A 72,089-nucleotide genomic window follows, 5' to 3' on the forward strand; every position below is an offset into this window, starting at 1 on the left:
GCCACTAGGCCAAAGATTAGAGTCTTCGAGAAAACAAAGGAAATCACAACTATGGACTATTAAAACCAATCCATCATAGTTTCTAAGTGAACAGCAGGGGGAGCCCTCGGTAGCAGAGAGAGACCTGGCAAAAATAATACGCTAATGAAGTTGATAGGGTTTGTTCATAAAAAAAGTGAAAAAAAAAAAACCAAATAATTTCACAAAACCCACTAACAAACCCACTATTTTGGCAACTGCTTGTTATTCCCTTTGTGGCAATCCCTGCCCTAGTGGCATGTACCCACGGGTGGACATACACAGACATACATGAAGAGCCGAAGCCATGAGGCTCGGAAGCCTCTTTGGTTTCATTTCATATTAATTTTATATTTCTTTCAACTCTTTTATTCAACCTTGGGAATGTAATTTTCTGCAATCTGTAACTGTGCTGTAATTCCTTAAACATAAAGATAGATTTTTAGTTAGGAATAACACTACAATGAAGTCCTTGTACCTAAACCCTTAAATATCGTTTGTTAAAAACTTCCCTCAGGACAGATTCATTGCAGAGGAATTATGAGGTGAGCCTGCATTTACTTCTTTAAGATTTTGCATGTGTAACTATATTTCAGCCTGAAAATCTCACACTTCCTCTTGCAGTACATGAGAGTTTCCTCATTCCTAGCTCTAAACAGTTGTGTGTGTGTGTATGTAAGTGTACATGTCTGTGTTGTACATTTCTGTGTGTATGTGTGTGAACATGTCCTTGTATGTATGTCTGGGTGTATATTTTGTGTGTACATGTCTGTGTGTGTCTGTGTGTACACATGTTACTGTATGTGTATTTGTGTACATGTCCCTGTGTGTGTGTCTGTATATAGATATCTATGTGTGTGTATGTATGTGTCTGTGTGCATATGTTCCTGTGTGTGTCTAGGAGTATACACATCTGTGTGTATGTGCATGTCTATGCATACACATGTGTGCGTACATTTGTGCATGTGTATGTCTCTGTGCATATATGTCTGGGTGTGTATTCTGCATGAACATGGAGGCCAGGAAAGGGTGTTGGGTATCCTTCTGATATCACTCTTGGCAGAGTCTTTTAAGGCAGGGTTCCTCCCAGAGGCCCCTGTTTTCTCTGCTTAGCAGAGCTGTGGTTATATCCCAGCACAGACTCCTACTGTTCCTAGGTCCTGGATGCAAGACTGCAGTCCTCAGCATTGCACTTAGAGCATCTCATCCACTGAGTCACTTTTATAGCACCTGTGTATCGGAACCTCTACCTCACATATAATTACAGGAGTTCCCTCACTTTAAATTATGCCCTAATTGTATGGATACTATCTTCTTTTCATTATATTTTAAACTGGACTTTATTTTTTCAGTGTTTATTGTCTAATTTTTCCAGTTATACAATTTGTTTCTTGTAAATAATAGAAGTTTTCTGTCTAAGATGTTAATATTCTAGTTATTGATTTCTGGAAGCTCTCTGTTATATGTGAGCCATGGAAACTGCTGCCTTAAATGCTGTACCCTTCCCTTAGGTACTTTTTGCCTCATGATATTTTTGAGGTTTGACATATTGCTGTCAAAATGTTTTAATTTTGGTGTAAAACTTATCTGTCTTCTTTCATAAATCCTTCCCCATTTTTTCTCTTAAAAACTATTCCCCCACATGAGGAATTGATGAAACTTTATCATAATTTCCTCTCTTCTCAGCTCTGAAGTTTTAATTATTTAATTCATCAAGAATGTGTTTGGGGATATGATTTTGGGCCCCTTTCTATCTTCAAAAAGTGAATTGCACCAGCAATAATTAACAGAATAAACTTCAGTTTCCTCCAGCAACCTGAAGTCACTTTATCATAATAAATTTTGACATACATTTGAATGTGCTGAGGGACTTGACTCTCGTCTGTTAACTTTTGTGCTAGGACTTTTCTATTAAAGCATTAAGAGTTTTTGCTTTTTGCTTTATGTCTTCATCTCTTCCTTAATTATTTTCACATATCCATGCTTCCAGATCAACTCCACAGCCACATTTCCATGAAAATATATCATATTTCTTATTTTGATTAGAATCATATTGATTTTAATCAGTTTTAAAAAATGAAAATTGCCAATTTATTCAATTCTGCTGCTTAATTAACTACAGTTTTATTGCTACATTGAGAGGGTTGCCTGGGCACTTTTAACATTTGTGTCCATGTTTGTTGTGAATTTTGGTCTTTTTCTTGGTGGCTTGGCTTTGCTGTCTTTCTCGACAGTGTAGAAACTCCTTTGGCCTCTGTCCAAGTGTTAGCCACATGTAGATACTGCTTCCGCTCAGTGTCCAGGAACCAGGGTGTGCTCTTAATGCCTCTGCTCATCTCCTGGGTTTCCATTGGAAACCTCTAACTTCTCTCTACAGCCATGACTTTGGGACCCCAACCTCAAATCAATGGTTGCGATTAAGCTTCTTCACAAGCCTGATTAGAAAATTAAATAAATAGAAAATATAGACTAGCTTAATGGCTTAGTGGGTAAAGATGTTCGCCATGCAAGCCTGCTGACCTGTTTGATCCCTAAAGTGAAGGGCAGACCAACTGTACACACTATTCTCTGACATGCATGCGTGCCTTGTGGTATGTGCGTGCTCACCAACATACACAATAATAATAAACAAAATAAAGTTAAAAATAACAATGAAGTGACCAAATCAGTACAGATAGTTCTGGAAACTACAGCTGCTGCCCAGCCCCTATACCCTGCTTCCCCCACACACTGAGAAGGTTGAGACTTACCATGAGATTGCTTTTGATTTAACAGAAATTAAGTCTAGTATTTTAAAAGAGTCATTAGTGGCTCAGAGCAGCAAGCCCTGGCTTTGAAAGCCTGCTAAGATCCATTTTTTTTTCCTTTCTCAGGCGATTGGAGTTGTAATCTGGTGTGCAATGAATCCATCCTTTCTGGGTACATACTGTTGTGAGCATGCTGTGTGTGATGTCTATTCTTGGTTGTCAACTTGGCTACATCTGGAATTAACTAAATCTCAGTTGGCTGGGCACACTTATGAAGGACTTTTCTTAATTGAATCATTTGAGGTGGGAAGACCTACTGTTAATCTAGATCTTATGTGATGGGAAGATCCACCTTTAATCTGAGCCACACATCTGATAGCAGCCTGTATAAGGGACATGGAAGAAGGAAGCTGCTCTCTGTGCCTGCCTGTTCTCACTCTCTCTGGCAAGTCTATTCTTTCACTGGCAATAGAGCCCACTTCATCTGGATTCTGACATATACTGAAGATTCACTGAGACATCCAGCCTCTAGGACAGAACAACTATTAAATTCTTGGACCTTCTGTTAGTAGACAGCCATTATTAGGTTAGCTGAACCACCGCCTGTAAGACATTTTAATGAATCCCCTTTCTATAGCTATCTATCTATCTATCTATCTATCTCTCTCTCTCTCTCTCTCTCTCTCTCTATCTATCTATCTATCTATCTATCTATCTATCTATCTATCTATCTATCAGCTCTGTTCTTCTAGAAAACCCTGACTTATAATTTACTGCATGAGAAACACAAACACAGTCATACCTTTCCAAGGTGTAAATAACAATAAACTCATAGATTTTCATTGGTTGCAACGTGCAAAGACACCCCTATTGCCCTGGACTGGCAAACACAAGTTACTTTATTCTCATCTTAATTACAACTGTGACCTCTCCAGTCACACATCACACAGCAAATACAACTACATATAACACGTGTCAGTCACAGGATGGCTGCAAAGCCTTAAATATATTGTAGCAAAGTCCAAGAATTTTTTCTTTTCATTTTTTTAAGTTTAATTTATTTTTTTTTTTTTACTTATTCAATTTACATCCCGCTCACTGCCCTGTCCCAATCACCACCTTCCACAGTCCTTTCCCACCCCACCCCCTTCTTCTCTGAGTGAGTAGGGCCCCCCTGGGTATCCTTCCCACCCTGACATTTCAAGTTTTTCCTTGTGTAAGCACTTCCTTTCCCATTGAGGCCAGACAAGGTAGCCCAGCTAGAAGGACATATCCTACATATAGGCAACAACTTTTGGGATAGCCTTCACTCCAGTTGTTCAGGACCCACATGAAGGTCAAGCTATACACATGTGCTACATATGAGCAGGGAGGCCTGGGACCAGCCCGTGTATGTTCTTTAGTTGGTGGTTCAGACTCTGATAGCCCCAAGGATCCAGGTTAGTTGACTCTGTTGGACTTCCTGTGGAGTTCCTATCCCCCTTGAGTTCTCAAATCCTTCCTTCTATTCTTCTACAAGAGTCCCCAAGCTCCATCCATTGTTTGGCTGTGGGTGTCTGGAGGCTTTCCTGCATGGCAGGCAGAAGGCTGGCACAGACACTCTTTAGCAATCAAATGGTGAGCTTGTTGAGGGGCTGCTGGAGACTGAGACAGCAAGCCCAGAGTTGAGCAGAGTCAGGTGAAACACAAGGATAAAACACTTGCCAATGCCAGAGTTAGGATGTTTTGCATAATCTTTCTTTCTCAATCTTCCAATGGGAGCCAAACTGGCCCTTAGCAACAACCACACACATGGTCTGCTGTGTATGTTCAATGCCACCTTTCCTCAGCTAACAAAGAGCAAATCTCCTTGTCAGCAAATATAAAGTCAGCCCCACCCAACAAATTCTTCCCTTTACTCTGGCTGCAGAGACCAACATGCCCAGACTAGCCTACTGCAGGGATAGCTGAGCTAGCAAAAGGAAGTTCTCATAACATGGCCAGGTTGTTTATTGCCTGTCTGCTCACTCTCTAGCTCAGTTTGCTACCATCCCTGCTCTCTCTGTGTGTGTGTGTGTGTGTGTGTGTGTGTGTGTGTGTGTGTGTGTGTGTGTATCTGTCTCTGTATTTCTGTATTTCTGTATCTCTGTATTTCTGTATTGAGTTTAAATGTATGTTACATATCTATGTACCCACAAATGTAGAATTGCATGAACCAGAAAGTTCAGAGAAACAATGCCTTCTAAGTTCTTTTGCTTTCCCCCAGACTGCTGGATGGCCAGGGCCTGCAGTCTGCTGGTGAGGTCTGGGAAGCCATCAGTGCCATGAGTCAAAATGCAGTATCAATACCCGAGGAAGGCTGGAACTGAGACCAATTGCAAGAAATGGTTGTATTGTCAAAGAAACACACCTTTGTGCAACCTTCCAGGAGGCTGGGGCTGGTTTTCACTTTTGTCCTGTCTGCAGAGGCCACTTTCTCTCAGATCTGCCTGCTGTTCTGTACTGAGCTACTTTCTTACTTTCCTTAAACACCACTGTGAGAAAACCTGTCCCGGGCTTTCAGTTACTCTGTCATAGTGTTGTCTCTAAACACAAGAAGAAGGCTACATTTCCTAACTCAATCCACCCTTGAGGCTTGCCACATTAAAAAGATGTATCACAGCATGTTGGGTCTGCCCTGGGGTGACTGGACACCAGAAGGCTGAAGCATTTACGACGGAAAGCTTGGAGTCTCATTTGCTGTAGATAGCTCCTAAGTTCCTTGCATGTGTACTTAGCATTTTACACTTGTCAAGGCCTCTCCACATTCTTACAAGCCCTGAGAGAACCTTTGCAGCTCATGTTAATTCTCACTCTGGAGAAGAGCAAGGTATGAAACTGATGGGCTGAGGGGGCTTTTGGTGGGCCGACCACTCAGCCTGATGTCACTTCTACACGAAGAAGATTTTAAAAAGTGAAACTTCTGTCTTCTCTGTGGGTTCTTCATAGGGAAATGCTTTTCCCTCTGGGCCTGGTCCAGATCACTCAAAGCCTGTGTCCTGTTGGCCCCTGGTATGTAAATTCCTGATTTCTTTTATTTATTTATTTTTTGCGTTTCTATTTTTAATTTTTTTTTTTTGCATTTTTTATTCAATATTTTATTTATTTACATTTCAGATGCAATTTCCCTTCCCCATTCTCCCCCCCCCCCATTAATTCCCTATCCCATCCCTCCTCCTCCTTTTTTGCTTTTATGCCATTTAAATTACATGCAAGTATTAAGGTCAGTTCTAGGTTGAGGAACTAGCAATACAATAGAAGCAAATAGTCAAGGAAGAAGCAAGACAATAAACCCAGATAGTCAAAGAACACACACGACAATAAACAGAGTCCCATGATCACTCTTGTGATCACTATTTCTAAGGGCTTATCGGGATGACCAAAATATCTGAGCCTACTTCCCTGTCCTAGCCCAAAGTAATTTTCATACCTAAAGCCTACTTCTTTGTTCTAGCTTAAGATTTAGATTCCTGCCTGAAATTTCTTCTTTGTTCTAGTCTAGGATTTAGATTTCTGCCTGAAATTACTTCTTTGCTCTAGCCTAATGTCAGATTCCTGCCTGCAGTACATTTTCTTGTCCTTGGCCTATGTCAGATTCCTTCCAAGCAGCCCATTTCCTTGTCCTTGGCCAATGTCAGATTCCTGCCAACCAGTCCCCAAAGCTCTCCGCCTCTCCCCCCTTTTTTTATTTCATTAAAATGACAGCCTGTCTTAGGTCATTCTGACAAGAACGCCTTCCTTACCCATCATGGAATATGCATTATCATAAGCAATGCACTTAAGTCTTAGGTTGGCAAGGCTCTGTGTAGAATCTTACTTGTCCTTGGCTTGCCTGGAGGGTCCATTTTTAGTTTCAAGTCATATACTTTGGCAGCCAACCTGTTGATGTAGTTAGAGACAAGCTTTAACACGATGGGCAGGAATAAAAGTATTCCCAGAACTAGAAGGGCTAGCATGATCAAGCTATATATTCCATTCCTGAGGTTTGACCAAAATGGAAATACTGACCTCAGACCATGGATAATTTTATCAACATTATCTGCGGCATCAAAGCTCAACAGAACAGCATTTATTAAATTCATAATCTCACTATGCAAAGTTAAAACACCCAGAGAGGTGCTAGAATTATGCCAAATATCCTACAGGTGTCTTTAAACTTTTTTCTAATTATAATGACAATCATTGTAAATTTTAGAAGTAACACTACTCCAATGATATTTGTCGTGACACTTGAGATGGCTCCTAACTCTTAAACCCTGAACCTCCTTCATATATTTTGAATAGGATAAAGAGCATTAATCAGTTGTTCCAGACACCTATATAAATCCTTTTGTATACTCAATACATTAGTAACATTTTTTTTTTTTGCTAGATGGTTAACAAAATAGCTGTCTTAACTCCCTGTGTCAATGCCATTGCAGAAGCACTGGTGCTAGCAATTAGTAAAATTAAAGCTGTTATACCAGGAATAATCAAGCCCACTACCCTCTTGCTTCTGCTAAGACTAACTCACTCACTTCTTCCAGCACTTTCAAGCTTTTTTCAGAGAATCAAGGTTTTCTAATACTCAGGACAGTAAGACAAAAGCTGGTTGGTAGACCCTTGTAACAGACATGCCAGATTTCAACACACTAACACAATTAGAAATTATACAATCAATGCAACTTACAATAAATACTGTAGAAAAGACAAAACCAATTTTAGCTTGACAATTAAAAGGGCCTTAAAACGTGCACTAACCCTTGTTTGAAATCCATATCCTATCCCAACTTTATCTCTTGTTATCGTAACATCATAGAGAACTGCAGCTAACTTCCAAATATAACACTGAAAATGTCCAGATCCAGACTTCCAAATGAAGACTGTTATTTCCAATATTGAATTGATTTCCAGACCAGTAGTTAATTGAGTCCTAATAGCTGGTCACCTTTAAGAAAAATACAAGAGACATTATAATTTCTCTTTTTGATTCTCTGTCCTACAAGGACTAAAAACTTGAGGCAAGGCAGCTTGTCCCATCTGGGATATAGGCAAGCAAAGGTGGGTCAGGAACATATGTCCAATACAGCTTCCCAGTCACCCTTGTCAGGGCACTCAGCAAGCTCACAGGTCAGCATCATTCTTTGTCTCAGCAACAGCATGTCTCACAATCATTCTGGCAGCCACCATGTTCCTATAGCATCCTGCAGAAAAAAAAATTGCCAGATCCATTATCTGGTTTTTTTATTGGATATTTTATTTATTTACCTTTCAAATGTTACCTCCTCACCCATTCCCTCCCCCAAAACCCCTTATCCCATCACCTCTCCTTCTACTTCTATGAGGGTGTGTCCCCAACCATCCACCCATTCCTGCCTCCCTGCTCTCAAATTCCCCAACACTAAGGCATCCAGACTTTAAGGGACCAAGGCCTTCCTATTCCACTGATGCCTGACAAGGTCATCCTCCACTACCTCTACAGGTAGAGCCATGAGTCCCTCCCTTTGTGTTACCAGGCTGGAGGTTTAGACCCTGGGAACTCCGGTTGTTACTCCTAAGAAAGACCAAAGCACCCAACTTTGATCTTCTTTCTTTTTCTTGAGCTTCATGTGGTCTATGCTTTGTATCTTGGGTACTGTGAGCTTTTAGGCTAATATCCACTTATCAGTGAGAGCATACCATGTGCATTCTTTTGTGATTAGGTTACCTCACTCAGGATGATACTATCCAGTTCCATCCATTTGCCTTAGAATTTCATGAACTCATTATTTTTAATAACTGAATAGTATGCCATTATGTAAATGTACCATATTTTTTGTATCCATTCCTCTGTTGAAGAACATCTGTGTTCTTTCCAGCTTCTGGCTATTATAAATAAGGCTGCTATGAACATAGTGGAACATGGGTCCCTGTTGTATGTTGGAGCATCTTTTGGGTATATGCCCAGGAGTGGTATAGCTAGATCCTCAGGTAGTGCTCTGTCAAATTTTCTGAGGAACCGCCAGATTGATTTCCATAGTGGTTGTACCAGCTTACAGTTCTACCAACAATGCAGGAGTGTTTCTCTTTCTCCACATCCTTGCCAGCATCTGCTGTCACCTGAGTTTTTGATCTTAGCCATTCTGACTGGTGTGAAGTGGACTCTCACCATTGTTTTGATTTGCATTTCCCTAATGACTAAGGATGTTGAACACTTCTTTAGGTGCTTCTAGGCCATATGAGTTTCCTCAATTGAGAATTCTTTGTTTAGCTCTGTACCCTATTTTATAATCAGGTTATTTCTTTGTCTAGAGTCTAAATTCTTCAGTTCTTTGTATACCTTGGATATTAGCCCTGTATCAGATGTGGGATTGGTAAAGATCTTCTCCCAATCTGTTGGTTGCCATTTTGTCCTATTGACACTGTCCTTTGCTTTACAGAAGCTTTACAATTTTATGAGGTCCCATTTATCAATTCTTGATCTTAGAGCATAAGCCATTGGTGTTTTGTTCAGGAACTTTTCCCCTGTGCCCATATGTTTGAGGCTCTTCCTCACTTTCTCTTCTATTAGTTTCAGTGTATCTGGTTTTATGTGGAGGTCCTTGATCCACTTGGACTTGAGCTTTGTACAAGGAGATAAGTATGGATCACTTTGCATTCTTCAACATGCTGACTTCCAGTTGATTCCATACCATTTGTTGAAAATGCTGTTCTTTTTCCACTGGAAGGTTTTAGCTTCTTTGTCAAAGATCAAGTGATCATAGGTCTGTGGGTTCATTTCTGGCTCTTCAATTCTATTCCATTGATCTTCCTGCCTGACTCTGTACCAATACCATGCAGTTTTTATCACTACTGCTGTGTAGTACAACTTGAGACCAGGGATGGTGATTCCCCCAGAAGTTATTTTATTGTTAAGAATAGTTCTCTCTATTCTGGGTTTTTGTTATTCCAAATAAATTTCCAAATTGCTCCTTCTATCTCTGTGAAGAATTTAGTGGAAATTTTGATGGGGATTGCATTAAATCTATAGATTGCTCTCAGAAAGATAGCCATTTTTACTATGTTAATCCTTCGAGTCCATGAACATGGGAGATCTTTCCCTCTTCTGAGATCTTCTTCGATTTCTTTCTTCAGAGACTTGATGTTCTTGTCATACAGATCTTTTACTTGCTTGGTTAGATTCACACCAAAACATTTTATATTATTTGTGTCTATTGTCAAGGGTGTCATTTCCCTAATTTCTTTCTCAGCCTGTTTATCCTTTGAGTAGAGGAAGGCTACTGATTTGTTTGAGTTGATTTTATATCCAGCCACTTTGCTAAAGTTGTTTATAAGGTTTAGGAGTTCTCTGGTGGAAGTTTTGGGGTCACTTAAGTATACTATCATATCATCTGCAACTAGTGAAATTTTGACTTCTTCCTTTCCAATTTGTATCTCTTTGACCTCCTTTCGTTACCTAATTGCTCTGTCTAGGACTTCTAATACTATATTGAATAGGTAGGGAGATAGTGGGCAGCCTTGTCTAGTCCCTGAATTTAGTGGGATTGTTTCAAGTTTCTCTCCATTTAGTTTGATGTTGGCTACTGGTTTCCTGTATATGGCTTTTACTATGTTTAAGTATGGGCCTGGAATTCCTGACTTTTACCATGAAGGGATGTTGAATTTTGTCAAATGCTTTCTCAGCATCTAGTGAGATGATCATGTGGTTTTTTGCTTTGAGTTTGTTTATATAGTGGATTACATTAATGGATTTTGGTATATTGAACCATCCCTGCATTCCTGGGATAAAGCCTACTTGATCCTGATAGATGATTGTTTTTTTTTGTTTTGTTTTGTTTTTTTGTTTTTTGTTTTTGGTTTTTGGTTTTGGTTTTTTTTCTTCTTTTTTTTTTTTTTTTGGTTTTTCGAGACAGGGTTTCTCTGTGTAGCCCTGGCTGTCCTGGAACTCACTCTGTAGACCAGGCTGGCCTCAAACTCAGAAATCCACCTGCCTCTGCCTCCCAAGTGCTGGGATTAAAGGCGTGCACTACCACTGCCCAGCTAGATGATTGTTTTGATGTGTTCTTGAATTAGGTTTGCAAGAATATTATTGAGTATTTTTGCATCGATATTCATAAGGGAGATTGGTCTGAAGTTCTCTGTCTTTGCTGGATCTTTGTGAGGTTTAGGTATGAGCATAATTGTGGCTTCATAGAATGAATTGGGTAGTGTTACTTCTGTTTCTATTTTATGTAACAGTTTATAGAGAATTGGTATTAGGTCTTCTTTGAAGGTCTGATAGAACTCTGTACTAAAACTGTCTGGTCTCAGACTTTTTTTTGTGGGGAGACTTTTAATGACTACTTTTATTTCTTTTGAGGTTATGAGACTGTTTAGATGGTTTATTTGGGCTGGATTTAACTTTGGTAACTGGTATTTGTCTAGAAAATTGTCCATTTCATTTAGATTTTCCAGTTTTGTTGAGTATAGACTTTTGTAGTAGGCTCTGATGATTTTTAAAATTTTCTTGGTTTCTCTTGTTATGTCACTCTTTTCAGTTCTGATTTTATTAATTTGGATACTGTCTCTCTGCCCTCTGATTAGTTTGGCTAATGGTTTATCTATCCTCTTGATTTTCTCAAAGAACCGGCTCTTTGTTTTATTGATTCTTTGTGTAGTTCTTTTTGTTTCTAGTTGGTTGATTTCAGCCCTGAATTTGATTATTTCCTGCTGTCTACTCCTCTTTAGTGTTTGCTTCTTTTTGTTCTAGAGCTTTTGGTTGTGTTGTCAAGCTGCTAGTGTATGCTCTCCAGTTTCTTTTTGTGGGCACTTAGAGCTATGAGTTTTCCTCTTAGCACTGCTTTCATTGTGTCCCATAAGTTTTGGCATAATGTGTCTTCATTTACATTAAATTCTTAAAAGTCTTTAATTTTTTTCTTTATTTATTCCCTGACCAGGTCATCATTGAGTAGAGTGTTATTCAGTTTCCACATGAATGTGGACTTTCCATTGTTTTTGTCATTATTGAAGACCGTCCTTAGTCCATAGTGATCTGATAAAATGCATGGGATTAGTTCAATTTTCTTGTATCTGTTAAGGTGTGTTTTGTGACCAATTATATGATCTATTTTGGAGAAGGTACCATGAGGTGCCGAAAAAAAGGTATATTCTTTTGTTTTAGGATGAAATGTTCTATAGATATCTGTTAAATCTATTTGGTTCATAACTTCAGTTAGTTTCACTGTATCTCTGTTTAGTTTCTGTTTCCAAGATATGTCCATTGCTGAGAGTGGGGTGTTGAAGTCTCCCAACATTATTGTGTGAGGTGCAATGTGTGCTTTGAGCTTTAGTAAGATTTCTTTTATGAAAGTAGTGCTCTTGCATTTGGCACATAGATGTTCAGTATTGAGAGTTCATGTTGGTTGACTTTTCCTTTGATGAGTATGAAATGTCCTTGCTTATCCTTTTTGATAGCTTCAAGTTGAAAGTTGATTTTATTAGATATTAGAATGGTTACTCCAACTTGTTTCTTCAGGCCATTTGCTTGAAAAATTGTTTTCCAGCCTGTTACTCTAAGGTGGTATCTGTCTTTGTCACTGAGGTGCATTTCCTGTATGCAGCAAAATGTTGGGTCCTGTTTATGTATCCAGTATGTTAGTCTATGTCTTTTTAATGAGGAATTGAGTCCATTGACTTTAAGAGATATTAAGGAAAGGAGATTTTTGCTTTCTGCTCTTTTTGTTATTAGCGGTGGCATTATGTTTGTGTGTCTATCTTCTTTTGTATTTGTTGAAAGAGGATTACTTTCTTGCTCTTTCTAGGGTATAATTTCCCTCTTTGTATTGGAGTTTTCCCTCTATTATCCTTTGTAGTGCTGGGTTTGTGGAAATATATTGTAAACTAAATATAAATTTGGTTTTGTCATGGAATATCTTGGTTTCTCCATTTATGGTAATTGAGAGTTTTGCTGAGTATAGTAGCCTGGGCTGGCATTTGTGTTCTCTTAGGGTCTGTATGACGTCTGTCCAGCATCTTCTAGCTTTTATAGTATCTGGTGAGAAGTCTGGTGTAATTCTGATAGCTCTGCCTTCATATGTTACTTGGCCTTTTTCCTTACTGCTTTTAATATTTTTTCTTTTTTTTTGTGTGTATTTGGTGTTTTGATTATTATGTGACAGGAGGTATTTCTTTTCTGGTCTAGTCTATTTGGAGTTCTGTTGGCTTCTTATATGTTTATGGGCATCTTGTTCTTTAGGCTAGGGAAGTTTTCTTCTATAATATTGTTGAAGGTGTTTATTGGCCCTTTAAGTTGGGAATCTTCACTCTCTTCTATACCTATTATCCTTAGGTTTGGTCTTCTCATTGTGTCCTGGATTTCCTGGATGTTTTGGGTTAGGAACTTTTTGCACTTTGCATTTTCTTTGACAGTTGTATCAATATTTTCTATGGTATCTTCTGCACCTGAGATTCTCTCTTCTATCTCTTGTATTCTGTTGTTGATGCTTGCATCTATGACTCCTGATTTCTTTCCTAGGTTTTCTATCTCCAGGGTAGTCTCCCTTTGAGATTTCTTTATTGTTTCTACTTCCATTTTTATGTCCTGAATGGTTTTGTTTAATTCTTTCACCTGTTTGGTTGTTTTTTCTTGTAATTCTTTAAGGGATTTTTGTGTTTCCTCTTTAAGGGCTTCTACCTGTTTACCCATGTTCTCCTCAATTTCTTTGAGAGTGTTATTTATGTCCTTTTTAAAGTCCTCTATCATCATCATTAGAAGTGATTTTAAATCTGAATCTTGCTTTCCTGGTGTGACTGGGTATTCAGGACTCTCTATTGTGGGAGAACTAGGTTGTGATGACTCCAAGTACCCTGAGTTGCTGGTGCTTACTTTCTTTGCTTGCCTTTCGCCATCTGGTTATCTTTAGTGCTACCTGTGCTTTCTCTGACTGGAGCCTGCCTTTCCTATTAAATTGGTTGTGTCAGAACTGTTTGGAGTGAGTGTTGCTGCTGGGTTTAGAGCTTCTGGGAGCCCTGCCTCCTCTGGGTTTTGTGGGATTGAGTGCTGAGCTGAAGCCCAAGATCTGCTCAGTGTTGGTGTGCTGACCGGAAGGCTAGAGAGAATTCCTGATTTAAATGGTGCTTTATCAAATCTGTCTCCAGTTCTGCCTCTGCCTGTTGGGTGTGACTGGCAGGAACTGGCAGCACAGAGCAGAAGCACAGGAATAGCCTGCACCACTCTGAGAAAGGATTAAAGCCTTGGGAGACAGCAGCAAAGATTTAATCCCCAGCTTCCTTTGGATATGTCACTAAGCTCCAGGTTTCAAATCTACATTACTAGAAAAAGGTGGCAAGGAAGACCATTGAGCTCTTGTGTCACAGGACTCCACTGATGGCTTTTGAGCATCCTTGTCATTCCTTGATGTCTCCCAGGTACAGCCTGCTCATTTGGTAATACCCCAAGTTTACATGTGCAAATGAATATTCAGATGTCCTGCTAGGAGTGTCCTGTGGGGACAAGCTAGTTCCCTAGCATCTCTTGAATCCTGGTTCGGGATCAGCCCACATAGAGGAAAGAGGTACAGCTGCCAAGGAAGCATGGTGAGAACAAAGAAGAGACTTGTGTTTCTCTTTCCCTGTCCTACGAAGTCATGAGATGTCCCTACCTAGGCATATCCATTATGATTGTTAGTTGTTTGAAAACACAAGGCAATAATTCTATGAAAACTATTATTGAACTAGTGCGTGTCCACAAACCAGGTACTGTGCTAGGTACTAGCTCTTCCTTCCCACTGCCTTCTCTACTTCTAACAAGCAATATGCCAGGCATGGGGAACTAAGGAGTGAGTGTTTTGAAAGACTTGACACACTGATACAGACACAGAGGGTGACTTCAGGGATGCTCAAGCGAAAGTCAAATCCAGAAGCCTGCATCCTGAGAAGCAGTCTGCGTTTAATGTCCCAAATCCTGGCCAGCACTTGGTAAGGACAAAAAGAGCCTTGTGTGTGAAGGTGTGCAGAGGTCTGGCTGGAAGGAGGTTTGAAGCAAAGCCTTGCTAGCAAGGACAGGCAACTGGTGGGCTTCCCAGGGGCCACTGGGACCCTGTCAGATCCATTTGCTTTTGCAAGCATGGGCTATCATTTAAAGACATGGGCTCCCTGGGGTGGAAAACCACCTGAGGCCCGCAGTGGTGAGGCCATGTGTCTGTGGATATGGGTCAACCCACCCTGTACAAGGAAGGTGGACTTTTAGTGGGTACCGTGAGAGAAGTGGACTGAGATGCCTTTCCCAGAAACAGAGTTGTAAAAAAGAAGTTAGCTGTGGGGGAGAAAAAGGAGGTGGCGAAGAGATACGCAAACGGTGAGCTAGTTAGTGCTGCCAGCCTCAGATGCTTGTAAAACTCAAAGAGGGGGAACAGAAATCACTAAGGACAATAAGCAAGTCATGATCACAATGGCAAAGTCTGACATCTCAAAACCACACAAGTCACCAAGTCCTAGCCTTTGCTATAGCACGCATGTGTGTGTGTGTGCGTGCGCGTGCGTGTGCACAGAAATCTTACAACTTCCTAATTTTCAGCTTTGAGAAATTACATACATTTTATTTTTTATTTAGAAGAGTTGAAGGGAGCCATGAGATGGGTCAGTGAGTAAAATACTTGCTACACAAGTGTGACAATCTGAGTTCAGGTTCCCAACCCCCAGGCTAAAGCTGGAAATGGCGGCATGCCTCTGTAACCATATGGCCAATAGGCAGAGACAAGCAGATCCCATGGACTTGCTGACTAGCCAGTCCAGCCAAACCATCTAGAGAGTCCTGTCTCAACAAACAGGATGGAGAGTGACTGGGAAAGGCACTAGACATCAGTCTCTGGTTTCCACATGCACAGGTGAATATACCCCACCCTAGGCAGCCATGCTTAAATCACATAGACTCAAAATTACATAATAAGTGAACAGAAGGGACAGAGAAATGTAACCTGAAAGTTTATTTTTCTTGAAGGCAGACCAGAAAATGCCACAGTTTTGAGCCAAGTCATTTGGCCATTCAGTGTGATGATATCTACAATTATTGATTCACAGAAAAACTTCAGTACATTGAGTTACATGGATTACAATATATTTCATATCTCACAGCACAGTCCCTTTATACTTTCCAATTTTCTGCTAAGTAGTTAACATGAAGTTTCTTTCCTATAGCTTGTTTTTAACATCTGGAATTGGGGATGAAGGACCCAAGTCAACATCGAGAGATTCTGCTCCTTCTACAGGGCCCTTTCCTTAGAATTTTGCTAGTGTGGCCACATTGGAGCTTCTTGTTTGCAAGCTGTACCTTCAAGGATTGCTCATCAGTTTACCTGAACAAACCAGCAACAACTGAAAATGCCACGAGACTTTCGGTGTGTATGTGCGTGTATGTGTCTTATGTCTGTTTGTGTGTCTTTGTGTGTGTCTATGCTTGTGTATCTGTGTTTGTGTGTATGTGTCTATGTGTGTGTGTGTGTGTGTGTGTGTGTGTGCACAAGCCTAAGAGTGGATGTGTGTGGAGGCCAAAGGTTGATACCATGTGCCTTTATCATTTACTTTCCACATTATTTTTTGAGATAAAGTTTCCCACTGAATCTGGAGCTCACTGGTTTTCCAAGATTGATTGCCCATGAAACACCCAGGACCTTCTTGTCTCTGCCTCCCCAGCTCTGGGATTACAGGGGGTACCACCACACTGGATTTCTAAACTTTGGGTTTTAAGGGATTGAACCCAGGTCCTGTGTTTGTAGGTTGATCACTTTGCTAACTGAGCCATATCCTCAGCCCCTAAATTTTCAAAACAAATAAATAAATAAATGAAAATTGCTTTGACACTGTGGAAGGGCACCTTCAGGATGCTGGAGAACAGAAGAGGCTGCAGGGCAAAAGTTGCTACCAGGAAAACTTGCATAAGATAGTGGATGATTTTGTTCTTAGAACTAATACAAATCCATCCAACAATGATCCTTCAGGGCAATGAAGGTCCAGAGGGCCTAGTGGCCAACTCAGAAACGTGTAAATGCGTTATCCAGATCTGATCCCTCCCCTACCCCCGAGTGCTCTGATCCCGCCCTCTGCCCCCCCCCCAACTACTCTTTGTTCCTGACACTGAAGGCTGCCCTAAGAGATGACAGAAAGAAACCTGAGGCAAAAGGTCAGACTTGAAGAGAATGAGCTTTCATGAGACTCTGGGAAGGTAACTGGACACATAGCAGACAGGTCTCCATCCCTAGCATGCTGGTCAGTGACCTTGTTCAGGATCACATGATAATGGAAACCTGTAAACTTACAAGTGTGCTATTCTGTATTAAGAAAAGGCTTGGGCTATCAACTGCTGTTCCTAACTACAGTTCAGGTGGCATTTTAAGGGCACTTGACACTGTATCAAAGAAGTTTTGCTGAAGAGGTGGTGTCACTGCTGGGTCATCTACTGTAGGACTATGCACTTACGTTTTAACTGAACTTCAGTGTTACAAAGTTAAACCAGTTTTACTTGGTAGCACAGGAGAGTTTATACCCTTTGCAACAGGCTACATTATAAAGCTCTTTGGTCCTGGCAGACTCTACACTTTCTCCCCACAGAGATTATTTGAAAGTTGCCTTTTGTTTTCGTAGCTGTATTTCTCCCAAGCCCCTCAGGCAGGGGCATCTCTGTCTGTTCCTCTGCACCCTCTCTCTCTCCAACCCCCTCCTTCCCTGAAGCTTTAAAGTGGTTCTTACAGCTTTAGGTTTCTGTATCTAAATTTAAAACCAGTCATGGCTTCTGACTATAAAAACCATCTCCGAAAACCTCCATGGCTGTAGTTGGCCCGGTCTGTATATTAGCTGGGGTTACTCAGAGCCTTCAGTTAGTTTCCACTCAAACATCAGCATCCGTGTTTACTCTTGGTAATTGGCCATCGTCATGTAACACCATACCCATCAGCATCTTTTTAACTTGTTCAGCAAATCCTCGGCACGTGCTGTTTGGATTCTTTGCTCTTCCCTTCCCCAGCCTTGACCTAAACCAAACCAAATGCATCTGAAGAAAAGGAAACGCTTGCCTTTGGTGTTCAATTTCTAATGCAGTTGGCTCTCCTCTCCAGGAAGGAAGAAAGTGTGTTTTATAGCAGGTCAACCAACTTCTAGGTAGAGTCCTTGGCTTTGACCAGAACCCATTCCACCTTACACCAAACAGGGGGCAGAGCTTTGGTTGCTCTTCTGGAGGTTGCTGAGTGATATAACATGGTAAGTATCCTCAAATTACACTCTTACGGATGGTGGTGCAACCCCCTCCCCCACCTTTCCACCACAAAAAGAAAACCCATCAGAAGTGGCCTCTGAAATGCTGCTCAGAAGAGACCTGAAAGCTGAACCTATCGAATCACGATTGCTGTATGGCTTAGTGTGTTTGGGGCCCTTTTTCCCCATCTGCCACTAGCTTGGAGAGTAAATGGAGTAAGCCACTGTGCAGTATTCTAGAATCCTCTCAGCATGAGACATCCATTGAATGTGGGAGACCCTGCCTGAGGAGGCAGAAGAAAACTTCAAAGAAGTCGTATGCCAGAGACCCACAAAGCACCTAACAGGAAGTGAAGAAGAACAGGGAAAAGTAGGACACATTCTCCTGAGGAAGCAGGGGACAGTAATCACCGTCTACGGGATCTGCATGAACCCAATCTTCTCCACTTCAGGAAGCTTAGGCCTCAAACTCCAGACTCAGTTCCAAGAGGACAAATTTCACCTTGAAAGCATCTCACTCCTTATAAGTTATAAGTCTATTTGTCTGTGAACAGAGAACAGGATTCTCTTCCCATTGGGGAAACCCTTCTGCTGAGAACCCTAAACATGGGTGATCCCCTGTGGGGACTCACTCAAGAACAGCATCAGGATCCATGAGGTCAGGACTGTGGCCAAGTGATAAGAGTTCTTACCCACAATGCATGAAGCCCTGGGCTCCATCCTAGTGCTCCCTAATAAATAAACCTGGGAATACTGAGGATTTCTAATCCAATGGAGGATTCATTGACCTGCTGCACATGAACACACCCAAAAGATGTGCTTTTATTCTCCCAGACAGGAGAAGAGCTCTCGGGCTAAATCCACAGAGTTCATCCACCATCCCTACATTTCTAGGAAAGCTTGGTGTGGGGTGTGTGGGGAGAGTTATGTGCTCTTAACTCATGATGCTGCCTTGGGCCAGGAACTCTGCCTGACCTTCCTTTACAAGTGTACACTGATAACTCATAGCTCAGGATGGGCATCACTGAAAGCACCTGACCAGTCCAGAAGACACATGTACCCCTGTTATCCAGGCTCCCCAGCTCTCCACCCTGTACCCAGTTCAGTGACATCACCACGGAGTTTCCCTATGCTGCTGTTTTGCTGCACAGACTATAACAAACCATATGAGTTTCTTGGAAAACATCTGAAGCACAGGACTCTGCCTTTGCGTTTTAAGGCTTACTACTTCGCTCCGCATAGTGCTCGGCAAGGAAGTTGACTCAGGTCCCTCATGTGTCCAGATACAACTATAAACAGCTGTGCTCCACACTCACGCCTCCTTTGGGATTTGCACCTCTCAGTGGTGGGGATTTCTTCTTCATTTCTTTGCAAAGCTCTCCCATGAGCTCTTTCTCTAGTAACCTGTTCTTTCCCATCCTCAGCCTAACTTACCCATTTAATAGCATCACGGCTCAGTTTATTGATATTGTGCACCTTTAAATCTCCTCAGGAGGGAGCACTCAATAACATTTTGGAAAGATGTGTTACTTGAGATGTAAACTGTACTAACCAGAGACAAAGATCTCACTTCTCTTGATTAAGGAATCATCTCTCGCTTCTTACGTGAGTGTGCACCCAAGCTCGTGCTTACCTTTAGATCTACATGGGTGTCGCCCGCTGTGTGTACATGTACATACATGTGGGCCTTGTCATGAAGCTCTTTCTTTATCCAAGTCAGTGTCTGCCCAGAACCTTGCACCAGCCAATGAGAAACCAAATAAATCAGCTGCAAGCATAGTTCATACAAGTTCACATGGGGGGCTGGGGAGGGGGAGATGGGAGTGTTCTCAGGAGGCCAAGAATAAGGCAGCTGAGGCCCGCTCGCTGCCCTTCCCCACATGGGCTGACTGTTTATTCCATCAATCCTGTTTATTCTCTCAACTCTGGTTTCTCAGCCAAACAGCTCATCACATGCTGCTTGATTGTGGAGACAAACAGAAAATATGCAGAACGAGCTATGGGAAGCATGATCCTGCTGACTCATCCCCTGGGGCACTGGCTAACAAGCTGCTTTGGGGGTTCTCTTGTCCTCAATATTTCAACACTTAGAGCATTAATGCTCGCTCTTTATTAAGCAAAGTTGCTGGCATTATTGGGAATTTAATATGATATTCATCATTATCATTCAGTCAGAACCATAGCTGATCAAACAGATCAGTTGATGGGATGATTTGAATCTTCAGACTATGGCGCATGGGCATTCAGGCTGTTAAGGACAGAGTAAGCCAACATTTGCCCAATATTTGCTGATGCAAACCTTGTTTTCCAAGGCTTTAATTATTTGACCAAATGGTACTTAACTATGAGACAGTGAACTCAGGCATAGGCTCAGTAGTACCCCGTGCTGCCTGTAGAACATAGAGTGGTCGTCATGCCATCCCTGAGCCTGGCTGTTCTCAACAAGAAAGTGAGGAAGACTCATATGAAGGTCCAAAGTGAGAAATGCATATACACACATTTTCTTGAGTAATCAACTCTTTACTAAATAAAAAGTCCTGGACATTTTTATCTGTGCCATAGCTTAGTCTTCTTTAAAGACATTCTTGTCTTTAAAGGATGTTTAAAAAAAAAAAAAAAAAAAAAAAAAAAAAAAAAAAAAAAAAAAAAAAAAAAAAAAACATGGCAAGTAATGAATATCTTGATGGGGGAATATTGACTTTCTAACCAGATAATGAAACATCTTGGAAATCCAAACCCCACAAAATAGACTGTTAGGAGGAGTAGTAATAGAAGTAGTAGTGGTAGTAGCAGCAGCAGCAGGAGGAGGAGCAGCAGGAGCAGCAGCAGCAGGAGCAGCAGAAACAGCAGCAGCAGCAGGAGGAGGAGCAGCAGGAGCAGCAGGAGGAGCAGCAGCAGCAGCAGTAGTTTTTTGAGAGAGGGTTACTCTGTGTAGCCCTGGCTTTTCTGGAACTCTGTAGATAAATCAGGCTGCCATTGAACTCAAAGATCATCCTGCATCTTCCTCCAGAGTTCTGGGACAAAAGAAAGGGTGTATGCTGCCACAAGTGCACACACACACACACACACACACACAAACACACACACACACCCATGGGTGAAAAGAAAAGCAAGCACAGGGACTGTGCACTGGCTTCCTTACTTATTCATTTAAACAACAAAACCATCATAGTAAGCCCTTTTCATGAAAGGAACGTGTCTCTGTAATAAGGAAGCTTATTGCAGGTGGGGATGAGAATGTGGAATTTATGGGAATGCAGCCTGCAGTTTATTTATTTTCATATACTTCCTTGAAACCATAGACCTGTTTGAGCTTCTCCAGACTTTTCAGGACTGCTCAGGGGAAGCTCTCAGCCTCCTGGGTTGCGCAGTGCATAGCTGGCTCCGAGCCTGCTAGCCCTCTAAGCAGAAACACATAGGCTTCCTTTGCTCTTGTGTTGCAGCAGAATGCCTGGACAGCTCTAGAGGCCACATTTGCTATGCTGTAACTTAGTCTTCTTCTAAAATTAAATTCATTTTTTTCTATAATGCACACATGTATCAAACCATGGGATGGTCCCCGATTGATACTCAATCTTCACCTTCTTATAAATGGTTTACAAATTAACTTTAAAAGTAAGAGTGGTAAGAGCCATTCTGTAGTTATATTCTGTTAAAATTCACTGTCTTACTCAGCTGGCCATCATCACCAAAGACATATCTGAGACAGACCAATGAGGGAAACATGGTTCAGCTCACTGCTCTGGGATCTCAAAGTTCAGCTGAGGCAAGCAGTTCCATCTCTACCCAGGAAGGAGGCTGTCACCAGAGAACACCAAACGCTCACTCAATTCCCTTCATGCACTTTTGAGTTCAGTGTTCCCGTTCCCATGGCCAGAGGATCACCATGTGGTCTTCATCTATTAAAGTGACCACTTCAACTCCTGGGGACCGCCATATAGTCTTCTTCTATTAAAACGATGACCGCAACCCCTGTACCAAACCCTGGGCATCAAGCTCCCGCCACAAACATCACTGTGGCATGATATGCAAACCTGAATAGCCACTTCCTACTTCACTCTACTGAAGTCTTTTGCTCCATCTTCCCAGGCTTCTTCACCAATGTCACTGATATAGGAAGGACCAGATCATCTGGCAGGGAAACAATTCAAAATCTAATTTCCCCTGTTGTAGTCAGAGTATGGGGGTATATGAGCATGAGCGTGTGGCAACAGTTATTTAGTTCACAAATGAGGGGATGAGCAGAGAAAATTATGGTTCCAGGAGCATTTGAAGAATCTCACATATGTAAGAGCAGAACATTATAATGGAATCTGATTGCTAGATCAGAGAGAACGCAGCTAACACCTTTCAGGCAACAAATGTGTCACCTTTTTATTTTTGCCTTTTTAAAGTTTCAACTGAGAAAAGTTTTTTATATAGTATATTCTGATCGTGTTCTTCTCCTTCCCTGACTCCTTCCAGTTCTGTCTCCCCAGCCCACCCAACTCCATGCCCTTTCTTTCTCTCTTTAAAAACAAACTAATTTACAAACACAACCAATAAACACACACACAAATCCTTACCAAAAAAAAAAAAATGAAACCAAAATATAAACTCAAAAAAAATTTTAAAAATGCTCAGATAAAGCAAAATTTGGCAAAATGTCTATACAAGTTCAATTGAGTTCCTTTGGGGTTGGCCATCTACTGCCGGGCACGGAACCTCTCATTATGTATGGTTAATATGTCCAGTGAGACTCCATTTGAGGATTTCATTTTCCCTTTGCAAGCAGGTGTCAATAGGAGATAGTATCTTGATTAGGGGTGGGAATCCATGTCCACGCTTCTGTCTCAGTGCTGGGGACCCATCTGACTTGGAGCTGTGCGGGCCCTGTGCACACTGCCACAGTCTATGAATTCGCATGTGCTTCATATGAAGCTTCATATGTGTGTGTGGAAGATGCGGTTGCTTTGGAGCTGTGTGTTACCTCTGTCTCTTACAATCTTTTCACCGTTCTTCTACATAGTTCCCTGAGTCCTGAGGGGAGGGGTTTGATGAAAACACCCCACTTAGGACTGGAGTGTTCTAAAGTCTCTCACACCACACGTTGTGCAGTTGTGCGCTTCTCTGTTGGTTTCCATGTACTGCAGAAAGGAGCTTCTCTGGCTAAGGCTGAGTGAAGTGATGGTCTCACCCAGGGTGACTGTTTTCTAGCTCCATCCGTTTACCTGACATTTTTATAAGTTTGTTCTTCCTAACAGCTGAATGATATTCCAGTGTAAAGTCACTCATTGGCTGACGGACATCTAAACGGTTTCTGGTTTCTGAATATTATGAACAGAACAGCAGTAAACATGGATGAGCGAGCGTCTCTGTAGTAAGATGTGGACTCCTCTGGGCTGGGTCATCAGACAGATGGATTCTCAGCTTCCTTAGCACCCACATTTGCACACATTTGCACTCCATCAGCAAGGAATGCTGCTCTTTGTTCCCCATATCCTCACCATCACGAGCTGTCATTTGTTGGCTGGGGTAAGAGAAAATCTTTTAATTTTTAATAAAAAATTAAATTAAATTTTAATTAAAAATTAAGTTTTAATTTGCATTTCTCTGGTGGCTAAGGATGTGAACATGTCTTGAAGTGTTTCTCAGCCATTTATTGAGAAGTCTCTATTTAGGTGTGTACCCCAATTTTAAAACTGGATTGTTTTCTTGGTGTTTAGGTTTTTATAGTTCTTTGTATGTTTTAGGTATTTATCCTTTATCAGATGTGAAGTTGGTAAAGACTGTTTTCTACTCTGTAGTCTGCCACTTTGCCCTAATGAGGGTGTTCTTTACAGTACAGATTTCAGTTTCCTGGAGTCTCATTTATCAGCTATTGTTCTGTGCTACCACAGAGTCCTTTCTGTAAGAAAGTTCTTCAGAAAGCTCTTTCCTGTGCCAATGAGTTGAAGCCTATTCCCATTTTCTCTTCTATCAGATTCTGCATACATGGTCTTATGTTGAAGACCATGATACACATCTGTTTGCATTCTTTGACATGCAGCCACCCAGATTTAAACACGCCGTTTGTTGAAGACATTGTCTTCCCTCCACTGTTTATTTAGGTTTTCTTTGATAAAAATCGGGTGTCTATAATTATGTGGAATGTCACCTTTTAAATGCATTTTTTTTAAATGAAGGTCACATTCTGACCTTGCTACTGGACATAACTCACCAGTGGTTTTGTTTCACAGACTGAGTTTCCACCAACAGCTAATACCATCCCAAAAGATGGAAGGTGTTGGAAAACAGGCCATCTTCTGATAGGCCTATTTAAAACATGTCCCTATGAGACAGTAAAACAATATCCAGCCACCCTCTTTCGAATGGTTTATCTAACATCAGCGTCATGCTTTCTGATGAAAAGAAAGTTGCCTTATCTAACAAGACAATCAAGGGAGGCTATTGGACAAATTGTTACAAAATAATAGAATAACATCAGCACCAAACCCTGTTGAATACCAACTTACAGACTTGGGGCTGGGGAATGTTGTGTAACACTCATGGGGAGATGTGTACAAAGGTCTACTCACTGGGTGACACTGAGTTTATTGGAGTTATTTACAGGAATGTTAGTGAGAGGTTACATACAGGAACAGAAATGACTCAAAGACATCGGCATCACCCAAGCTGCGCCGTCACGGGTGACAGCTGTGGTCCTGGAACACACTGTTGAGCACGCAGCTCTACAGGTATGAGAGTATACATTATAGGAAGTTTAGTTGGTCTGAGATTCCTCTGGGCAACTCAGCCTCCCTGAAAGTATCTCTCAGACATCTGCACTGCTTATATAATGGAGGCAGGGGAGAGAAATGAATCTGGTCAGTTTCAGGGTCTTTGTGAAGCTTCCTGGTTGTCTACTTCCTGAACATAGGGAGGTTCCCTGTAGGGTATAATAGAATGGTTCTCCCTCCTTAACACACCCTGCTTCTCAACCAACTTCTTTTTTAGACCATCTTGTTGTTTTGCTTCCCTTTAACATTCTGAGTCTTAACATACTTCCCTCCAAGATGGACAGTTTTATCTCAGAAGAAACCGCTACACAACAGGAAGATGGCTCAGTCAGTATGTGCATACAATAGAAGGATAGAAGGGTGAGGAACTGTGTTTGGATCCTCAACAACCATGTAAAAACCAGATGTGGCAGCATATGGCTGTAAACACAGAACTGGGGCAGATGAGGGCGGATCCATGAAGCTCATTGGCCAGCCTGTCTACAGAAACTGCTGAGCTCCAGATTCAGTGAGAAATCCTGTCTGAAAACTAGAAATTGTGAAGGAAAACACCTAAAGTCAACCTTTTACCTACCTACCTACCTACCTACCTACCTACCTACCTACCTACCTACAGAGAGAGAGAGAGAGAGAGAGAGAGAGAGAGAGAGAGAGAGAAACAGAGAGAAACAGAGAGAAACAGAGAAACAGAGAAACAGAGACAGAGAGAGTCACACTTGGAGGTAGGAGCAACCCTGGAGTCCTTTCAAACCACAGTGTGACATTATTTAGCCAAGGAGGAAAGTTTTGTAATATGCCCCGGCATGGGTGAAACTTGAAGACATAATACTAAGTAAAACAAAGCAGCCACACGATCACGAAGCCTTCCTACAGTAGCTGAGTAGCAAAGCTCAAAAGGCACGGACTGGGGCTGTGTGGGCTGGAGAGAATATGGGAAGCTATTCAATGCTACAGGATTTTGAATGGAAAATTATCAGCTTAGGACCCCTAAGACCAATTTCTCAACACCATGGAGATTTATTTGCCCAGGAGGGACTGAATGCAGGGAATAAAAGACAAAGACAGGAGATAAAGAGTGAAGGGGAAGGAGAAGGCAACAAGGGAGAGTGAGGAGGAATGTGTTGGGAGGCACGGAGGACTGCCTCTGGATAGAGAGGGAACAGATACAAATGGTGGCTTATAAAGATAAAATGGAAAACCCAGTGTTAGGATGCAGTGTTTAATTTTGATTGGGTGTATTAATTTGGTGAGCCAAAGGGGATTTGATTCCATACTTTGATAGCTGGACCACAGAAGTCAACCTCTGGAGAAGGAAGTGGCCAAATAAGGGAATAGACTTTGGGGGCTGGCTTTAGGAATGCAAACTAACCATTCTTTTTGTAAGGCAGCGGGAATTCTGGGGGAGATCAAGGCCTGCCAGAGCCATGCTCACCACCCTGGCCAGAGTTCCTGCAGTTAGGAAAGATGACAAAGGAGTTGAAATTGTTTACAATACAGTGAGTGCATGCATTCATACTAAATAACATTGCATATGGTACAAAATTATATTATGTGCTTTAAAATCATTTTTAAAAAATAGAGTTGGTGTCATCAATCCCAATGTGTGTTATACGACAGAGAATAGCTTCCATTACAGTAAAATCCAAATGTAGACCCAGGACACCACAACAGGACCCAAATGAAACAATGTCAATCTAGCTGTGATAGACCTCAGCCCATGGCACAGAAGCACGAGACAAGCAGAGGTAGCTCCCTAGCAGCCAACAGCCCTGTGGCGGCCACTAAAATCCAGCAGGAACTAGGTGGGATGCCCTGACCAGGTCTGGCTACAGATCCCTGTTGGGACTGGCTAGCACTGGAGGCCCCCCCACCTCTGACTTCCCCACACTTAGTCTAGTGAAGAGAGGTTCAGCCTTATGTTTACTGACACAAGCTTGCAGATGATCCTGGTCACATCTCTCTCCTTCCTCCCACGATGGGCCCCTTGGAAAGCCTGTCAAGAAAGCCCTTTCGCTGCCGCCCCAGGGCAACACACTTACTCTTCTGTGGCATAGCACAGATTGCCCATAGCTCAGCACAGAATGAGCACCCACTACACATGGTTTATTTCCTCATAAATTTGATTAATCCACACAGTAAAACGTGTCTCAATTTTCTCTTTTCTTTTCTCTTCTTTTTTTCTTGACCAATAGAAACTTTCTCTCGTTTTACAATGGCTGACATGATGCTATGGAATGCTGATGGAGAAGAAGCATTAAATCCAGTTGTATTTTAAAATCCAAGTCAGATGAAGCTGTTCCCACCCCATAAAGCCAAATCCTGGGGTCCCCTGATTTCTCCTGAAGTCACAGTCCTGTCTCAGTTGCTTTTCTAACTATTCAATCTTATAAAAAAAAATGAAAAAGTCTTTTCATGTAAAAATTACGTGATTAAACCTGACACTCAAGCCATACCTTAAAAAACAAAAACACCACAATGTCCTCGGGCACATTTCCTTCCATCCACTCTCTTGGTAAAAATGGCCATTTACTTAAAACAAGTTATTATCAGCATTCAGGTCCCTTTAGAACCAGAAGAAGTTGTCTGTGTCTTAAAGACTGCCAGACATAAGATGAGCTTCACTGCTCTCCAAGTCAACAAGATGATGGGGTCATGAGTTAAGGTGACCACTCTAACTTTCACATAAATCTCATACTCACCCATAGTTAGAGCGAGTGCCACGCAGCCTTCGGGGGTGCTGTCCTCTGCTGAGTTGTGAAAATGTGTCTCTGTTTGACTTTTTTCCCACAAACTCTACAGCAGGTATAACCCAACTCCACCCATTCTAAAAGTCCACTCTTTCCAGTTCGTTCAGTCTCCTGACAGGGATTAAGTCTAGCACGCTCTGCCAAAAAGACAGTTATGACAAGCATGGAGACATCTGTGACATGTTTGACTAGCTGATGAGTCAGCTACTGGGAAGGTAGGAAAGTCCAATGAAAATGGGAACTCTCACTGTACAAAATCTACACAAGTCACAGCAGGGAAGGGGAGAAGAGACGAAGGAGCCCAGTGTCTGTGCAGGAAGACCTGAACTTTCTCCTCCCCTGCCTTTCTCTCCCCCTGCCAGGCTGGCTAACACAGCTTCTTGCAATCCCTTCTGCTTCTTTTATGGTTGGTATGTGTGGTGCGGGGGTGCATGCCTGTGCTGGCCTGTGCATGTGCATGTGGAAGTCAGAGCTCTCTTGTTTTCTGAGACAAGGCCTCTCACCGATTGGTCAAGACTAGCTGGCTGGAGAGCCTCAGATCTGCCTGTGTCTGCATCGCTGCCTCAGAGCTGGGTTTACAGACTTGCTGCCATGCCAGCCTCTTACATGGCAGTTGCATGTTATATGCATATTATTTAGGGTTTTCTATTCCACCTTTAGTTCCCAAGTAAAAGACACAAATCTTTTCTAATGAGCCTTGAAAGCACTAGAGCTGGGTAGATAGCAACCCTCTATGCTAGTTGTCTACCTTCCTGTCAATAACCACAAGATATAACTTGTTATGTTCTGCCTAGGCCCCTCCTATTCCAACAGACCAGCCTCCACAGCCATGTGTTCACAATACACCTATCTCATGGTGCCTTCTTCCTTCTCCTCCTCTCTCTCCTTCCCATGGTCTATGCCTTAGACGCCAAGCCCTGGAGCTGAAGCTCTGCCTACCTCTCTTCTGCCCAAGTACAGGCTGTAGGCATCTTTATTCAACCAATAGTTTTACATTAAGGAGCACGGTTTGCACAAGAAAAGGTAGCATACGTGAAAATCCACTCATCTTAAGGGAACTAGACCTTGAGATACAATACATAGCAACAGACCAACACATGGTCCTCACACTAGCACAGCAAGCCCTCTTATTTACTGAGCCATATCCACCACCATTTATTATGAGCTAGGTGCAGATGCTCACAATGTGACTATCCCGCAGGAAATGATCACTCTTTAGATGTGTTCACTGCCCCACAATAACAAGAAAGAACAAAGAATCCAGCACATGGGCCATGTGGAAACGCTTCACTCAACCCTAAATCTGTGATCTAGACTGGTTCTCTCAGTTCTGTGTCACTGTCCTTTCTACCAGAACGCAATCATGTGGAGTAGCAAATGGAGATGTTCCTGCTGGCACAGCCCAGGGTCCCCACACAGAGCAGAGGATCAGGGTAAATGTTTTCTTTCCATATTCTTTTTGACCTTTAGAGACTGCAAGCACCACTTGGGGGAGTGGTTTCAGAAGCACACCACACACTGGAGAAGAAGGGTCCTATCTTTCCAGGATACCTGGAAATAACTGTTTCCTTAGCATTTCACAAGTCTAAAGTCTTTTGCTTCTTTCTTTCCCATTTTTTATTTAACTCTATCTTTCTAGCCTGCCTCATATTTACTCTAAATACACCATTGATCCCAGACCAAAGTAGATTCCCGTGTCCAGCTTGGTAAACCAACGCATTTATTGGGCTGACTTACACAGCACAGTGAGGGGTTACAGGAGTCTGGGTGATGCCAAAACAGCTGTGCAAACACAAACCCCTATGCATGATGAGCTTCCGGAAGCTTCATCATGAGGTCTCCCTTCAGTGAACCTCCCAATGTCTGTATGCTCTAGCATCTCCCCAGATCAGTTACAGCAAGGGATGAAGATCCAAGGCAGAAGGGAGCAATGGGGGAGGGGTGTGGAATCCTGAGTGAGGGGCCTGTGACCTTCCCCCACTTCTACTAGAGAATTTTAGTATCTCCATTAGTTTTATTAAAACCTAACTACTCATTAAGATTATACCAGGTTCTGATGATGGTGCTATGATCATGTTACGCCTATGGGGCTGGGGTCAGGGGATGGGTGAGAGTCATCCTGGTAGGACAGTGGGGCAGGAGCCAGAGACACAGCTCCACGCTGCCACCCACAGCATCCAGGGTTCTTCTTAGAGACCTCTACTCAGGTGACACTGGAATCACTTAACCACAGAGAAGAATTTAAGGGTAAGCCAATATGAAGTAAAATTAGAGTTTCCAAGTGAGAATGTGGTTGAAAGGCACCTTCCAATAGTTTCCAGTTCTTGTGTCCCCAGATAAGGAGCAGGGGGTACACAGTTGGAGCTGAACTATTAAGAGACAATAAACTTCCCATGAGAAGGTCACAGGCTAGAGTAAAGAAGAAGCTGACTGGCTCAAGGAAACATTGCACAGAAGCATGAGGCCTTGCTGTCTCTGCACAGGCTTGCGGCTCTGTGTCCCAGCTCAGGCTTGTCTGGGCATGCACTGTCTTTTGCTTACTTCCAAATATAACTCCTCACAGCACATGTTCATTATAGCATCTTAAATCTCCACCCCAGGGTGTGTATGTTGATATCCTAATATGAGAGGGGCTACTGTGGAGTGCGCCTGCATCAGTGACACAAGCCTGTCTCAGATGGCCTGGCTGGAAGGTTCTTGGCCATCCCCTTTGCCAATTTGTTTTTATACACTACCTCTGTAAGACTTTGTACAAGGCCTTCTTAGATTTTACTGTCTGCCATGTTCTCAATAGGAAGAGAACATAGATTTAAGCACAGATTGGAAAGACCGGTATCAGGGGTACATAAGGTGTATCCATGTGACTCTGGCATGTGCACCCTACAGTGTCAAATGTGTGCCTTGTTGTAATACTGAATGTCTCACCTCTCCCATTGACACAGCAGCTGCAGTAGAAAGTGGAGGCTCAGATGAAAGTGACACATGATGTATAAGTCACATGTAGAATTTCATATGGCAGGGCATACACAGGAAAGCCTGGGTCACCCAAGTGAGCCAGAAATCCCCATGCCATGCCAGCATAAAATCCCAATTCCTGGCTCAGTGAGGCAGTGGTATTAGTCGAGGGGTCTTGATATGGTTCATGGCTTTTTGGGTTTTTTTTTCTGCCAATTAAAGAACTAAAAGGCAGGAAAGATCTCAAGCACCCCAGGTAGCATCAGGGAAACCTCAAACACCACAGACAGAATCGACAGTTGAAAACTGGTGTTTACTGGGGAGTGAGTAAGCATGGGCATGAAGCGGACACAGAGAAAAGACTCTGCAAAGCAAAGGCTGAAAAATCCAGTTTCCTTTGGGGCCCAGAGTTTTTAAAGTCTCTGAGGAGTTTCCTTCCCCTAATCTAGCCTTGATCCCTTTGAAGAAAGATAGAATAGTTGACTGGCCCTCAACTGATGGATAATATATCCTGATCTGCTCTTGAACCAGTTAAGCCTGTCCATTATCAGGAAGCATGCTAGTGAAAGATAAAGGACTGACAGGTCTTTGTTTTAAGCTGCCAGGCATCTGTGTCAAGTCAGGAGGGTGAGGAAGATGCTAACCACCTTGAAAATTTGTCACCTTTAATGCCTAGCCCTGGACCCGCTCCCTATCTGTCTGTGTATCCAGGAGTCTGTGTAACTCCTGGACTCTCAGTTAGGTTGTAAAACTCTCTCTGCCTTGAGCTATCTCACTCCTTAGAAGTGTACTGTCTCCAAAATATCTATGTTTGGAAGTTTGGCCTTTCTTAAACTCTCTGCTTTTGTTTGCCACTCTCTGTACCTTGCTCTCTACAATTCTTTGATCTAAACAAAAGGAGATTAAGGGCTAGCTTTAGTGTCAACTTTGGCTTTTGTGATGTTCCTAGAAAATTCAAAGTTCACAGGTAAAAAAGAAAGGTAATACTTTGTCATATATGAGGAGCTTTACACATGACTCATGGCTATTTTAACATTCTCACATGAAATACCATCATATAAAAGAAATATTGTCTCTGTATCAGCAACCTTCACAATGAGAGAGAGAGAGAGAGAGAGAGAGAGAGAGAGAGAGAGAGAGAGAGAGAATTGTACAGGTAGGTAGGTGCACATGTTCATACATAAACAGAGAGGCCAGAGGAAGGTATAGTGTCCTCCTCTTTGAGACAGGTCTTTTAGAAAGTCCCCAAAAATCTATTTCTGCCAAGCATGGGACTTACAGATGTATGTGTGTCAGGTTGGCAGGTTTTGTCTGGTGCCTATGAAACAGCAGAAATACATGGGTGACTGCTTGGTGAAGTGATGAGAAATATTGGAAAACTAGTCTTCTTCCTCTTCCTCTTCTTCCTCCTCCTCCCTTTCTTCCACTTCTTCCTCTTCTTCATTTACTCTACTCCAAATGATCTCCTCTAGTTTTCCCACAAAGAAGACATGACTTAACTGTGATTTAAAACATTGTGATCTCTCCTTTAAATTGAAAAACAAATTATGTAATCTGTTTTGATCATCTTTTCTCCCTCCTCCAATTTCTCCTATATCCTCCTCACCTTCTACCCAACTTTTTATTATTTCTGTCTTTCAAACAAACAAGAAACAAACAAGCAAAGAATACAAACACACACACACACAAAAAAAAAAAAATCAAAAGTAAAAGACCAATAAGAGAAAACTACCAAAATGATGAAAATGGAAGAAAAAAAACTCCCTAAAAGTACCATTGAGTTTATTTTGTGTTGACTAGCTACACTTGGGCATGGGGCCTGCCTTAAAGTATGACTAAGATGTACAGTGAGACTCTATTGGAGACAGCTGATTTTCTCTTTCTAAGCAGGTATCAAATGCAGATGGCTTCTTGGTTAGGGGTGAAACAAGTGTCCACTTCCCACTCTCAGTGCTGTGACCCCAATTGCCTTGAACATGTGCAGACCCTGTTCTTGCTGCTCCAATCTCTGTGAGTTTACATGTGTGTCAGTCCTGTTGTGTCTGGTAAGATGCTTCCTTACCATCCATCACCTCTGGCTCTTACTATCTTTATTCCTCTATTTCTACATATTCCTCTGCGTCTCAAAGGGAGAGATATGATGAAGACAACTCATTCAGGACTGTGTGCTCTAAAGCCTCTCTCTACGCATTATCCAGGTGTGTGTCTCCATGCTCGTCCCCACCTACCACAAGAAAAAGTTTCTCTGATGTGGGCTGAGTGAGACACTGATCTATGGGTGGAGCAGGATTCACTAGCAGTTGTTTTATTGCTGTTTCTTTAGAAGAATAATAGTAGTAGTATGTTTCCCTCTAGGACCATGATTATCTAATCTCAGGGTTTTGGCCATTTTAGCACTGTCAGGTATGGGTTCCATATCATGGAGAAGGCCTTAAATCCAATCAGAAAGTTATTGGCTACTTCCATGCTGGACAGATTTTTACTACCTCCATATGACCACAGAGCCTGGAAAAGTTATGGGCTGCTGTAGTATTGGATTGTGTGTGTGTGTGTGTGTGTGTGTCCTGATTGTTTTTAAATTTAAGCTGTGCTGTCATTGTTAGGAAAATCCACCCTGTTTTATCATGTTGAGTTGTCATGGTACAGGAACTAACAGCCATATCATATAGAAATGTTTGATTCAGTTATTTTCCAACTGTACCAGGGTAAATCCCTGTATTGAATATGCAAGGCCTTATCTACATTGATTTAATTTAATTATATATACTAATTAAATATTCTCTAACACTGGAAGCATGAATATTGGATGATGCTGTGAGGCTGATCCCTCCAGAGCACAAGTCACACACCTGGCCTGTGTCACCCCATACACCATAAAATGGCCACCTCCCTTGAAGAATGTCCTGTTTATCTCAGAGTTTCTTACCATGTGTTTCAGTCTGGATCTAAATATCACCCACTGATAGATTTGATTTTAGGTCTAGACCTAAATGCTTTAGTAAATCATATCATAACCAGAAAAAAAAATAGTATGTAGTCAATTAAGAAATCACTGTCATGGGGGTTGTAAAGCATTTTCCAAGCAAGCAAGAAGACCTGAGTTCTGACCCCCAGATTGAAATAGCAGGAGGCAAAGTCAAGTGTATCCCTGGAGCTTAGTGATCAACTAGTCTTGACAAATCAATGAGTTGTAGGTTCAACAAGAAATGCTGTGTCCAGAACTGACACTGGTGAAGAAGGCACAGAGCAATAAAGTAAGTCCTGCCCCTCACTGGCTCAAAAACTCAGGAGAGTAGACCCTGTACCTCCCAGGGGTAACACAGTAGATCTGGCTCTGATGATGAAAACAGATACACCAACCCCAACAGTTTGAGATGGGAGAACTGGCCCAGCCCTTCACTGGCTGCAGCATTTCTGAGAATGGGCCCCACACCTCAACTGGGCAGGACAGTGGAGCTGGCTCTGGAGGTGTGGGTGTGGATGATCCAGCCCCAAGAGAAGCGTGGGAAAGCTGACCCTGCCTCCTGCAGGGGTGCATGTTGTGAAACTTACAAAGAATCAGCAGCAGAATTGGGTGGTATAGCTAAAGCAGTGTTCGAGGGCTCCGGTAGTGAAGATGGGGGCGAGCCCTGATCAGCTAAGCGACCACTCAGACCCAGATCCAAGGCTTTGGGTTGGCCCATGCCAAAGTCTACATCACTTGTGAACTGTTGTAGCATATAAAAGACCAGTCTTGTGATCCAAAACTGTAGTATCTCCGAAACACAAGGCAACAACAGGATAATTGGGAGGAGACAGGGTGAGGATCCAATATTAATGGTATGACAGAAGCCAGAGACCTTGAACCAGACCAATGACTCACTGCACAGAACAATTGCTAGTGACCATGTGTAGACAGAGGGATACTGTGGGTCACACTGTGACACACTACACCTTCCAGAGCAAGATGTTGTCTATGCTTTGCTTTGTTTGTCTGTTTTTTATTTTATTTTGAGAGAGATGTTGAAATGGCAGAGAGTGAATAGGAGGGAATGGGGGGATAAATGGGACTTGGGTGCATGATGGGAAACTCACAAAGAGTCAATGAAAAATAAAAATTAAAAAAAAAAAGAAAAGAGATGTTATGTCAAAAACTAAGGTGGAGAGTGGTTATGGGAGACATCCAACACTGACCTCTGGTCTATACACACAGGTAGCCAATCAACCAACTCTCACGCATGTGTGCACATATGTATATGTCCTCCCTGCGTATACACAGAGGCACGTGTGCATACAGAAACACAGGTACACGTATAAAAATGCACCTCTTCCCACATATGAGTGACACACACACACACACACACACACACACACACACACACAGTAACTCTCTCAGAAACCATTTACCGGTGTGGTGAAGCACTCTTGGGATTAAGTTAACTAAGGGAAAGTGTATGACTGTGTTTTCACAAGATCTGTCAAAGGTTCTGTATGTAACCCATCAACTATGTATCTGAGAGCTCATTTGCTCCTAATCTCACTATCAATGGATACTTCAGGTTTTGTTTCGTTTTTTTTTGTTTGTTTGTTTGTTTGCTTGCATTTTGTTTTTGCAGTTTTGTGATTTTATTTAAACCCAAAATATACGCACAAACCGTCTTGTCATTTGCTTGCTGTGTAGCCTAACATTAGGATTGGTGACTCTGAAGGCCAGCAGCACTGCTCTTCCCATGAGGGCTTTCTGGTTCTTGGAGGACACGCTGTGAGCAGTCTCAGCACAGTAAGATTTGTTGCACATCAGCAGCACTTCCAGCTCTTTGACATTGTGGACCAGAAACTTCCAGAAGCCGCTAGGCAGCATCATTAGTTTTTTGTTGCTCCTGTAACCGATGTTAGGCATCATGATCTGGCCCCTGAATCCTCTGCACACCCTGTTGTCAATACTTCTTGGTTTCTGCTTATCCATTGTGGGCCCAACAGTCTACAGGCAGCAAGTCAACCAAGAATGCCTGGCTTGCAGTTCAGGTGGGTACAATCTATGTCCTTTAAATAAAGAAAAGTACCTCAGACAGCAGCAAGCAGAGTTGTGGAGACTCGGGCTAACTGGTAGCATGATGTCAACTGAGACAGACACATGTGCTGAGGCAAGACACGTGAGGCAAGATACATGGAGGACATGTGATGTTTGAGGGTATAAATAGGACTCAATGGACAGTGACAGAGGCTGAACTAGGCTTGCTTATAGAGCTATCTGAATAAGTAGGTTGTGTCACTGCTGTTGCTATCCCAACTCTGCTGGCTCCTAGCATCTGGTGGTCAGCATTGCTGTTGATAGCAGCAGCCAGCTTCCTGCCTTTTGTTTGTGCCATCCCTGTTTGTTCTGACATTGGGTTTGGGTCTAGAGTCTATACAAGTCAATGCTCTTTAAAAGCCAAACCAGTGGAGTGGAAACTTAAGGCTTCTTTGGAAAGTCGGTTGGATGGGGTTTCAGGTTTTGTTTTCCTGAAGTGGACACAGTTAAAGGCTAAGGCAGACTCGTGAAGGAACGTTTACCTGAAGCAGACACAGGAGAAAGGATGTTCAGCTAAACCAAGCACCTGAAAGGACACGTAATGAAGTATTCTTTGCTAACGACATCCGTGTATTAGTCTGCCTTACACTGTGTGGTTGAGCTGCATCTGTTGGGACTCCATAGAAAGAAACACACCAAAAAACTTCTGGTGGTGTGCTGCAGTTTCTTGCCATTTCCTCGGACTCGGGCTAACTGGTAGCATGATGTCAACTGAGACAGACACATGTGCTGAGGCAAGACACGTGAGGCAAGATACATGGAGGACATGTGATGTTTGAGGGTATAAATAGGACTCAATGGACAGTGACAGAGGCTGAACTAGGCTTGCTTATAGAGCTATCTGAATAAGTAGGTTGTGTCACTGCTGTTGCTATCCCAACTCTGCTAAATTGGACTGCTGGTGTATCCATGAAGTGTTTGAAAGCGGATTGAGCTACCAGTCCTAACCTGTGAACAGCTGATTTTCAGACAACACAGACTAGAGTTGCTCCAAGGAACCCTTTCTAAACAGATTTCCCCCATATCCTTTCTTTCCCACTACCTCAGGTGGGGGGTGGGCTAAAAAGGAGGTTAAAGAATTTAAGAACCATCAATTAAAAATAAGGTTTTGAAAAAAATTAAAGATGCACACCAGGGGTTGCAGCTGAGAAGCAGGACATGGGAATGTCATCTGAGCCAGGGCTTGCTTTCAATGGAGCCTGGATCTTGAGCCTGACAAGGTTTTCTAAGGCAAAACTTGTCCTAACCACTTCTCTAGAGTTCCACGCCTAAAGCAAACAGAATTAAATGCTAGAGGGAAAGGAGGGCCAAGCTACTCGGTGCTGCCTTCTGCCCAGATCCTGACCATCTTATGGTCTCCAGAGGTGGGCACTCACCACAAGGCATGGTGGTCATCTCAGTTTCCATTGCTCTTGGCATGGCTGTTGAGTGACATCTCAATTATAGTCCAATTGCCCTTGATTGCAGGGCCCATCTGAACCTTTGAGAGCTCACTCTTAATCCTGCCCAGAAAACACAAGATCACATTCCACTTTGGTGGTTGAATGTACCAGATGGTCCATATGGCCAAGATGCTGTGGCTCACAAACTTTTGGGGGCCATGTGCTTGCTGAAGAAAACTGAGATTTAGCCACTTGGGAAAGTTGACCACAGGGCTGAGTCCCCAGGGCTGTTTTTAGGGAGCCTTGCATGAAAGCAGCTGCCTCACTGTTAGCAAATAAAGAGTCAGTGTGAGAAAAGCCAGAATAGACCAAGTAGATCCCTTTGCAGATCTACAAATCCTGTCATCTGGAGGTGCCCAACCAGCTAGAAACAGTTCAGTTTAGTAGCTTCGAACAACATTAATGTCTCTGCTCCAGATGCCTGGTGTGTCATGTGATGTTCATTGCAATCTAGTGTGATTAGAAATGTCTTTAAATTTTTATAGGTAAGAAACTGTAGATGGAAGCCTTGGAGAGAGGGAAAGACTCCCAAGAAGCCGTTTTACAGGTGAGAAGGCCAAATCTCAAATCTTGGGTTTGTAAGAATTAAAACCTTGTGGGTTTGTTTGTTTGTCTTGTTTGTGTTTTGCAAGTTTTTTTTTTTTTTTTTTTTTTTTTTTTTTTTTTTTTTTTTTTTTTTTTTTTTGGTTTTTGCTTTTTGTTTTGTTTTGTTTTGTTTTTGCAGACTCACCTGAAATAGCACAAAGACAAGGATTCCAGAAAGGGCTCTAGTTCAGCTTTCCTCATTTAACTCCTGCAAGGCCACCTTGGATTTCCAGACCTTTCCCTTGCTCATCAGCTTTTGTCTGTTGTCTGAAGGAACACAGGCAAGCTCTCCTGAAGCAGAACAACCTCACTGAACACAAAACCCTCCGTTGGATTTTTAAAGCACCTCACTATCATCATCATCACACACAGTAGGGCATCATAGTTACTGGGTTGTGGTTGTCATGTGCAAGGCCTCTGAGTGGGACAAACCAACCAATATTCACATCTTCATCTCCAACTGCTGGCACTGGGTTTTGCAAATAGTAGCTGTGGTTTTGATTCAAATACATTAAGATGTCTCTATCTCCCCACCCCATGACTTTAAAAATATACACTAACATGTTAAAGCTGATAATTAAAATATATAGAGAAAAAGTCTCCAGGGGCTTACTACCCACCTAAACCAGGCTTACTGAGAAAAACAAAAAATGAACCCCTGATTCCACAAACATCATGTGACAAGTCATAGAGCATCAGTTCTAAGACCCCTGGTGACATCTATCTCTGAGGCATGAGACAAAGAAAGCCTTAAAGAAGAGGGCATCCATAAAGGGAGGCTCTTATCAAACCCGTCCCACTCTCGATGCAAAGTCTCACCAGAGAATCTGAAGTGTGCAATCCACTGTGGGCCAGTAGCACAAATCCTCCCCACTGGCAGCTCAGCTCCTGACCATGCTGAGTGGATAATCTGCCCAAAGCCCCGGGAGAAGGAAGTGTGCTCCCTTCTAAGGATAAAGCTTCCTGTGTATCTACTGTCCTATAAGTAACAGCTTCCAGCAACAGGTAAAAGTATACATCTACAAAATATATCAACAAAGCACACTGTCAAGAGTACATCAGCAGAAACAGGTTTGGCACCTATATTGAGCATACAGATTTAAAATGATTATGATCAACATTAAAAGACATTTTCATAGTAATATAAGTTAATGTCTGAATAAGTCAATAACTGGAAAGCAAAAAAGAAGTCCCTTGTGGCATCCCACGCAATATGTGTGGTCAAGGAGAGAAGCCTCACTGCCCATCCTCCGTGGGAAGTGCACACTAGTGTTTTTCTGAAGATGAGAGAGAAACAACCTCAAAGTGCAAAGTCTAGCAAACTGTCCCCAGCCAGGAGTCGCAGTGAACACTGAGCATGAAAACGGATGCTAATAACACATCTCCTAATTTGATGATATGAAAATGGGACTTTCCTGTCTGGCTTTTCTTCTCCAAACTCATGACCATGATCTAACCACAAGAAAAATATCAAACAAGTCCAAATTCAAAAACATGTTATTAGACCAAAAGTCCCGAGTACTATCTAAGTCATCATAAATAAAGGATTTCTGTAACACTGTCACAGCCAAGAGGGTCACAGGAAGCCATTGTACCTAAATACAAATGGGGCCAAGATAAAGGCTATATGAACAAAGCCTTAGTTAATAATCATTTATCAAGACGGGCTTATAAATATATTTAATGAACCATGCTCATAGAGTAACAGTGAAAAACTAGGTATGGAATGCAAGATACATGCAAACCTAAAGCCATCTTAAAAATAAACTTTATTAAAAATGAACACAACTGAAGTAAACATAAATAAATGAACAAAAATGATCAATTCATAATAAGCCAGACAAGCAAGAAGAAAATGGAGTTACCTTATGCCTTAGTCAGTGTTCTATTCCTATGAAGAGACACTACGACAACTGCAGCTCTTATAAAGAGAAACATTTCACTGGGGGCTTGCTGACAGTCTCAGAGGTTTAGTCCGTTATCAGCATGATGGGAAACATAGTGGCATGCAGGCAGACATGCTGCTGGAGAGGTAGTTGAGAATTCTGCATCTGGATTCATAAGCAGCAGGTTGAAAAGACTGGGTCCGTCCTGGGCTTCTGAAACCCTAAAGTCAACCCCCCAGTGACGCAATTTCTCCAACAATGCCACATCTACTCCAACAAGGCTGTTTCAGGAAATATTAAGAAAAAGACTATCGATATCCTGAACTACAACGGGCACCAGCAGGCCACATGGCTCCAAACGGGTGTTTTCAACTCGGCATTCTCTCTGACCTGGAGCTCCCAAAATGTCTATACCCAACTCACTAAGTTCCCTTGGCAGGTTGCTGCCACACCAGCCCCACGCAACGACCACCCACCCCGCGGTTAGCCACCACAACACCCAGCAACCCGGTAGAAACAAAACTCTAGAAGCTTATAATTAGGCAGTCAGATTTATATATCAATAAATTCTCAGTTCACAAGATGCCCATACAATAATTTCAAAGCCAATTGATAATGATACAAGCTGCCCACCAAGATTAGACAAGTTACCCGGGTTATTTTATCCCCACATGATATTACATCTACCTGTGGCAATTTAAAACCACGAAGAATCTGAGTCATCTTGTACATCGCCCTGCATCTTGCTGCCTTCTCCCTACCTGTCTCCCCTGCCTCTGTCTCTGTAACTCTTTGCACCACCTCCCTTTTCCCTGTCCAATCACAGGCTTCTTGTTGTATAAATAATTAAATTAATTGGACAGGGAAAATCCTGCTACACAAGGCCATACCTCCCAAACTCTTTCAAGTAGTGCTATTCCCCGATGACTACGCGTTTAAATTTATGAGCCTATGGGGACCATTTTATTCAACCACCACACCTTATTAAGAATCTTTCTAATGGGCACCAATCAGCATGGCTTTAATCCTTGCTTTCAGAAATCAGAGGCATGTAGATTTCTGTGAGTTTAAGGTCAGCCAAGGCTACACAGTGAGACCTGTCAAAAAAAATTTTTAAAAAAGGTTTTTCTTCAGCAACACAATTTTATACCTAGAAAATAAACCTTTTAAAATAAATGAGGTATATTTTTCTTGTACAAAATCCCAAGAAAGTTAACTATTAGTGTATTTCTCTGTAAGACAGAAGGGCGTCATCCAGACAGGAGGAAAAGTACTAGGCAGAGATGCACTCGTTTACAGAGAGTCAAGAGTTGATGGAAAGGGGATGGATGAAGGCTGAGTAACTGAACCTTGGTGCTCTGCTTATACTATATTAAAAGGCTAAAGAGTGACAGTGTGGACAGTGGAACCTGCCTTGGCAAGGTCCTCATACTACATGTCTCATGACTGAACCCTACTTGAGGGCAAACATGGATTCATTAAAATGCATTTTTTAAAAAAAAAAAATCTAGAGCAGCTACCAAAAGTAATAGAAAAATAAAAAAGAGTGTAAAAAAATGGGTCACTATCTTGGAGTAATGTCTATTAACCCCTTAGGCCCTGCAGCATTATTTACAAGTGATAAAACACAGAAACACCCTAATGTCCACTGACAGAGAAAGAAATTGAAATATGTACATATAGTGGAACATGGCTCATCTCTGAAAAGAAAAAAGTCTGCCGTTTTCACTAATATGGATGGACCATTCACTGATGCTCATATGTTATTGGTTTGGGGAACACTTCACATCTAAACTATAAGGCGCAACATGAGACTTCAATTGCATTACATCATACTTAATGTCCTTCATCATTGAACCTTACACATTCTTAGTACAAATACTGACGATTTCATATCAAGAGAGCATCGGGATGCCCTTGTAGGTCTTGAGTGGGCCTGTGGCTTGAAGTACACTGGTGGTCCATGAGCATAGACTTGCCTCTAGGCTCAACATGCAATACATAACGAGCAGTGACAGATGTCAGTAATGTCTCAAGGAAATGATTTTTTAAAGTCAGTACTGAAAGACAAGAGAGATGGCTCAGCAGTTAAAAGCGTTTTCTGCTTTTCCAGAGGCCCTGGGTTCTGTTCCTAGCACCTACATCACAATCATCTGCAACACCAATTCTGGGGGAAACCATATTCTCTCTTGGATTGTGTAGACCTTACAAGCACGTGATAGATAGGATTACATGCTGGCAAAAACACAATAAGTGGTTTTAAAAGACAATATTGAAGATCAAATGTTATGATACAGATTTAAACTGTTCCCACCAAAAGACTGAAGCGGCAAACTTAACTGCAGAACTAAATAAACATAGTGAGCAAGTTTACAGGTCTTAGTCTAGTTGGCTAAGCATGAACAGTTTCAACACTTCAATGGAAAGACAGAATTGGACAAAAAGAAACACAAGAAATTCATTCTGAGAATCAAAGTCTTTCTACAAAGCAGAAAAACTTGTTTGTACTAAGGATATGCAACGTTCAGTGTTGAAGGAAATTAAGTAGTAGGGCATAATGCAATTGCAGCCTCATGTTGTGTCTCATGGTTTAGATGTGCAGTGTCCTCAAAAACCCATAATGCATGGGCATCAGTGAATGGTCCATAAAAACAGTAACTAGAATGAGCACTAGACTGTATGTTGAGTAGTTATATTAATTTTTTTAAAAAAACAGACTGGGCTGGAGAGAGAGATGGCTCAGCAGTTTAGAGCAGAGACTGCTCTCGCAAAGGACCCACATTCAGTTCTGGCATCCATGTCATGTGGCCCATGACCACCTATAATCCAGTTCAAGGAGGTCTAACACCTATGACCTCCTTGGGTAAAATCTGGAGTCACAGAACCTTCCGGGTCTATTCACTTAGCGACAGACTTCCAGAAGTCCTTCTTTTACTCTTTTAAACACTTTTTCGAGAATTTCATATGTGAGCACTTTATTTATATCATTTCTGCCTCATCCTCCAACCCCTCTCTGTCCCTCCTCTCCCTTTCATATTCTTGACTCTGTCTTTATAATTATTGTCACATATGCACAAATACACACATGGAACATGTAAAGACAACCTGCTGAGCTGAGTCCATTGAGTTAGGGCTGTCCACTTAGGATTGTCCCTGGAGAACATTGATTCTCTCCCTCTTGGCACCCTCAACCTGCCGGTAACTCTTCTAGGGGTGTGGTCTTGTGAGATTACCCCATCCCCCACTAGTTGGCATGTCAACTAGTGTTGTCAAGGTGTGGATCTTATTTAGAAAACCATATGGTTGGGAGTTTGTGAGTGCCTGCCTCCTTTCCTGACCTCGCATAGAAGACACCATCATGCACCAGACTTCCTGGTTCTCTGGCTCTTCTCTCTTCCATGATGTCCTCTGAGCCTTAGGTATTGGGTATTCAACCCCAATGGATACACTACAACACAACCTCCTGCCTGAGCAAAGATTCATAGGACCAAAACAATGATGATGAGGGCCATATAAATCCCACCTCTAGCTCAGAAGCTATTATTAGGTAGCTGCTGCTAAGGGAAGAAGGTATTTTTCTTTGGGTGGATACTGGTATGTTACCCATGCCTTTGAAGATGAACCCACACTCATGAACATTTGGGTGGCACTAATTAAACACAGTATGTGATTTTAACAAAGGAAAAAAAGTTGAATTTGGGAAAGAGATGTGTTGGGGACAGAGCAACTCAGAGGGAATTGAGGGTGGCTATGATCAAGATACATTGATTGTATACGTGTATGGAATTTTCAAAGAATAAATAAAAATGTATTAATTCTAAAATGTAGTCATTATTGGGCGTGAGAAAAATGATGCGCCACAAAGGATAAGTTTTGTCCCATACAAATTTGAAAATAAACCAACAGAAAGCAAACAGAAGAGAACCAGTAAATGAAAGGAGACGGTCCATCCTTTAAAAGGGTCAGTCCCTACTGACCAGGCCCAAGGAGGTCACCAATGGCCTCAGCAAGCCATTTAGAGTTGTACTTCACAAAAATGTATTGAAGGAACAAAAACAAATAAAAGAGTCAAGTACACCTCCAGATCTAATGGAGGTGCAGGCGTCCCCTTTCCATGTGCTAACCTCATGGTCACAAGCCAGCACAGCAGACCGTGAGCCAACACTACCAAGTCTTTTCCCGTCAGCAAAGTGAGGGTGCTATTTCAGCTGTTATAAGCAGCTTATCATGATTTTGTGAAAGTCTGGCCTCAAGACTTTGGATTCCTTCTTAATAACATTTAATGCTACCATCATGTAATTGGATCCATTTTGTCAGTGCAATGGGAATATCAGTAAACTCTCTTTCTCTGTCTTCTGGTTTTCAGACCCTCTAGTTCCAGAATCCAACACACCAGGAACTTGAAACATGGAAATACCCCAGCGCTACGCCACACCCCTGCCTTCTCCAGATTGCACAAGACCTCTGCAGGGTTTCTCCTTCTTGGCTGCAACCATGATCTCCCTGTTTTGTGGAGTCTCGAGGTGTGCATGGGGCGTTTTGGGAAATGCAATGGTATCAGGAGATGGTACTTCTTAAACAGGTTACCCGTCGACACTAAGTGCCTGGCACCTGGCCACCCCTCCAGCAAGTAGTTCCATTGTTATTGAAACCACGTGTTCATTAGCAAGGTTGGCACCAGCTCAAGCTCCGCTGTCCGAAGTTGGTTGTATTCCGTTCTCGTCCAGACAACGGGGCAGTGTAGGACAGTTTGGGCATGGGAACAAACAGTCTTGCTTGACGAAATTTGAGTCTTCAACGGCTCGAAACACGATCCGGTTTCTATCTTGACGTATGTCTGCACTGATGTTTCAGAGAGAGACATGTTTTGAAAGAAAATCCTGTTCTTTCAGTGCTATCTTTGCAAAGTTGTGCTTAATTCTTTCCACGGCTCGCAGGAATAGCCAGCGTCCCTGTTTCTTGCTGAGCTAATCACTTCATCCCTGGAGATCCATGCAGAAGTGTTTCACTTAACATAAAGGAGCGACTCTGGATCGTTGCTTTCAATTAAGAAAGCCTGAGAGAGTTCTGAGAACAGCACTCTCTCTTCTTTAAAAGGAGGGGGAGGGGTGTGCAGACCTGAGGGAGGAAAGGAAAGGGATGAAAGGGGGCATGGAGTCTGGGAGACGCACATTCAAATTGAGCCATCAGCCTTGCAGGCTTCTAGAAAGCTCTGTGCTGTGCACATTAATCTCATTCTACTCTGGTAGGAAGGCAGGCGGGACCTTAAACATATTTTCTAATTATTATTTCTGTCCATGCTTGTGTCTCACATACAGGTCCAAAAGCATAGATTTTCTTGTAGTCTTTAGTGGAAAAGCAAACCCATTTTTTGCTTGTGTCACTCGCAAAGCTGCCAAAAATATCTATTTAAATCTATCCATTGCATCTTCTTACAGAAGAATTCCTTATAGCTAGCTTACAAGTGTTAAAGTTCTGTCCTTTTTATATGTCTTGATAAGCAAGTGGGATTTTGCACATTTAGAAAGCTACACCGTAGTAAATGGCTGAAGTATCTTTTGTGATTGCTACTAGCGATGGTGGCATTGGAGATGATATTCTACTGTGTAGATGATATTCTACTGTGTAGGTTCCATTATTATATATTTCTTATATTATAATTCCTCCATGGAGAGATAGATCTATTAAAATATTTTTCCAGAAATTTGAAAATGACCTAACCCTCACCCCGAAGCAACAATAACACAGCCCAAAAGAAGCAGGACTCTCAGAGAGCAGGGGTGCCAGCCAATAAAGCACACTGAGGAGCAAAGCATCCTACCTGTGATGGGATGAGCTGTCTGGGAATACAGGAGAGACACAACACGTTTTTACCACAACAAGGAATGCTGGAAAGAGCCATGAAAAGGAATTAAACATTAATTTCCCTTACTGAAATCATTAACCACATGACAAAAGCCAGGCCAGTTTCAACAAGCACACTTCTTTTTAGTTTAGTTTATTTCTCTCTCAACTGGTACTGTAGGGTAAAGTCCTTACAGGATGATGAGCCTTCAATATCCCCAGTGGCTCCGCTCTGATTACTATCCTGAGAGCTGGGAGGAACCCCAGCTTGCTACAGGAGTGCCCAGTGCCCGCTGGTAAGCCCTGGGTCTTCCCTGGGCTTTGAGCACTGGCAGAGCAAGCAAATGTTTCAGAGATTTGCTCTTGATTTTTTTTTATGTTGTATAAATTCAGTTCAAAATCAAAACAACAAAACCTGACAACAGAAAAGCAGTTTTCATTTCTCCGGGGAAGCAAGGGTTAACCCTGATGTCCAGTGTGCTGAGTTCGTTTCTGTGTGTGTTTGCATGTCCAGTGGGAACCGCTCTGCCCATGCTCTTTGTCCATATGACCTTTTGCAGGAAGCAGAGAAAGGCTTCCCTTGTTTCCTTCTGCCGAGTGAGTTTAAAAACATTGTTCCCTAACAACTGAAAGGGCCAGTCATAGAAGGAAGGATGAGACAAAGGGTAAATATTCTCCCCAGGAAGGGCCATGTGTAGAGTCAGTCACAAGACAGCAGCTGCCGTAGAAACGGTACCCATGTGTGCGAGATATGCCATGGGGTGACAGTTGTAAAGATTAGCCCCAGTCAGCCTCTCACACGCTTCCTGTACTGTGGTCCTGGTCCTTTCAAGTAGATAAGGTTATTGTTGAGTCTATGGTGGGTTGGGAAAGAGAAATTAATCAGCCTGCTGCTGCTGTAACATAAATACCTACCCTAATCAATCTACCAGAGAGAGAAAGGGCATTTTTGCTCCTGGTTATGGAGATTACACTTCTGGTTACTGCTGCTGTTGGCCCTGTAGTGGGGCAGCATGTCACAGTTGGGAGTATGTGATAAACTTACGAAGTTCAGGTGATTGATGGAGTTTGGGCTGATGTCTGACTCATAGTAGGTCCTTCAACTCTTTCTGTAGTTATCTTCCCAATATCAGAATGTATGATTTGGATAGGTATACTTAGAAGTTGGCAGAATTCTCATATTTTCCCCCTGATCTGTGGAGTGAGGGCTATTATGGTTGGAAAGGCTAAATGGATGCCTTTGGAGTTGCTTCTGCAAGGGAAAATAGTGAACCGAAAAAAAAAAATTCACATCCTTGGAGGAGTCACAGAAAGTAGCATCACCATCAAAGACTTGAGAGCTGCAAGAGTGATGGTTCCCATCACATCTCTGATGAACTCTCCTATCTGGCCAGTGCAGAAGACAGATGATCATGGAGAATGACACTTGACTATTGAAAATTTAATTAAGTAGTGACTACTATTGCGGTTGCCATACTAAATGTGATGTTCTTACTTGAGGGAATCAACACATCTGGTACATGGTATACAGATACCGACTAATCAAATGCCTTTTCTTGGTACCTGTCCATAAGGACACCAGAAGCAATTTGCTTTCAGTTGACAAAGCCAGTAATATACCTTTACAGTTTTACTTCAAAGATACATGAACTCTCCATCCCTATGTCATAACTTAGTTTAAAGGGATCTTCATTGTCCATCTCTTCCAAAAAAAAAAAAAGTTACACTGGTCCAATATGCTGATGACATCATGCTAAATGAACAGAATGAACAGGAGGCAACAACTACTTTGGACTTGTTGGTAATGTATACACACATCAGAGGATGAGAAGTAAATCCAGCCAAAACTCAAGGGCCTCAGTGACATTTTTAGGAGTCCAGTAGCATGGGGCATGCAGATATATTCCTTCAAAGGTGAAGAATAAATTATTGCACCAGGTCCCTCCCACCACCAAGAAAGAAGCAGACTGCTTAGTGGGCCTGTTTGGATTCTGGAGACATCACATTCCTCACTTGGATCTGTTACTCTGGCCCCTAAACCAACTGAAAGCTGATAGCTTTGAGTGGGGCTTGGAACAAGAGAAGGCTCTTCAACAGGTCCTGACCACTGTGCAGGCTGCTCTACCACTTGGACCATATGATACTGCAGGCCTGTGGTGTCATTGGCAGTTAGGGATACAGTCTGAAGCGTTTGGCTAGCCCCTATAGGTGAATTACAGAGGAAGCCTTAGGGGCTTTGGAAAAGGGCACTACCATAATCTGAAGATAAAGCTCTTGATCTGCTATTGGACCTTAGTGGAAAATGAACATTTGACAATGGGCCACCAAGTTACCAAGCAACCCAAGCTGCTCATCATGAGCTCAGTGCTATCTGACTACCAAGCTATAAAGTTGGATGTGCACAGCAGCAGTCAGTTATCAAATGGAAGTTGTATATATAAGATTGGTCCTGAGGGCACATGGAGAATTTTCTCAAGCTGCCTATGGTTTCTACTACTGTGACAAAGCCTTATATCTTCATATCTCAAGCATATATCTATAACCTCATTGGATGTTCCCTGTGATCAATTGATGGAAGAAGTGAAAACCAGGGTCTGCTTTACTAATAGTTTTTCAGGCTATGCTGACACCATGCAGAAGTGGACAGCTGCATCATTACACCATCTTTCTGCAACAACCCTAAAAGACACTGGCAAAGGGAAATCTCTATAGCAGGCAGTGCCCATGGTCATACATTTTGTCTGAAATGAGAAATGGCCAAATGTGCAGTTGTTCACTGACTCGTAGGCTGTGGCTAATGGATTGGCTTAGCTGGCTAGAGACTTGGAAAAACACGATTGGAAAGACATCTGCTAAAGAAGTATGCAAAGGATGTAAATAAACACTATGACCAAGGTAACATAGAAAAGAGTTTATCAGCCTTACAGTTTCAGAGGATGAGTCCCTGACTGTCATGGCAGACATACATGCCCCTGGAGCAGTATCTAAACGCTTACATCTGATTCCAAACAGAAGAGAGAGAGAGAGAGAGAGAGAGAGAGAGAGAGAGAGAGAGAGAGAGAGAGAGAGACAGAGACAGAGACAGAGACAGACAGAGAGACAGAGACAGAGACAGAGACAGACAGAGAGAGACAGAGAGGATGGTGAAATGGCATGAGCTTTTGAAACCTTAAAGCCCACCCTCAGTGACACACCTTCTCCAAGACTACACATTCTAATCCTCCCCAAACAGTTCTACCAACTGGGGACCAAGCATTAAAACATATGAGTCCATGGGGGCCATTTTCATTAAAACCATCATGAAGCTAGATCTCAAAATGAGAAAGAGATTCGAGTCCCACTATTTCCCTCAAGGGCATACGTCCAATGGTTTAACATCTCTTCCCAGGACCCACCCATCTATTATCCAGAGACCAAACTGGAGCCTAAGCCCTGAGCACACGGGTGTTTGGGGGCACACTGCATGTTAACTGCAGCACAGAGAGATTAGGTTGCAGTATGCAGCACTGTGGATGGACTTGCACACTAACACACAGAATCTAGCTGTTTGTCTATCTTTCAAGCTGACAAGGGGTAGCCTGTGAAAAAGAAGTTTTTTCTGATACTTTAGTGCAAGCCAATCTCCTCAGAGGGCACACGCAAGCCTTTCCTTCTCAGCATGCAATTGATAAAGACAAGAGTACAATTTCTCTCCACTTGAGCCAAAGCTGTCCCTTCTTTGATCAGCAAATTGTTTGGGACTTCCAAGCCTTGAAACAAAAAAAACCTGATAGCCTTTGCTCCCTCCTCAAGGGTTCCTTGAGAATTCCATGAAGTCATATTTTGCAAAGACACCAGGTAGAGAGAAGGGAATAGAGGAAAACTAAGGCCTGAGCACTCAGCACTGAGAACAACTCCTACCATCTTCAAGGACAGAAGCTCTGCCCTGCTGAGGAACTGTCAGCTGTAATGACAGTTTGTTGCAACTTGCATGTGGTTTCCTGTGTGTAATCAATAAGTGAAACTATTCTTCCAAGCAGAACATTTACCTATTTGGCAAAATGACAGCTTCATACTTTAAAGGGTAGACAGCTTAACATATAGGAGTTTGTTGTTAGGAATGTGGCTTGTTCTTGTTTGTGGATGAGTGCAAATCAGACATTGAACGTTTCTCATAAAATAATATTTGAATGAGCTAACTAAAATCTGAATTAAATTACTTTAAGAATGCACACAATGTATCCAATAAGAGAAAGGTTTTGGCATAGTGTTTCAGGACATTGTCAGTTCCAAAGAGCAGTTTGAAGCTTTCCTGTGCTTGGTGGGTAAGAGAGCTTTTCCTTGGTCTCTGCAGGTCAGAGTCCAAGCCTCTGAAAATCTGAATTAACAGACAAAGAGCAACAAGTGAGTTTAATGTCCTCACTTAAAAGAATGTGATAGCAGGAAGCCCTGAAGTACTCCACAGGTTAGTTCACTCTCTTCACAAAACAGAGACAGTGGGATACCACGGGAGCAAGGGTTGTGCTACACAAACGATGTGGCCTCTGTGGCAGTCTGCTGTGGTTGGTTTCATGGCAGCCTACTATGACCACCTCCGTGGCAGCCTACTGTGGTCATCTCTATCTGGGGTCTTCTTCCTGAACAAAGAGTTTTCCTGGGCAGAAAGGTGGAGTGGGCATGAGGAAAAAAAGCCTATGCCTGAATGTGTGTTTCCTTTACTAATGTAGATGAATATACAATTCAGTTTTCACAAAATAACAGCTTTTTGGAGCTCTTTTGTGCATGTGTGGATCTGTATTTTTCTCTAGCTGAAAATACACAGAATAAATAACATTCAAGGTGGATATTTCACCCTCCTAACTCAGCTAATGTATTCTGTACATAGACTGACCAATATTTTCAGGAAGAAGGCATCCTCTAATTTTTCTGTTTGCCACAAAACTTCACATCTATTTCAAGTTAAAAGGATGAAGAGAAAAATTATTTAATCAGCACTTGATAAGGGTGCTCACTGGCAATCGTGTAGCAAAATAACTTCCTCTTAAATTCTTTGAAGTATAACCAAGAAAACATATTTACTAATATTTTTGAGGATTTTGTAGATAAAAGATAAAAATACTTTAAAAACAAAACATAGTGTCATTATTATACCCCCCAAATAGTCACAGTAATTATCTAATAGTATCAAGTATCCTATTATTATTTGAAGGATTTCTTTGTTTGCTCATGTATTGTGTTTTTGATTGCTAGTTTTATTTTGTTTGAGACTCAAAATTCCATTTAAGAGGATTGGATAGCTTTTGCTTATTTGCTTTTTGTCTTTTTTTTTTTTTTTGCTTTATTTTGTTTGTTTGTTTGTTTGTTTGTTTGTTTTTAATCTATGAGGTATTGTTGCTTTTTCTCTCTTGCAGCTCAAGTTTTCTGAGGATAACAACCCATGTAACATGAGAAATGGTGTGTGTGTGTGTGTGTGTGTGTGTGTAGTCATACAGTAAAATGCAAGGGTTCTTGACTTCATTAATTGGCTCTCCTTATTTTATGAGACAGTTTCTTGTTAGCCCATAGCCTTCAATTATGCTGTACTTACAAATATTTTCATGGTGCAGATTTACATGTGTCTGTATTCTTGAACACTTGCCTCAACAGCCATACTAGGGAGATGCAGACCTGGCCCACATAGCACTTTCCAGAACTTTGAAAGCCAGCTAACTGGGAAGAACTTTCCAACTTACAGGAATCCTTTTTCACATCTAAATCTCTATCCCTGAAATTCATTTTTTGGTTTGTGGACAGGATCATTTTTATATTAGCAGAAGACTATACTGTTTTCCCAATAACATCTCAAAAGTCTGTCTCCTCCCTCACTGATTTGCATGCGTGATAGAATCTGTTTCTGGGATTTAAAAATTCTGATCCATTGCTCCATTTCGTCAAGAAGAAAAAGCATGTTGTTGCTGTTGGTTGGTTGATTTTTGGATTGTGATATTTGGGATTAAACCCAGAACCTGTGTACACCAGCAAGCTACATACATCGATACATAGCTGGGGCCACCTACAGATTGCTGTGTAGGATTATGATATTTTATTATCAGTGTCACTAGCCAGTGTCACTAGCCAATTACATATTGTTATTCTTTACTCTTTCTTGATCATTTTTCAAATAAGCTTGTTAGCATAGATAGTTGATTATAAAACGTTTGCAAAACTGACATATTTATTTGGATTACATCCCATACACAAACTAGGGACTGTTGAAAACTGCATGCTGTTAATGTTTCCAGTCCTTGAACATAGCACACCTTTCCATGTGGTCCATCCTACACCTTTGTTTTGGAGGGAATGCACACCATTTTTATTATATAATTTTTTCTATACCTTGGTAAATAGAGACCTGGGCATTCATCTTTTCCTTCCTTTGTTTCTTCCAACCATTCTATTGGCTAAAACCAGCAGATCTTATTTCCCATTACCTCTATCATACAGATTTTCCATTTATGTGTGAAGTTTGTGCTATGGTTGGATTCTGAAACTTCCTCATAGGCTCATGTTTCAAATGCCAGTGGCACTATTTTGGGAGGGTGTGGATTCTTTAGCTGGTGGGGCTTTGCTGGCAGATGGAGAGGTGGGCCTTCGAAGGCTATCACAGCTCCTGGCTTCTGATGGAACCGCTGCTTCTTGTTCTGCAATAAACAAAGAAGGCTCACAACCATCCAGTTCCAGCAGATCTGACACCCTCTTCTGGCCTCTGCAGGTACCAGGCACACATGTGGTGCCTGTATGTACACTGTATGTACACACTAGCAGACACTTGTATATACAAGTTTCAGGGCTTTAGTAGTCAGAGAGGCCCCATTCATCATTAGATGACTGTGGCTCCTTAAGGAAACAATGGAGAGAGAAAAAAAAAAACAGGAGAATTCTGGGCTCTGCTTCTGCTTGAGCTCCTGCTCTGACTTGCCTCAGTGATGGATTGTGATCAGGATGCATTAGCTAAATAATGCACCTTTTCTCCTCAAGTTGTTTTTGGCCACAGTGTCCATCAAAGCAACCAAAAAGCAGATTATAACAGCCCAGCTACCCAGAGTGTACAGCTCATGCATGGTCTCTTCATGAGAAAGTCCAAGTTTCCCAGTATCTGTTACAGATCTTTGACACCCAGAATCTGAATCAGCCAGCTTCTTTGTCTAGTCAACAGCCTGAAGACCCACACAGTTCTATTGATTAAACCTATGACTATCCTGAAGGCTGTTGGGCTCCAGCTTCGAAACTGGAAGTGCTGAGATATAGGAACTGGCTAGTACAATTAGAAATCCTCTAGCATAAACAAGTTTGAAGAAGCCGACTGCACCCTTCCATGATTGCCACCATTATTTCAAGAGTATTTTTTGACTCCTGGTGCCCATTGTGAAACCCTAATTCTGAAACGTCATGAGGTTTTGGAGTGTATTTTCATAGCAGCTTTGGTCAGTATGTGAAAAAAGAGAGCTTGAGGTGTTTTGTTTTGTTTTGTTTTGTTTTTTGTTTTTTGTTTTTTGAGACAGGGTTTCTCTGAATAGCCCTGGCTGTCCTGGAACTCACTCTGTAGACCAGGCTGGCCTCGAACTCAGAAATCCGCCTGCCTCTGCCTCCCAAGTGCTGGGATTAAAGGCGTGCGCCACCACCGCCAGGCGAGAGCTTGAGTTTTACCAAAATTAAAGAGCTGATTGTTGAACTGTTTTGTGCTTAATATCATATAAATATTAGTGAAATAAATGTAAGGAACAAAATTGGAAACCTGATTTTATTACAGCCTTATCAGACATTTCTATAGAAACAGTTAATCCTAGCTAGCTTTTGTTATTTTGGTACCTACTGTTACCTATCAAAAAATAAACAATACAAAACACTAAGATGTGTGATAATCAGGACATTTCTTTAATAGTAGTAAGTCCCGTGTAATTCAAGGAAACCAAGAAGACACTGAACCCTGATGGTATTTTCATAGGAAAATGGGTAGCAGACAGATACCTTACAGGATGATGGCAGATTTGACACGTCTGGCATTTTCTCAATCCCTATGATATTGAAACAAAGCAATAGTATATGGGTGGAGGGAGAGGGATACAGAGGACATTGAGTGTGACAGTGGACAGTTAATGATGGGGTGAACCCAGAAACATCAGCCTGTAGAAGTGTAAGAAACATAGCCCAAATACTGAAGATTTGGTAGTAAGGTAGGGATAGAGGCAGGTGTCTCCTCAGTGGGGCTGTAAAGAAAGAGAGCAAAGCCTGTCAAGCCACACACTACAAAACTTCTCTGAAATACAACCTAGGCCAGAAGCTCTGCACAACCAGCCAGTTGCTCTTAGAGCTGAGCATCTGCTGCACTGCCGAGTCTGATCACAAATTAGAATTATCTGACAGACAAGCCATAACAGAGAAATTGTCCTGGTTGCCTTAACTGATATTGGAAGACCCGTCCCAAGTGTGGGTAACACCTTTTGGTAGCAGTCTTGATAAAAAGAGTACAGCAGAAGGAGTATTGTCCATCCTGGCTTGGGCTTTTCTTTTGCCTCGAAGTTGACTTACTCTATAGCTGCTGCTGCTGCTGCTGCTGCTGATTCTTGTGATGATTCCAGAGCCAGTGTGTCCAGGCTTCCATCACTGACTCTGGACCAGCAGCTCTCCAGGAGCCTTCCTGGTTTTCAACATCACGTTGGGACTGCTATAGGCATCCAGCCTCAAGGACTATTGGGTTCCTCACCTCTCCAGTGTTAGATATCTTTTGTTACAAGTACAATGTAAGCTGATTTAATAAGTTATGTGTATATATGTCTCTAAATACATTTTATAAATGTATACATCTGTGCCATCTATCAACTAGCAATCTATTAACTTGACCAAACTATCATCATTTAGAAGGAAAGAAAATCTCAGTTGAGAAAATGCCTTCATAATATTGGCCAGTAGAGAAGTCTGTGGGGCATTTTCTTGACTAATGATTGATAGGGTTGTTCCAACCCACTTCATGACAATAGGCTCTGTGTTGTGGAATGGAAGATCTCAGCCTCTGTAGGACCCACTTGAGTAGCTTTCATTAGCAGAGTGTTTGGGGTGCTCTAGGAAGTCCTCCCTCTCACCAAAAGCACTTCACTGATGTACCTGTGAAAATGAGAACTATCCAAGCTACTGAGGTGTATTCTTTAGGTGTAATCTATACTAGAGTGGGACCAAGGGCTGGCAGGCTGGCTGACATCATCCAGGTGAAGTCACACAGAGCTGGTGTCCACCCTTTTCTCAGAAGTCAGAAAGCTGTGCTTGGATGGAAGAACCTTCTGTTGCCCCATGTAGTGAAGAATTTGCATCCCACTATTTAGATTTGTATTTGTGAACTTGGGCTCAAGTCAGAGTTTCCTGAATCCCTACCACCCAATTAAAATTCATTACAATTTAATGATAAAACCACTAAAGAGACTAAGGAGAGAAGAATCTTGTTTTAACAAAATTAAGCCAGCATCATGCCTCACAGAGAAATGTGAAAGATAAAAGGGAGAAAGGAGAAGGAGAGAGGGAGAGAGAGAGAGAGAGAGAGAGAGAGAGAGAGAGAGAGAGAGAGAGAGCTCTTTTACTTCTGTAATGGCATTAACTCACTCATGAGCTATTATGGTATAATCATTTTTTTTAGGTCCTGTGTCCAGCACTGTTACAGCAAGGATCAAATTTCCAACACACACTATCAAAGAACACATTCAAAGAACAACATTATTTTACAGTGCTAACATCTTACCTACCATGTGACACAGTTATTACAGTTAATGAAGTATCTGTATTAACTACAGTGCACACAGTACATTAACTAGAGTACATGGCTAATTTAGTTAGCTAGTGTTCTCCAGGTGACCTTTATCTGTTCTGGTATTCCAAACTGAATTCTTCATAACATTGATCTGCCTTGTTCTTTAGGCCCCTCTTCACTGTGGCAGTTTCTCTGATGTCTTCATTTTTTCATGACTTTGAAAACTCTAGTCAGGGATTTTGTAGGCTACTGTACTATTGGCATTCCTGTGGGGCTTTCCAAAGCTCACACTGGTGCTGTGGATGAAAGATTACTGAAGTTAAGGGCATTTTCATCTCATTGTACCCAGGGTCATATTGTCAACATGATTCATAACCATCAACCCTTGACCTTGGTCAGAGGTCAGAGCAGCAGATGCCAATCTTTGCTCTTGTAAAATGACTATGCTCCTTTCTCTCCAATTTCTATATTCAAAAACTTGAAAAGAAGTCACTCTACCTATGTCAGAATTGTGCTTCCTTCCTTTGGGAAACTGGCATAATCTATCACTATGCATTATTTGGAATTATTCTAAAGAGAGTTTTTTTTCATCTGTGCTCATCAGGGAAATTGAACTTTAACTTTCTTTTTCGTGTGATGTCTTTATCTTGTTTTTGTATGGGTTAGTACTTATTCTATAAGAAGAGTTTGGAAAACATTCTTCTTTCTATATTATGCAAAAATTTAAGTAGCATTGATGTTAGTTCTCTGAAGCTCTGGTAGAATTATGCAATAAATCCATCTGGTTCTAGACTCTTTTTTAAAGTTGCCCATTAGTGCAATAGTAGCAAAACTTTCTAGAGGTTGCAACTCCGATCTTGATTGGATAACAGGACTACATTACAGAAGGGAATTTATACCTGATAGCATGTTAAACAAGGTTAAAATTCATGAGGAAGTCATATGCCCTAAGGGAGAACTTAGATGTTGTTTTTATAGATGGTCATGTTGTCAAACTGCCTTCTAAATAGGTATATTTAAATCCATAGGTTGGTGCTGCTCCTGACCTTGGTTCAAGAAGCTTCTTATTGCCTGAGAAGTGATTAACACAGAGATGCAGGACTGCTCAAGATGCTGATCACATGTGACCATGAGTGAACATACCTAGAAGGCTGTCAGAGAAATGGAAAGAGCAGAAGGTGGGGAAGGATGCTGTAAACTGTTGTTCTCTGGATGTGACGGGGCTGACACAGCACACGTCTGCAGCAGCAGTGCTACCTACACCAAACTTGTACAACAAGATCCACTAAGTTAAAAGCAAGGATCTGGGGATGGGGGTCATAAGTCCCACCCCTAGCTGGGGAGCTATTGACAATTGCTGGCTACTAGAAGGGGGAAAGTCATTTATCTTTCAAGTGTGGCCACTGGAAGGTTGTCTGTTACCCAGATGATGACCTCATACCCATGCACATATGGGCAGCATTAACTGGTCTCATGGCTTAAAAATAAACAATTATAAAAGAAAGACAAGAAGTCAGAGGTGAGATGCAATGGGGAAGGGTCCTGAGAAGCATTGGCACAGGGTAGTGAGGGGTGGGTATGATCAAGGAGTGTTGCTTAAATGTATGAAATTTTCAAGTAATAAATTAAAGAAAAAAATTTCTCTGTGGAGCCCAGTTGCTTTTTGGACTCCAGCGTTTAGAACCTTATGAATGAGCTTGACAGACTCAGTCACCTCCTGTTTTAAAATGACCTTGGTTTCATTTTTTCCTAAATAATTATCAGCACAGGTTAACATTTTGTACTTACCATTGATGATGATTTTCAGGAAATATATTACAAGAATACAAGAATGTTTATTATTTTAATAAGATGTGAAGCAACTGCTTTTATCTTTATTGGTGATTTTGAGTTTTGGTGCCCTGTTGCTAAAAGACAAACATGGAGAACCCTGCCCCCAAACAATCACAGTTTAGTGGAACCAATTCTGCAAAACTCTAACTCTCTGCCGCCAGTGATTTAAGCAGTCCAAGATCAGAATGGAGCAAGAACAGCAGCAAGATTTTCCTTTGTCTTCATTGGGAACACCAATTCAACTATGATTTTCAGACATTTTCAGAGCATAAGAAAACTGCTAATTTAGAGGTATAAACCTAGTATTTAAGCAACACAGACTGTGTGACATACAAATGGGCCAGGTATATATCTCCCTTCTTGTACCAAGACTGGAATGAGGCCCCTCCATGACAGCACTACGGAAACACCAATTACCCAGAGTCTAGTTAGAATTCCCAAGGGAGACATGGGCCCAGGAGGTCTGGAGCTTCCAGATGGTCACTTCAGGCCACAGAGAGAACAGAAACAACAAGAGGGTGTCAGACTAAGCAGAAGAATATTATTGTCAAAGAAACAATTATTGCAGACCCGAGAATTAACTATTCAATAAAAGAATCAGTTAAAAGATGTGACTATTCTCACTTGACAAATGAGAAGTTATCTGAAGGCTTTAAAGTTCAGCCACGGCCTTAACGTAGGCCTTTGAATTTCTTTCCCTGGAATATTCTTACTACATTGTCCTTCCTTTCTTTATTTGGATGTAAACTGAGCTTGTTCTGGAAAATAAAATGTATGGTCTCTTTACCACTGAGGTTCTGAACTCAGTTCATTAAAATATTACTGAGAGCCAGAGAGAGGGCTTACTTAGTGGGGAACAGTGCTTGCCACTAAGCCTGGCATCCTGAGTTCAATCCCTGCAACCCACTTGGTAGGATAGAACCAACTCCAACAAGATGTTCTCTGACCTCCACACATGCACCACAATAAATATGCATGTGGACACACACATCAACAAATAATAAAAGTCTTAAGATATAAGTTGGTATATCTGTGTATGTTGTATTGTTTACTTTCTCCAAAATCATTAAGAATCCTTGCACCTTCTCTGTGCCCTGCAGGTAGGTATGGCTATGTAATTAGTTTTAACCAATGGAATATTAAATTGATACATTAAGTTAAAGGGATATATGACTATAAGTATCCCTGTGCCCAAGCATGTACATGTTAAGACGGCGATCACAAATCTTAAAGGGGTATCTATCTATATGGAGGAGAATTTCACGAGATCAGTGGTTCTCAACCTTCCTCATGCTGCAGCCCTTTAAGACAGTTTCTCATGTTGTAGTGACACCCAACCATAAAATTCTTTCATTGCTACTCCATAACTATAATTGTGTTACTGTTATGAATTGTAATGTAAATATCAGAATGTCTAAATGTGAGTCCCTCTCAAAGGAATTGAAGCCCACAGGTTGAGAAACACTGGTCTGGGTGATTGTCTGATCTGTTCTGGATTTGACTGTACTTGAACAGTGCACATGCATTTACCTTATCAATCCAGCACAACAAAGCTGTGTTACATTAACATTATAACACAGTGAATATTACTGTAAGGCACATCTCTATTTCCTGTTAGCCTTCTGTTGGGTATAATATTGCACACAGATTCCTGGTTATCAGAATCCACTTTGATTAGGAAGAAGCCTAATTAAAGGGTTTCAAATTTCATTAACAACCAACAGGACCAACCTAAAGGAAATTGAAGACATTTTTAAAATGTTGGTTTTAGAGTAAACAGTGCGACCTCCACAGACAACTCATGTTGAACTCCTGATAATGTTAGCTTATTGACCAATTCATAAAACCCTTCGAATATATTAGCATTTTACCTTGATGAGCTTCTTCAGTCCTCACTTGACATCCTCAGTTCAAACATTGGTCACTGACGACGAGCTCGCAGCAGAAGGAGCAGGAAAAGCAGGAAGTGAGAAGAAAGTTTTGCTTGTCTGAATTACAAGATGGGAAAGACCTGGAAGCCAAGTAGAGACGTCCGAGTGTGTAGGATTGTGAATCTGGACCAGCCTCAATAAGCAAAGAGAACTGCTGAGCATTTCTTAAGGAACCTTAACCGATCTGACAGCTGAGGGCGAACCAGATGGAAGTGCAGAAAGGAGCCCCATGGAAGAGTCACGCCAGAGTGGACTGAGGGGCGAGGAAAGAGTCCGGAGTAGAGGAAACTTGGAAAGATAATTGTGGAACAAACACTCAGAATATTGGTGTGTGGTCTGCCTGGGGTAGAAAGAAAGAAGCAAAGATGCCCATGAGGTTTCGAACTCAGAAGCCTGACAAGATGTTGATTCCATAAACATACAAAGGAATGCAGGGAAATTTGGAGAAGAAAAAGAAACAACCTCTGTTCAGCTTTAAGTCTTATCAAGTGACGAGATGCATCCTTTAGGATTGTTTCTCACTAGAAATTTTCCTTTAAAGATGTCTGCATGGCATCCTCAGAAATATTGTAGGCTATTTTCTCTTTTTTTCTTATTATTCCCCTTCTCTTCTGCTTTTAATAAACTGTTATAAGAAAGGCCTTCACTCTGATGACAGCCTCCCTTATGGCCACTCTAACCACCTTGGATGCCTCCTGGTGGCCCATCCTAGAAGAATCCCTTCTCTTGGCACTCACACATGTACCTCTCAATTCAATTGCAAGTCTCTGGAAAACAGAAAGCTATATGTTTCCATATACGCTTCACGCCATCCTGATAGTGAGATGGATATGTGTGAACAGGGAGAGATAAACTGCTGCTCTGGTAGACAGGGATTTTCTATCTCCTCTTTGCTCTGTGCATTCTCATTATGCCTGTTCAGATCTGCACGGCCTTTAACAAATAAGCTTAAGCATTATTAACCCAGATTTATCACATACAATCAGCTCCAGTCACTGGGGAAAAAATGCCATGCGAAGTGATGGAAATAAATGGTCTCTCCCTTGTTAACTGAAAATCCACCATTAACTCCACCCACATATTTCAACAATGAAGCGTAAAGAATGACTTAAAGAAAAGACTTACAAGCTGGGCAAGGTCAAGCACACCTATAATCCCACACTTGACAGAATAAAGTAAGAGGATTGCAAGTGCAGTGCCTGTCTACCTGTTTGAACTACATAGAGAGACTGTGTCTCAAAATCCAAGATGGTGGTCGTTGGTGATGATGATGATGATGATGAGGAGGAGGAGGAGGAGGAAGAGGAGGAGGAAAGAAGGAAAAAGAAGAGAGGGGGAATGGAAGGAGGAAGACAGAAAGAGAGAGGGAGAGAGAAAGAAAGAGAGAGAGGGAGGGAGAGAGAGGGAGGAAAAGGGAGAGGGGAGAGGGGAGAGAGGATACGGGAGGAGAGGGGAGACAGGAGGAGAGGGGAGACAGGAGGAGAGGGGAGACAGGAGGAGAGGGGAGACAGGAGGAGAGGGGAGACAGGAGGAGAGGGGAGACAGGAGGAGAGGGGAGACAGGAGGAGAGGGGAGACAGGAGGAGAGGGGAGAGGGGAAAGAGAAAATACTTTGAAACCTCAGTAGTACCAGGAATGCGGTCTCTTCCCTCTGCAGTGCTTAGTCTTCTCATATTCACTTTGTAAAATGCATTCATTACTCACGAGATCATCTGAAGAGGTTCTCATGTAATCTGACACTATTGAGTAGGTAAGTTTGTCTCTCTTCTCAATTATAAAGCTGAAAGACAAATAAGAAATGAGAAATTTGAGTATCTGTCCAAAGCAAACTTGCCCCTGGACCCAGTGCTAGTCCCCTGAGACAGAGCTCAGCTTGGCCATAGGTTTCCCAAACCATCCCAAATTGGGCTCTGCCCATTCCTAAATTCACTGAGAAGAGCCCTGGGGTTGAGAGACAATCCCCAAAGCATAACATGGCACTTCAAATTACTTCCAATTGAGATGTGATGTTTTTCTAGACTTTTCTTTTCCCTTCCCACTCTCCCTTTTCCAACCCAAAGGCATTCCACTTTCTAATTAAAAAGAAATAAATTCCTGTCTTAATTTAATCACACAACTAACATGAAAATGAATTCAATGAATAAAATTGTCATGGGGTGAATGATAGGATTCCTTCTTCTCCATGCTTTCTGTCTAAAATTAGATGGCCTTCCAGGATTTACTGGAGTTACTAAGCGAGCATCCTTTGACAGTGGAGCAGTGAGTTTTGGAAGGAGAGCTCTCCAGAGTGCAGGCTAAAGTGGTCTGTGATGGACGAGTTTGACGGTTTCCAGGGGCCTTGCCCTTTCAGTGCTATGGTCTGTACTTTGTTCACCAGGAGAAGATGCTCAGTGGGAATACATAGTTCAAGACCCTCACTTGGAAATGGATGAGTGTAAGAATGCGGAGTACCTTGTTTCTGCCATGCAAACATGATGAATTACAGTATATTAAGGAAGTGTTGACACATGTGGGAATAAGCTCTTGACAGGCTTGCCAGTAATTAAGGCTCATTGTATGTAAAGTCACTAGAAAACATTGCAGTCTGGGTCTTTGTTTGGGTCGTCTGCCAAGTGGTGTTATTCATAAGCGCGATGGAAAATACTTGTATCTACAAAATCTTTGTGGCTCACTGGGTGCCGAGGGTGAGAGGGAAGACAGACTGGATTTTATGAAACATTAAATGACCCTCGGCTAGACAGGTACAGTAATGATTCTCTTCCTGCCCTAGGAGGTGATGGATATTTAAATATAAATCACGTGAAACACACAGAGACATACATGGGCTTGAGGGACCTATAGAGAAAGCAGGAAAGTTTCCCATTTCCACTCTTTCCTTGATGATGTAGCCTCATACTCCACCTTTAAAAATAGTTGCAAACAGAGCAGGATTTTGTGTCACATTCCTTAAGCCCACCTGCCTCCTCATCTATGGCTATTGCCAAGAAACCAAGCTTCCTGTTTGTGATAATAAGTAAGAGAACCTGGTGCTGACAAGCATAACATCCACTGCTGAGCTTCAGACCAGAGTCAGCAGCCCCCATCCAGAACCTTCCCACTTGGCTCCTGACCATCGTAACAAACTCATTCTCTGAGCCAGCACAGCCTCAGGACCCAGCTCTCAGCCAGACGAAGCCCCAGGACTTAGCTCCCAGCCAGATAGAGCCACAGAACCTAGCTCCCAGGCAGCAGGAGCCCCGGAACCCAGATCCCAGGCAGGGGAGCCCCTAAACCAACCTCCCAGCTAGGAGGACCTCTAGAAAAGATGACTTCTGCTTTCCAAGAAGATTCATGACATTCCCAAGTTGCAAGAGCTGTGTTCCATGTCACATTGGAACTTTTAAACCATATTTTTCTAATAAATTGTTTTATTGAGTGATAAGAGATGGAATTGACAACCAGGCCAGGTGTAATGTAAATTCCTGGAACCGTGTATCACGAGGAACCAAAATAAACCTCGTGTTCCCTAAGAGTTCACATAAACAACATCCTTACACTGAGTTGTTTTCACTGAGATTCACTATTCCAAAGTGAACCTGAGAGAAGAACACAGTCAGACTGGACACCTGGCTAACAACAGTGACACACCGCCTCTGCCACAACACACAAAGGGCCCAAACCAGACAGTCATAAATTAGTATTTTCACTAGCCTCCAGTTCTCCTGCCAAAGACTCTGGCCTCTACTTCCTTGGCTGCTAAACACTGCCCATTGTCAGAACTTCTGAGCCTCAGCAAGCCTCTGGCAATGGCTCTGAGCACAGCTTAATGTGAGAACAGCCTGGGAGCCTCAAATACATGTATCATTGCCCAGGTGTGTGGGTTACTTCTCTTATTGCTATGAGCAAGTACCTGACAAGAAGTTAGGCGAAGAAGGCATGAGTTTGGAGTACGATTTGAGGAGATGAAGTCACTTACCATGGCTGGAAAAGCATGATGTCAGAACATGAGTCACATTCATGTCAGTAAGGAATTAGAAGGGACCAGAAGCAGAAACGGGCTATACAATCTCAAGACCCGGCCCCAGGAACCCACATCCTCTAGCACAACCTTCCAAAACAGCACCACCATTTGGAAAGCAAGTGTTCCAGTTCATGACTCTGAGAGGGACATCCTACCTTTGAACTATAGCACCAGGCAACCATATTTAAAGGATTTGGGCAGTTCCAACATGAATCCTAGGGCAGGCCTCAGATCCTGTTAACAACCATGACAGAAGCTGCTCAGAGATCTCTCTAATGCAAGGGGAGTGTTTGTCTCAGATTTAACAAACTCATTCTATTGAGGTACCTTCTTTCCTTCAAGAAGAGATGATATGTTGATTTTGTGTTGCAGAATAATAAAAATAACTACTCTATGTTTACTTAGAAAATTTGAAAATAAAATATAAATGAAAATTGAAAACCTCAAATCCCAGCATCCAGATACCAGTGCCTATACTACTGGAGTGTTTGTTGCCAGGGTTCCATCTCTTCACACAGCAGCAGGCACATGACTCTAGGGAGGACACTGAGAACATGGAAGACTCCATGGGAATGCTTTTTTTTTCAGTCTCACAGGAATGCTTAGTTCCTCCAAGCTTTAATAGAACACTTTAACTTTGTGGTTCTAAAGCCTTTTCTGCATAGAAAACTTTGGCAGTAAGTTTTTTATGAGTATATTTATCTATTAAATGTTTTCTACTTCTATAGCTGACCTTGATAATTTATAATTTCTAAGGAAACAGTACATTTATTTGTAAACTCTCATTTTGTTAGCATTGAGTATAAAGTAGCATCTCTGCATGTCTGATGCTACATTCTCCTAGAAGTTTTCCTTCACGGGAGTGAGGAAGGGAAGTTAGAGGAAACTTTAGGCCCCAGTTTTACAGATTGCACCCCAGTATGCCATTGGCATTTCTAGTGTTCCTCCCTGCATTGCTCCTGCCAACATGAAATGAGAGCAACCATGGAAAGTTATGTATAACTCACATGAATCACATGATGTTGTAAAAAAGGAATGCTGAGGACCACCATATGGATCCTATTGTGAGACCCTCCAAGTGGAAGAGCGTTTCTCCACTGGACCAGGAGTGTTGGCCCATTCCTGGGGAATGCACTTGTGCAGATGAACGGAAGTCAACTTCTTTGCCCAATGCAGAGCCTGCCTGGGAGAAGCAAACATTATGCATGTGGCCCTGGGGAGCGAACACAGAATAGAACATTAAACTCATATACGCTGTATGAATTCCTCCTATAAACAGCTGGGCTTCACGATTAGATTCAATGACATCTCACTTCCAAGAACTCAACCACCTATGTCATAGAATGTTTACTGCCTGTGGAGTTCTACCTTTGCTCTCTTGGCAATGTGCAATCTTTTTGAGCATGGACCTGGAGTAAGACAAGGAGAGTTCTCAGCTCTGGACAAAGAAGGGGGCATCTTTCTGGACATCTGGATAAATATATATGCTCAATAATCAGTAGTTGTCAAAAAATACAAAAACAAAAACCCACACATATACACACAGAAAAGGGAAACAAAGAAAGTTACAGGGAAATAAGGGATGCAGTCTCATTCGATTTCATAAATTATTCAAGTCTTATCTTCATTATTCAGAGTCATCTCCCTCCCAAAAAAGGCCTCTCTCTCTCTCTCTCTCTCTCTCTCTCTCTCACACACACACACACACACACACACGGTTGGGGCAACAAAAGTAGGTTAGGCTGGATGTAAATTTTCCCAGGCTGAGAAATTAGAACACTTATGGCTTTGTTTTTGATAAAGAAGGTGTAATGGTGTGACTTCAGGGTAATTAGATAAATGTGAACTGATGTGCCTAAGTACAGCAATATGAATTAAAACAAGAGAATAGGCAAGCCGGGCGGTAGTGGTGCACGCCTTTAATCCCAGCACTTGGGAGGCAGAGGCAGGCGGATTTCTGAGTTCGAGGCCAGCCTGGTCTACAGAGTGAGTTCCAGGACAGCCAGGGCTACTACACAGAGAAACCCTGTCTCGAAAAACAAAACAAAAGAGAGAGAGAGAGAGAGAGAGAGAGAGAGAGAGAGAGAGAGAGAGAAAATAGGCAAATAATCCCCATACTATGCAAACCAATCAATGTTTTCAGAGCCCAGGTAACGACATTACAATGATTCAGAACTCTTAAACAAGTTTTGTTGACTGCACAGATTACCAAAGCATTCATCTCAATTGAAATAAGACAATAATTTTATATAAAATCATTCAAATGTTAGTCTTTGAAATACTAGCAAACAGTTACCTAAATTTTTCTGTACTAGAAGAAATTGCAACTTTCTAACTTAAGTGCTATAGCAAATTATGCAACTAGATCAAATTAACCAAATTAAGATGTTGTGCATGAAATATAGTCCTACCTGCAAACATAATTTTTCTGGAGAGCTCAGCTCAGTACATAAGTGCAATCTGAAAGTGGTCTGACCCCCATACAAGCTTTTCAAATGAGACTCACTAGAAAATGCTTAATATTAATGGGGAACTAAGTAGATAGTCATTCTCACCCTTCCAAATGCTGCAACCCTTTAATATAGTTCTTCATATTGCAGTGACCCACCCAACTATAAAATTATTTTCATTGCTACATCATAACTGTAATTTTGCTACTATTATGAATTGTAATGTGAACATCTGTGTTTTCTAATAATATTAGGCGACCCTGTTAAACAGTCATTCGATCTACAAGGGGGTCACAATCCACAGTTTGAGAACCAGTGAAGTAGACAGAGAAAGGAGGGTCTTTCACCTCTGGCTTTTCTGTTGTGAGTGCAGTGCTGTGCCCATCACTCTATTCACAATCAGTGTAGGCTATAAGTACGTTAGAAAGGTAACTATGCTTGCTACAAACACAATAGTTAAGAAGGAACACATCTTCCACTGATGTCAATATACCACTGTTGTACAACCATCTTCCCTCTGCCCTAGAAGCAACCAGGAGATCTGGGAGTCAGGAATTACAAAGACTTGGGTTGACTATTTAGTCCTGCAGAATGATAAAGAATCAGGAAACAAAGGAAAAGCCACAGTGAACAGTCCTTCCAGAAGTATAGCACAAAACTGTAGATCGTCTAATGTCCTAGCCTTATCCTGGTGGCCATTCTTCCTTCCATCTTTAGCTAACACCCTCACAGCCTCAGAACTGTCAACCTAGCCACTCAACAGTTGGTTTGAGAGAGAATCCAAGATCACACACACAGTAGTTAGCACAATGGGTTTGGCATTAAACCAAGCTATTAAGAGTCAGTCATGCTACTGGTGAAATGTCAACCTTGGCCCATTAACTAGACTCAGTCCTCACAGGCACAGACAGCAGGAGCAAACTCCCCTAACACCCTAGGGGAGTTCAAGGGGAACAGAAATGCTCACACAGAAGATACGAGCTAAAGAATAGCAGCTTTCAATATAGAAAACTTTCAGCTACACCTTATGCCACCTGAAGACATAGCCTTGTATAAACTGTTCAAACTCTAACAATAGCATGATAGGTGAGTCAAAATCTTCGAAGTGCTAGTACAACTGAGGCAAAATTCACCTCTAGGAATAGAGCTAGAGACACAGACTATGCTTGCTGGGGTCATGTTGTTTGTTATTTTAAACTTTTATCTTCATATAATTGCAGATGGAGGTGGAGCTGTGGACCTCTTGCATGCCCACAGAGCCCTTCCCTTCTTATTCGCTGATTGATACTCCATGCCATCCACAGACTACCTCTTAACTCTTCACCCCGAAGGACACTGAGGTTGTTTCTAGTCTGGGATGATTGTGACGAAAGCTGCTTTGAACACTCATTGATAGGTTTTCACGTGACTGTTAAGTTTTTCATTTCTACAGAAGGAATGATGAAGAGTTCAGCTGGGGTGTATGGTAGTTCACATTTCATTTTTAAGAACTTCCCAAAGTTGTTTTCCAGAAAGGCTGCACCATTTACGACCCCTTCAGCATCACGAGTGTTCTGTTACATTATGTTAGGCACTGAGAAAAGCAAATGATCCCAATTTCTAGTGGCAAATCAAATTGTACAACAACCTGAGGATAAACTTTTAATTTTGCTATTAAATTTAGTATTTTAATACAATTTAATCAGAAGAAAATTCTAACTATATAATGCTAACTATAAAAGTTAATATAAATGTGTATAACTATACAGATATAAATTATATATACTTACACACATGGGAGGAGAGAGAGAGAAAGAGAGAGAGAGAGAGACAGAGAGAGAGAGAGAGAGAGAGAGAGAGAGCGAGAGAATAAGAGAAAACAGACCAAACCAGACATATAATATGGATAAGCTCTGAGAAACATGAAGGATACTTTAACTCTTGTTTCTGAATTTACTAACTTATGTGTTTCTTCTATAATTTCAAAATATTTTATTTAATTAATTAAATTATCATTGCCTTGTGATCGGTGTCTGAGGTCTCTTTTTAAAAATGTAGTCCTACAGTATTCTATTAGATAGTTTAATTCTTGTTCAGCATATGCTTTAATTATTAACAATGGTGAATTCCCCACTTTGTGTGTATTAAAACAAGGAAATAATAAGCATCCCTAGACATGTGCTCATATAACTTGCTGACTTCAAATCTGTGGGAAAGACCCTTAAGGACACATCATGATTAAGGTTTATTTTAATCCATTATGTAACCCTCCCCAAAGGAGGTCAAGTTAGCCAATTTAGCTTCTAGGTTTGTCATACTTAGAGGCTCACTAAAGGTTATTCAGAAGACATTCTAGGGTTACTTTCTTGTGTTTTTACTGTATTAAATTCTTGACTTTTTTTTTTCTATAATAGTCTTCATGCAAAGGTTTATGGCAAATAGCTCCAGACAAATAGGGAACTGTTCTCTTACCAATTTAAACTGTCCAATCCCCATAGTATAGCAAATGTTGTCTAGGACCAGGTCTCTCCAGTATTCTTAAATAAAAAGCATCATCTTGCTGAACAACAAATTCAATCTTGTGATCATTAAATGCTGTGGGTGGAGGAGGACAGTGGGGTGTGTGCACATGTGCCTAAATTTTCATGAGTACATAGCCAGGCCTGGAGCACAGGCCTGTATCCCAGATACTTAGAAGGCTGTGGCAGAAGGATCAGACATTCAAGATCTGCTTGAGTTGTAGGGTGAGCTGAAGTGCAGGCTGGGAAACTCAATGATAGCCAATCTCACTAAGACATATGATGTAAAGGGAGCACTGGGACATAGCCCCATTCACCTAGAGCACAAGGGCCTCAAGTTCAATACCGAGTACTGGGGTAGTGGGGCACTGAGAGGGGCTTGTAACAAGAATACAAACTAGTCAACACTGATCATCCCAATTAAGCAGCGGGAAGTAGCCTCATACAACAACACTCCTATATCTGGTTCTTCTGTGGCTTGGCTTGCAAAAAAAATCCAATTAAATATTTTAAATAAATAAAATACAATATTATGACTACTTCTAGAAGACATCTCCTGCTCAGATAGGAGCCTCCTTGACAGTACTTCTGCCTGATGGCCTTCTAGATGTTCCAGAAGCTTCCTGAGATGATGAAGGTTTGCCTTCCTTTCTTGGCCTGCCTACTAAGTTGTTCAGGAATAATCATTGCCGGTTAACTTCTTCATACTCTCACTAACTCCTCAGCGCCCTGCCCTGGCTTTGTCTTCTGACAGGTCTGAATAGACTGTGTTCACTAAGCATCTAGGCACGTGGGCCAGGCCTTCACTGGTGTCATTATTAACATCAGGCTCACTGTGTGCGCCCAGAGCAGACCATATAGGAAGCACTGTGCTAAGCGCTGTGCATAGATTTATGTATTCAATTCTCACAGCAGGTGATATGGCTGTTGTTGGCCCCTCATTCTACAGACTAAGAAGCAAATCAGGAAGCTTAACTAACTTATTTGTGTGCTATCACTTAGCCTGGAAATGGTAGCACCAGGAATTAAATCTAAATCTCTCCAGCCCAAGATTGTGTTCTCACTGCTATGTCACATACTGTCCTTTCAGCTTTGACTCCCAACATAAATGATGGTGGAGTGTCTTAGCTGTGCTTCCCCTGCATGGATGCCAGAAGGAAAGCAGAGCTCACATGCTGTCCATGTTTAGTGTTATAGAATACCAGAGAATTGACTGTCAAAGTAGCTATTCTGTTTCTATTCCTAATCTTTCTACTAACTGCTAAACAGAACTCCTTAGAAAATATCCACATCAGGATACTGGGACTTGTGAGTGTGAGAGGCAAAGGGGACATTGCAGAGTCAGTGAAAGGGGAGGAGGCAGGCAGAGTTAAGAGCCAGTACAAAGGGAAGAAAAACTCATTGGGGTTATGAGAAAAACTCATATGGGAGCAAGGGTGGAGGACCACAAGCCAAGAGTGCGGGCGGGGCAGTCAGTTCCTCCATTCCACCTGTAGAAGAGCTGAGCTGTCTTCCCATTGCCTTTGACGGTGACCCCTGAGCCATGGATAGAGTGTTGCTATAGATGTCCCACGGAGGACTGGGCAGTCAGTTAGTCTTAGGAGTATTTGCATTAGCTGCTGACCACCAAAAAACAGAAAAAGAGAACCCCCCAACCCTGAAAACCCCACTTTGGACCCTCCCTCACTATAAATGAACACATGTATTTGAATACAAATGTGTGGTTATTTTTTATAGTTATAATAGGAAACAATAGACTTTATAAAGCCATCTTTTTAAAACTTGCAAATCCATGGAATTCAATGTATTCCATTTTGTCTACTTCAGAGAGATATGTTTTACCTCTTTAATTTATATTTTGAATTACATTGATGGTATTGTTGCATTTATCTGACAACAAACCATCTCTGCATCTCTGGGGGAAGGAAGCCATGCTTGGTCATAATATAACCTTTAAATACATTCTAGAATTTGATTTGCTAACATTTGCATGTGGGCAACAGTGGGTTTTTATTGACTTGTTTTTTATTGAAATTATGTATCCCCACTAAGATTATTGCCCAAGGTTCACCTTTTCTTCCACAATGTTCTCACACTCCTGTACACACACACACACACACACACACACACCCCTCAAGGCCTTTCTTCATATAATGCTGTCATTTTACTTCCCCACATCCTGTACTGAGGATGCTTTTGAACTGAAATGTAACCTTCCTTTTGTTCAATAAAAGTGATGAAGTGTCTTTTGAGTGAGGCAATTTACTGAGAACATAATCCATTCCTTCAAATCGACTGCAGATTGATGGAGAGACAGGCGTAAAGTAATGCATGAAGTTATTTCTTTAGCAGAAGATTGAAGGCCCAGAAAGAATAGAAAAGATCAACTAACCATGCGAGGTGCACACTGTCTTTTAAGAATGGTTTTAAATCTGTTCTTTTGAGAATGTCATGCATGTATAGAATACATTATTTCCACACCTTCCTTCAATTTCTTTGAAGCCCCCAACACAACCTCATCCCAACTTCATATCTTTTTTTTTTTAAATCCACTGCATTCAATTAGTGCTGCCTGTACAAGTGTGGATGTGATGCCATCCAACTACTGGCCACAGGCAACCAACTACTGGCCACACTTCTCCCACAAAAGTGACTCTTCCTCCTAAGCCACCATTGACTCGGCTTCCTGAGACTCTATACACTCCATGCTGAAATGTTCATGGGCCTGGTCCTTTGCAGGTAAGCAGAAGCTGCTGTGAGTGCCATGTCACTTCACAGCCCTCATCCACATCTTCCAGCACTTGCATCTTCCCATCCCCTTCCACGATGATCCCTACTTCTTAGATGGAGAGAAGTGCTGATATGGGCATCTTATTTAGGGATGCGTTCTCAGAGGCGCTCATTCTCAGCACTAGTTATGAGTCTTTGCATTAATTGTTGACCCTTGAAAAGCAGAAGTGTCTCTTGGCAAGTCTGAGGGCAGCCCAGGTCTCTGAGAATAAACACAAATATTTAGAAAGCAGTTTGACAAGTTTCACATTGAGGACTATGATCTCCCCAGCCACAGCCTTTTGGGTAGCTTTACAGTGCCAGGCATGAATTCTTTGCTGTAGAGCCGGCCTCATATGCAATGAGAAAGCAGTTGGCTACCTCATGACCACCATCCCACTGGTACATCAGTGGATACATCTTGCCTGGTACATCAGTATTGTAGCACTCAAAATCTAGCACTAGGTAAGACATTTGTGTCTTTTCTCCTTCTAGAAGCCTGCACAGTGCCATCCAGCACTAGGAAAGCTAGCCAGTGGGAAGTTTCCCTGTCAGTTTGGGATTCATTTTTCTATGCCCTGCAGCCAAAATATATGGTGTCTCTAGCAATAGGATCTTACTATATACTTATAGTGGGCAGCCAAGAGCAATAAAATAGCTGGCATTGTTTTCTGCATACCTCGGGGGCATCCCTGAACAATAACTCACAGGCAGCTGTTTCACAAGTCACACATGTCTTGCTTTAGCACAATATCTGGGCCTTCTGTGGATCCACCTCACAACCTACCTTGGCTGAAGCTGTCCTTGATCCACTAAGACACTCCTTGAGAACCATTTTAAGGTCATTTCTATCCATCACATCCTCCCTGCCGATGCCAACAGGTCAAGGAGTCTAGCAGGTTTCAACTTGATCTGGAGCCCATGGCCAATTGTTCACAAAGGATGTCACTATTGCCTAGAACTTTGGTCTTCAGCTATCTCTTTTTCAATCCCCAGAACTAAGTTTCTGCCATGTTTGGAACCCCCTTTTTTTTCTCCAAGCTCAGGAAACAATAAAGTTCTCATCACATAACCATACTCAAATCAAGGTGTTTCTGACCCACTATCTTCCCAAATAAAAATGCCTTCAACTTGTTATTATCCCCAAGTAAAGCTGGTTTTAATCACTGTTTCTCAAAGTTAAAAACTGTAAGAATGGAAACTATGTCTAAATAAGTTTATAGTACAATGTGTGTATACCTACACATGTGTATGTTGTGTGTGTTTGTGTTTGTGTGTACATGTGTATATGTCTGTGTATGGGTGTCTGTGTGTGTCTCTGTGTAAGCAAGTATCCAAGTGTGTGTGTGCATATGTGTATACATGTGTATGTTTGTATATGTATATCTGTACATGTGTATATATGTCTGTGTTTGTGTATATGTGAGAGGTCTATGTGTGTCTCTATGTGTGTGTATGTGTGCATGTGTGTGTGTCCATGTGTGTCTCCATGTGTGTGTATGTGTGCATGTGTGTGTGTCCATGTGTGTCTCCATGTGTGTGTATGTGTGCATGTGTGTGTCCATGCATGTGTGTCCATATGTATGTGTTTGACTATATGTGTCCATGTTTGTGTGTATGTATGA

At 41.9% G+C, this 72,089-nt stretch overlaps 1 long non-coding RNA gene across 1 annotated transcript; it reads left to right on the forward strand.

The window, feature by feature from the left end:
- Positions 1–24,543: 24,543 nt before the first annotated feature.
- LOC143441704 (uncharacterized) lies at positions 24,544–56,452 on the forward strand. Its single transcript, XR_013109328.1, has 4 exons — positions 24,544–24,679; positions 37,401–37,462; positions 43,753–43,909; positions 56,013–56,452. It is a non-coding gene; the product is annotated as an uncharacterized LOC143441704 (long non-coding RNA).
- The last annotated feature ends 15,637 nt before the right edge of the window (positions 56,453–72,089 follow it).

Source organism: Arvicanthis niloticus, chromosome 3, assembly GCF_011762505.2.
Source record: "Arvicanthis niloticus isolate mArvNil1 chromosome 3, mArvNil1.pat.X, whole genome shotgun sequence".
Lineage (NCBI taxonomy): Eukaryota > Metazoa > Chordata > Mammalia > Rodentia > Muridae > Arvicanthis > Arvicanthis niloticus.